At 40.1% G+C, this 72,089-nt stretch overlaps 1 protein-coding gene across 3 annotated transcripts; it reads left to right on the top strand.

Annotated features, from left to right (window-relative positions):
• The first annotated feature begins 35,124 nt into the window (after nucleotides 1-35,124).
• LOC111881914 (nuclear transcription factor Y subunit A-7) lies at nucleotides 35,125-40,022 on the top strand. Of its 3 annotated transcripts, XM_042895659.2 has the most exons (7): nucleotides 35,125-35,294; nucleotides 36,385-36,448; nucleotides 36,633-36,754; nucleotides 37,041-37,148; nucleotides 38,902-39,066; nucleotides 39,574-39,769; nucleotides 39,859-40,022. In XM_042895659.2, the coding sequence occupies exons 2-6, from the start codon at nucleotides 36,421-36,423 to the stop codon at nucleotides 39,736-39,738; spliced, it is 588 nt and encodes a 195-aa protein (XP_042751593.1). In that variant the 5' UTR covers nucleotides 35,125-35,294; nucleotides 36,385-36,420; the 3' UTR covers nucleotides 39,739-39,769; nucleotides 39,859-40,022. The 3 variants fall into 3 exon arrangements, with proteins under 3 accessions (XP_042751593.1, XP_023734088.1, XP_042751594.1); XM_023878320.3 differs by having other exon boundaries at nucleotides 35,126-35,294; nucleotides 39,574-40,022; XM_042895660.2 differs by lacking the exon at nucleotides 35,125-35,294 and adding an exon at nucleotides 35,377-35,400 and having other exon boundaries at nucleotides 39,574-40,022.
• Nucleotides 40,023-72,089: the final 32,067 nt, after the last annotated feature.

Raw genomic sequence — 72,089 nt, 5'->3', positions numbered from 1 at the left:
TCTCAGCAAGGGTTGCATATCTGTCATCAAAGTACTCCCTCATAGCGGAATTAATAGTCCCAAAATCTGACCCCGGACAATCTCGACCACCTCCTCACGGATGATCTCCCTAACCCGATCCTCTGTCATCATTGGCTCCTCCTAGCCGATAATCTCCGGCGCCGTTCGGGCCTCCTGATCACTCTGTCCTGATCCTGATCCGGATACAGTCATGAAACGCCTCGTAACCACCATACTAAAATATAAGCAGGAAGATATCAGACAATCCGCATAAATAACTGGGAACCAACTCCCTAAAAAACCCTAGGGGTTGTGACTTCCTTGCTACGCGTATGGGTCCTGTGCTTTTAGTAGTACGAGCCCAATACTACTTTCCACACCTACCCATATTTGTCTCAAGTATCATCACAACACCCTAACACTATACATGCACATGGTGGTCGCTCAACCTCACTCCTAAGGGAAGGATAGCTATCTCACCACTGACCTACCGGCCTCACACAACCCACTCATGAAACTTCCACCAACCATGCAGCACTAGTGTATGCTAGCCATACATAACGCTGGACCCTATAGACTTTCAATTATCCAGTCCTACCCTAAGCTCCCAATCAAAAAAGAACAGAACATAAGGTCAAATCAAATATTCTCAGGCTATAAGATCTTAATTATATACAACTGTGATGCATACACTAAGCAACTACAGTAATGATGTCAATCTCATATAAAGAAAACCCTAGGCTAGCAGGCCTCATGTAATCATGCAATTCTATCATGCAATTCCTAAAGATCCCTATCCTAACACTAGCATGATGTTCTAACATATTACACAATCAATATATGTATGGTATTTTGGGGTCGACTTACTGGCTCCAGCTGATTGTACACTCTGCATCCTCCCTTACTTATTTTGAAAACCATTTTAGAAGTTATTTTGAAAATCTTTCCTTGATTTACGACTGGATTCACATGAATGTTCGTCTAATTCACTCAAACCAAGGCTCTGATACAAACTTATAACACCCATAAAATTTAAACCAAATTTTAACTTTTCAAAACATTTAAAATCCAAGAGTTATTACAAATCTTTGTTTTCAAAATAGTCTTTATCAGAGTTTTCCTATAAACCTAAACAAAATGTGAGGAGTTGTACGATCATGCCTTTGCCTTTCCGCGATCCCCTGATGTACCTGAAACAATAAACTGAAACTGTAAGCCTAAAAGCTTAGTGAGTTCCCCCAAAATATCCATACTCACACTAAATAAATATAACCATAAACAACATACTATGGTTCCAATCAACCATTGGGTTGGAATACCCCAGGCCCTCAACCTTCCGGCTGGAATGGCAAGATACTATGGGTCCAATCATCCTCGGGATGAAATACCCCAAGCCCACAACCAACAGGTTGGAATGCCCACATACTATGAGTCCAGTCATCCTCAGGATGGAATACTCCAGGCCCACAACCAACAGGTTGGAATGCCCAAGTCTAATGGCTTTCGCACAAAGCAGATAAGCCTCAACCAATAAACAAACATGTGTACATATATAACAGATAATCACATAATAGTCTGTAGACAACAAACTGATCTACCGGATCATACCACATAACATATAACATTATACTACCCTCTAGGATGTCTAACTAACATGTCATACCACATATCACATATTATCATCCTACCCTATAGGATATCGATCTAACATATCATACTAGCATAACATAACCAATAACAATTCAAAGGGCCGCCCTTGGTGCCTTATACCCTTGAGTATAGTGAGGAAAACTCACCTGACTAGTAGTGCCGAAATGCTGAAATTCTAACTGCTGCCTCACTGGAAATCCCGAGCTGACACACATAATAAATAATAGGTCATTACCCAACATCACTCCCTTCACTAAGTGTCCATATAATTCATAAAGTCCATTTCTTTTGGTTGGTCCAAGGCCCAACACCAAGTCCTTATCTTGAAGGTCCATACTCTAAAGTCCATTATTGGTAAATTGGGCCCAACATCCTTATTGGGCCTAACCCTATGATCCACTATCATAACCTGGCCGAAATATCCTATTTGCAGAGTCCAACAAAGGCCCAAATCCATTTAGCCCATAAACCCTAAGCCCATTTTACATGAGCCCAACAGAGAGCGTACGTGGGGCGTACCTCTCTAGTTACGTTGGGCATAATGTCGTTCTATGCTGACTGCCATCGGGATAGTTGACCCCATACGTTGGGCGTACAGAATTTACGCTGAGCGTACACGGGGTTTTACCAAAACCCTAAAAAGTGCTTAACAGCTTAAGCTCTTAAGCCCAAATTCCAGATCCATCGACCAAATATGCCATGGGACCATAAAGTTCTAGACTTTATCACTTTGGACGTCTAGAAAGTTCTTACTCATGGTCTTAACCCATTAAGACCTTCTCACTTCATGCATGGGACAAGCCTAACTGTTAGGAAATAATTTTTATCACTTAAGACCTCTCCTAAGGTCTAAAAGGACAACTCATTTCGTCTAAGACATCACATGCACCATCTTGGGGATTCTTGGTACAATAAGACTTTCATAAAGTTAAATGTCTAGATCTATAACTGGTAAGCACAAAGTTTCAAGCTTTTTGCCTTCTGGAGCTTCAATGGCAAAATACAACCTCAAATCTATAGCCTTGCTTTCCTCCTCTAGCTCCTTGGTGCAATGTCTTCACTTCCCAAGGTTCAAAATGCACACCAACTCATACACACTAGGGTTTGGGACATTTTTCATAGGTATGGAGGCTGAGGGTAAGCAAAAGAATGAGCCATAAGGATGCTTATATAGCCCCAACCCTGAATATTAGGGTTTTCATCGGACATAAGTACGCCCAACATACATGATTGTACGCCCAATGTACTAGGGCGTGCCTAGTATGCTTAGCGTACCCTTATGTACTCTCAGCGTACTCCTTCTAGTCCCAAAGTTGCAACTTTAGTCTTTATACTTCTCGCGAACCAACACAACCAACTCCAAGGACCAACAATGACAGCTAATAAAAAGAAGAAGGGTTTTCAAGATATACCTGCAAGGTTCGGGGCGTTAAATTACAATTATAATCTAACTTATCATATTTTTCCTTTAATATGAAAAGTTCTATTATCGTCAGTGGTTTATGAAAATCTCTAGTGACGATTAGTGATAGGAAATTTTTAATTGTCACATAATACATCCCAAAACATCTAGAGTAGTTCATACCAAAATGGACCAAGAATATGGGATAAAAAGAACATAAGCTCATAAACTAGCAAAATCTAGCAAAACATTCATCAAGGTTTGAAATTTATACCTTCTGAATATTGACAAAGGGATGAAAGATCTAGATCCCAAACTTGAGTGCACCACAACATCAATTATGGCCTTCCTTCACTATCAAAATACACCAAGAATCACTCACAAGCTTGTTGGAACCTGAAAAGTGATCCTTTAGCAATCACAAGTATTGAAGATCTGAAGCTAGCAATGTCTGACATTGTGTGAAGTCTGAAATGTAGATGGTGTACGAGATGAAGACTATTCCGAGATGGAAAGTAGATCCGAGATCAAATTGTCTGTTTGAAAATTTATTATTTCTTGTCTTATTCATGATGCAAGGTTCCATATGACTTATCTTTTGTATATCTTTTAGACAATCAGTTGTCAGTGATTGATTATTAACCAATCCTAGGAATGTATCCAGGTTTGTACGATGTTCCTCCTTAGCCTATATAAGGAGTGATTTGAATGACAAGAAAATTACGTATTGTTACTTCAAAGATAGCAAAAATTCTCTTTAATTTACTTTCACTTTTCTCTCAAATCAAGATCTTTCATAAACATTTTTCTTGTTCATTTATTGTCTTTACATTGATTATACTCCTAGTTTCTTCATTTAATATTGTGTACTTTGTTGAATATTTCATTCAAGTCCTAACTGATATTACCATATTCAACTGGAACATCTAATTAAGAGCAAACATTGATCTTAAAGATTGAGTCAAGGTTTGAGTTTTCAAACCTTGTCCCTACTCTATAGTTTCTTGTACTCTCAATTGGTATTCGAGCCTGAGTGGTTGTCCTTTGAATCCATAAGAACAAATTATAGTTGATTAGAAATTACCTTGGTATTTCGATCATTTCTGTGTTCAGGATAAAAGTTCGTCTATATACCATTTCTGCTCTTATATCTTAACTTCAACGACTGCTCATAATTCTTAATAAATGTATTCAGTGCAAATAGAAAATAGCGTGGGTTGCCCTTCTCATGCCCCCATTGCTAGTTGTTGATGAATATTATCACTGGAAAGTCAAAATGGAAAGGTTTTTACTTGGTAAAGAAAAAAGTGAAGCTATTTGGAGATCTGTAAAAGAAGGTTCACAGGTTCCTATTAGACAAACTGTAAGAGATGATGCTGCAACTCTCATGGGGCAGGAAGAACAACTACAAGCACCTCTCACTGCTGATCACATCGAGAAATTACATGCATATCAAGTTGCTTTTACCAAAATAGTGTTTGGTGTTCCTCCTTCTCTCTTTGAGCATATTAAGGTGTGTAAATCTGCTAAAGAGATTTGGGACACACTCCAAGACTAGTTCGAAGGATCAGAAAACATGAAGGATAAGCGTTTGACTTCCGTTGTCAACGAGTTCGATGCTTTCACCATAAATCCAGGTGAATCAGCTGCCTCACCCTCTAATAGATACTGAATTGTCGTCAACAACATGACAGCTCATGGGATTGTCTGAACTCCACTTGAATACAATATCAAGTTCATCAATAGTCTTGGTAAAGTGAATCTCTGAAGAAGTTGAAGCTTTACCAACTAATTGACGAACTTCAAGGTCATGAATCAAATGTTGCACAAACTTTAAGAGAACTCTTAGGTGTAACATCCGGATTACTAGGTATATTATTTATTTATTCATTTTGAGGACTTTCGAGCAATTCGACGAGTTGGTGCTACGACTCATCGAGTAGAGTCATGTTTGACCACGTGGGATTAGTTACCTACTCGACGAGTCGGAGAGTCGACTCACCGAGTAGAAGTTGAGTGATGAAACCCTAAATCCCCGATTTTGGAGCTCATTTAAGGACACTTATAGCCTCATTTGTGGCTCACCAGCTGCCTAACCTTACTGTGTGAAACCCTAAACAAGTGTAGTGATCTAAGAGAGTCTCAAAGCTAACCTTGAAGGATTTTAGTGCATCTCTTGAGGAAGAAGAGGAGTTTGTTCAGCAAGGAACAAGAAGGAGTTGTTGGGTTCAGGGCCATTTAGTCCAGAGCTTCAAGAGGAAGGTAAAAAAACTTGAACCTTTCCCCTTTATTTGGTTAGATCTTATGATTTTGAGAAATTAGGGTTTTCACCACCTTTTTATTAGGACTTTGAGCATACTGAGTTACCATGAGGTGTAGACCTCAGATCTAGACCTTGTGAGGTCCCTAGAGTCTAAAGGTCCCAACTTTATTCATCCATGTGAGGATTTTTGTGTTTGACACCTTGTAAGAGCATGTATTGGTATGTTGGAGCAAAACCACCATGCATGAGCGTAAAGATCAAAGCTTTACGTGACAATCGAGATTTGGGATGTTAGATCTAGTGTTCAGAGTGATATATCTGCTTTAAAACGTCTGAATGAGAAATCAAATCGAAGGGACTCGCCGAGTCCATGAACTAACTCGACGAGTCGGTGAGGGTTTGTCCCGGTAAGCATGATCATGCGATAAGTTGGCGAGTTGGGGGTCAACTCGACGAGCTGAGTTGGACCTTCACATGACTTCTGAGGAAAAAGAGTGGACTCGACGAGTCACATGAGTGCACTCGGTGAGTCGAGTCAAACATGTACTGTTGACTCGAGTTTGACTTATGTTGACTCTGGGGTTTGGTCAAATATGAGTACTGGAGAACATGGAGGGGTAAAATGGTCTTTTGCCCATTCCAAGAGTTAGAGAGAGAGAGAGAGATAGAGAACAACCCTTGGTATATTTTGAGTATCAGTAGAGTATTGATTAGAGATAATTATCCTATATGTTAGGCGAGGGCTAGTTCGAGATTTCCGAGTACGAGACTTTTACTTGCTTGCTTACGAGGTGATTCTTCTCACTATACATACCTAGAGTGGTAATATGAGTTGTGTGTGACCGTAGGGTCTTATGTGTTTATTTGAGTATTGTGATATCCTGCATTATGTCTCTGTGATTTATGTAACGCTCGCATCCGGGCAAGTCAATTTAGAGATAATAAGCATCAAAAATGAGTTTTCGATGGAATATTATTTAGAAGTATTAATCTTAACCAAGTTTTCGTATATGTTATGAGGGTTCCGTACATATAAAGAACGCCGCAATCCGAGTTATAACGAAGAAGTTATGGCATGTCGAAGTTTTACGGCAAAACCGGCATGACACCGGGAGACGTAAATAGAGAATTTATGATAGAGGACTTTTTAGCCTTAGTAATCTAAAATAAAGTGGTAGAATATGTTAAACTGAGAGCATCCATAAAAAGAACGCCCAAATCTGACTTCGTATGAGGAACTTATGACTTTTCTAAGATTTGACATAGAAGTGCACGACTCGAAACTCGAATTTTAGCTTGAGCGGTTTTTGGCCTAGGCGACCTAAATGAGAGTTGAAGATCTCATTAATAGGAGCTCAACAGTAAAAAGACAGACGAAAACGGAGTCTGTATGTAGAAGTTATCAATTCTACGCGGACATTTAACAGTATAATCTCCTCGTACTTTTAAGTTTAAGATCGGTCGAGAATTAGCCGACGGAGTCAAAATGAAATGTAACATCCCGAAATATCAAGAGTAGAGTTGAAGGGCTAAAAGAGTAAGTTGTGAAAGAGTGACTCGGCGAGTCCATGGATGGACTCGGCGAGTAGAGTCGCGACTGGGTCGCGTGCTAAGTAGCCGACTCGGCGAGTCGGTGAGGAGGACTCGGCGAGTAGGCGCTGATTGGAGAAAACCCTAATTCTCGGGGTTGAGCCCTATATAAAGAACATTATGTTTTCCTCCCAGCCTCCTTATCACCCCTTGAGCCCCAGAAAACCCTAAATCGCGAAGAAGCACCATTGTTGAGTGGATTGGAGCTTGGAGAAGTAATTGTTGAAGGAATTTTGGGAGATTGAAGGCTTGGAGCAAGGGGCTTTGCTTGGATTCGAATTACATTGCAGTTGGGGCATCTCTTGGAGGTAATATCTCGTTCTTGGGCTGTTATTATGTGTTTCTTCATTTTGGGGTTTGTGGGAACTTGTCTATGGATGTAGTGGGAAGTCTAGAGGTTAGATCTGAGGTTGCTACCTCAGATCTGGAAGGGAGAAGAATCAGAGAGCATGAAAGTCCCTGTGTTGGAGTGTTTAGTGAAACTTTCATGTCCCAAACCCTAGCCCAATGTGCAAATGGCCTAGATCTCTTTGGATTCACGTAAAGTTTGCCACTTTACGTGATGGATGAGTGGTAGGAGGCTAGATCTATGTTTTGGAGCAATCGCATGGCCTGGAATGCTTCTGAATGGATTCAGACCGGTGGTAGTCGGCGAGTCACATGGGTGTACTCGACGAGTTGGATGAAGATGGCCTGGAACTCAGCGAGTTGTATGAACAACTCGGCGAGTAGGTTGATGATAATCTTGGACTCGGCGAGTCTGTTCTTGGACTCGGCGAGTCTTGTCGAAGAGTCCCGATATTCCCTGGTTGAGTCAAGAATCGGTGAGTCAAGGGATGACTCGGTGAGTTGTGTGCGAGTGGACTCAGAGTTGTTGGACTCGGCGAGTTAGGTCGCGGATTGAGTGAAGTTCTGATTATAGAAACTCGGCGAGTCATAGAGTTGACTCGGCGAGTAGGGTCAGTCAGGGGTTGACTTTGACTGAGGACTTTGATTTTGACCAAGGGTTGACCGTTGACTTTTAGGGTTTGGTCAGCGATGTGGCCTTTGGGCCAAGAGAGGGGTAAAATAGTCTTTTACCCTTAAGAGGGTGCATTGAGAGGATTGATTCTAGTCTCGAGAGTTATAGTCATGAGAGTTTTGCCTTACATGTTAGGCGGTGGCGAGTTCGAGATCCGAGTATGGAGATATCTGCTTTTTGCTTGCCAGGTGAGTCTTCTCACTATACTTTACCTTGAGTAGGTAACCAGAGTTATGTGACAGAGTATTTGTATGCTATGTATGTTATGTGTTGTACTGCATTATTTCTATGTGATTTATGCTGTGGATGTTTGCAGAGTTGGAATCGAAGGGTTCCTAGAGTTAGAACCGGAAGGTTCACAGAGTTAGAACCTGAGGGTTCACAGAGCTTGGGTGCACGGACCCATAGAGTTATAGCCTCGAGTGGCTTATATGTGTTATGTGTGCGGTATTTTGGGGAACTCACTAAGCTTCGTGCTTACAGTGTTTTGTGTGATGTTTTGCAGGTTTCTTTCAGTATCACGGGACGGCACCGGCTTGATTGTACACACCAAAGAAAGATTCATGTTTTGGAGGATCCTGGTTTTCTATACAAGCGAAAATGGAGTTATGTTTTGTAAATAAGATTTTTAAACAAGTGTTTCTAAGAATTAAAACGTTTATTTTAAATGAAAATTTTGTTTGAAATTTGCGGTGTTACAAGTTCGTATCAGAGCCTTGGTTTGAGGGATTCGGATGCGCCTTCGGGTAATTCTGGACTCAAACTGAGGAAGTAAGAAAAGTTTTCAAAGAAAGAATTTTCTAAAGCGAATAAGAGTTCAAAGAGAAAACGAGAAAGAGCAGTGTGTACAATCAGCCAGAGCCCGAATGGTGATTTCCCAAAATACCCTTACTTTTGTGTTATGAGATATTTATGATGCACATTATGAGATATTATTGCATGCTAGAGACAGGCTAGATATTCCATATATTAGGACTAGAGTGGCCTGATTTGTGATGCCTTAGCCTAGGAATTGCTGTGATATGCGATGTGCTTTTGAGTATGTGATGAGTGAGAATATTTGATTGGAATCCTTTAGGGGATTTGAGTAGAGGAGTAATCTAGGGGAGATACCTAGATGAGTACTGTGGTACTTGGAGAAAGAATAGTTAGATCCCGCGAGGGGAAGAGTTGCAGAGTTCGGTGGTACTTCCGAGGATGAGCAGAGCAAGCGGAGTTATCACCCAGAGTGAGTCATATATATTCTTCGATGCTCGAATGTTGCTTGCTTCATGCTTTGTGGAACTCTCGATGATGGGAGTCAGCTACCAAGCGAATATGACGATATTCAGGAGGTAGATGGCTGGCATCATTAGGAGCTCTTCAGCAGCTGATGGCAGAGAAGTGTGGGAATCTGAGAAGAGCCTAGGGAGTAACCTTAGCCAGATGAGTGCACTGGCAGGGTAGAGAATTTCGCTGGGGAGCGAGCGCGCGACGGAATTGGTGAACGAGAAGGTCGAGCAGCTACTTAGGATCTCCGGGATAGTCCGTGTGGAAAGTATGGGTAGATGTGGCAGGTAGTATGGGCCCGTACTACTGAAAGTAGAGGACCCATACTTGATACAGGGAGTATTCTAAAGGTTCTAACGAGCGTATTAAGGAGTGATGTTATGGTTCGAGTACCATACATCGGAGCAGATTGAGGAGTGATGTTATGGTTCGAGTACCATACATTGGAGCGGATTAAGGAGTGATGTTATGGTTCGAGTACCATACATCGGAGCAGATTGAGGAGTGATGTTATGGTTCGAGTACCATACATTGGAGCGGATTGAGGAGTGATGTTATGGTTGAGTACCATACATCGGAGTAGATTGAGGAGTGATGTTATGGTTCGAGTACCATACATCGGAGCAGATTGAGGAGTGATGTTATGGTTCGAGTACCATACATTGGAGCGGATTGAGGAGTGATGTCATGGTTGAGTACCATACATTGGAGCATATTGAGGAGTGATGTTATGGTTCGAGTACCATACATCGGAGCAGATTGAGGAGTGATGCTATGGTTCGGGTACCATACACCGGAGCATATTGAGAAGAGATGTCATGGGATGAGTACCATGGTTCGTAGTGAATGATGCTTGTGGTTCCCCGGTTATCCGGTCACGATTGATGAGGTAGAGATTGGACGCTATGGGTTTTAGGCCTATAGGCCATGATTGAGTTTGGAGAGGCGTCCCTCGAGAGGGAAGTCGAGAGCCTATCAGAGTATTTTGGTAAGGAGTTAGAGGGAGAGGAGAATTTTGGTCTGAGTTGAGCAATCTGTTGATAGAGGAGAGGTCACCTTCTATGTGAGTGGTGCTATTTATGTTCGTGTGCGGAACATGAGAGGCCTGATGTTTTAGTTTTGGGGTTTGGGGGTAAACCCTGCAGGTCGTTATTGATGATGATTTCTCCCAGAGTATCAGGTAGCATGTGTGCCGCGAGGCAGTGATTTATCATGAGCAGATAGTCAGTTGGAAATGAGATAGTCGAGGACCACACTACACCTATTTGAGTATAGTAGGATGTATTGTAGTGGTATCAGTGGGGAGTTCAGTCGAGTTTAGCAGTGCAGAGAGTTTTCTATCTATGTTGGGTGTTGAATATGGGAGTGGGTCCCTGTTCTTGGGATGATCCCGATGATGGAGCGATGTTTGATGAGTTGAGGTGAGGGGTACGATGATTTTGTGGTTCGGTCTATGAGCCAGGGATGTTATTGAGCAGTTGAGTTGTTTGGTACTAGATTGGTACGAGATTTGGAACGACTAGAGGCAGACGTGGCGACAAGTTCTTGAGGAGTTCATCTGAGGATCAGAGTTATGAGATCGATTAATTTCCTTAAAGGGGATTATCGGATGTTGCGTAGCACTTTCCAGGGGCAGGTGCGTTATTGCTGGTGGAAATAGTTCGTGAGGTTGTTGAGGTGTTAGATAGTGATGGTTCGAACCCTAAGTGGGGGAGAACTGGGTGGTTTATTGAGAGAAACAGAGGTTTGTGCAAGAGCGGTTAGGGGTTAGATGCAGAACCTGCGGCTTGAATTCATGAGATCAGGATCATTGGTGATTAAGGAAAGGTGCAGGGCGAGATAATGCATGTGATATATGTCTAGGAGGAGGATGGGTGTCTCCACGGCAGGTGGTCAATGATCAGGAATCTGATGGTGATCAGAGTCGTCTTGAGTGGAAAGCTCGTAATGATGGTATGGGCAGTTGAGAACTTCTGGGTTGAGATATGGGTAGCCGATTATCGAGTAGCCAATTCCCGGGCTAGGATGTGTATTCTTGCTTGAATTTTGAGCAGTAGTGGAAAGGGTTTCGGAGGATCATCAATGTGTTCTGAAGGGTTAGCGCCTTCCTTGTATTCCAATTGAGTGTTTGGATGCACTGAAGTTGCGCATCGTGTGATATCAGAAATTATTATGGGATTCAGAGGAAATGTATTGTCGTGAGTGTATGGTATTGGGAGTAAGGGAATCAGTGGTTGTGGCAGGATCTTGTGATGTTCTATTGGGATATTCCGAGGTATCCGGGTATGATACCTTTATTTCGGAGTTACTCGTGAATCTTGAGTTGAAACGATTTGTGGTGTATCAGGTATCTACGGATCTAGTGGGAGCCCTTCGAGTATGGGCATCCAGGGAGATTATTAAGAGAGTGGATCTTCGCAAGGGTGGGCATTTTGATATGTCGATTGCTTTCAGAGTCTGGAATGTGTATTCGAGTCGAGTATGGGTAGCTGCCTGTGATAGTCTGCGGAGCATGAGCTAGTGGAGTTAGAGAGTGTTGTGATACTGCGGGGAGCCGTAGTACTCATTAGTTAGAGGGTGTTGTGATACTATGGGGAGCCGTAGTACTCACTAGTCAGAGGGTGTTGTGATACTACGGGGAGCCGTAGTACTCACTAGTCAGAGGGTGTTGTGATACTACGGGGAGCCGTAGTACTCACTAGTTAGAGGGTGTTGTGATACTGCGGGGAGTCGTAGTACTCACTAGTCAGACGGTGTTATGATACTGCGGGGAGCCGTAGTAATCACTAGTTAGAGGGTGTTATGATACTGCGGGGAGCCGTAGTACTCACTAGATGGCAAGAGAATGTGATGATGGAATGATCTCCGATCAGTGTATGATGTGGAAGAGTTTTGGGCTTGAGTAGCCCTAGTATTGACTTTTGGAGCCTGGGTTGTAACAACGTAAATTTTCAAACAAATTTTTCATTTCAAAATATAGTACTTTTATTTCAAAACAAGGCATAAACATTCAAGTGTCATGTCAAAATACAAATCATCTAAATCCCAAGATCACAATACATCCTTCAGTGTGTACAGATCATGCCGGCGCCTTCCCACGGTCCTCGCTAGTACCTGAAACACATACATAACAACTGTAAGCATAAATGCTTAGTGAGTTCCCCAATATACAACTTACGCACATACGCCTTTCCAGGCCCTGACCTTCCGGTCCATGTGTCTCAGGGGACTTCCGTCCCTGCTGGGTAAACCTTCCGGTCCTACCCACGCCGACCTTCCGGTCCATAACACAATGCCTTCCGGCCCATAACATAATCGCCTTCCGGCCCATAACATAATCGCCTTCCGGCCCATAACATAATGCCTTCCAACCCATATCAAACATATCATACATAGCACATACAACAATCAACTTGTCACATAAAAAACATATATCACATATCATATCTGACCTTCCGGTCACACAGTCAAGCCCTTCCGGGTACAGTATAGTGAGAAGACTCACCTCGTGAATGTCGAAAGCTAGTAAATCTCGAAGTCACTCGTACTCGATCCGCCGAGCTACAATCTCCCTATAACATCATACATCTCTTATTAACACTTTTATCTTCTAAGTTTGACTATCCCTAAGAGGTCAAACATAGGTCAACGGTCAACGGTCAACTTGACCTGACTCGGCGAGTCTACACGTTCTCATCAATTCTCTAAGATTCCCTTTCTACTCGTCGAGTATCCCCCTTGACTCGACGAGTTCCTCCTGGAAGAATCACGGGGCCACCTCGACTCAACTCGCCGAGTCTGAAAAACAACTCGACGAGTCCCAGTTAATCTTCAAGCTACTCGCCGAGTCTGTTCATCGGACTCGGCGAGTCCATGCCATGCAACCGCTCAAACTGCTTTCTAAGGTCAGAACTGCTCCGACCATTCATAGGTCTGGCCTTCCTAGACTGATTCATCACGTAAGGTCCTCATTTCGGTGCTCATAATACACCCCATGACTCATAATTTACATTTTGACCTAAGGCATAAGGATTCCAATCCAAAACCTCCATTGATTCCCGAAATGCTCAGGCATGGGACATTCTGGACCTCCAAAGGTCCCAATACAGAGTCCAATCGTTTGGGGGACTAATGCAATACTCAATCTAGCCACAAAAGGGTTCAATAAACCCTAAATTCATATACACATCGACATAGAGGAATGTAATTCGAAATATTACCTGAATAACATGCTCTCTGAGTCCCCAATCTACAGAACGTGGCTTCCCTTATTGTTCCCTCAACCAAAGCTTCTTCTTCCTTGCAAAACAACACCTCCAAAATCAACAATGGTCTTCAACCTTGCTCCAGGCACTCACAATCGACTTAGGGTTTCTCTCAGAGGGCTAGGGTGGACAATGACGGCCATAAAGTCCCTCATATACGTCCCAAACCTGAACGGTTAGGGTTTTCGCTAAACAGCGCAGACTCGCCGAGTCCATATCCGGACTCGTCGAGTCCAGTCGCGAACCCGCGACCAGATCCGCGATCCTACTCGGCGAGTTTAGGCTCCAACTCGCCGAGTCCCCTCTTAAAACACCCCAAACATAATTATAACAATACCTGAAATTCCGGGCTGTTACAACTCTCCCCCACTAGGACTAGACTTCGCCCTCGAAGTCTCACTCTGAAAATAGTTCTGGATGCTGCTCCCGCATCTCACGCTCCGGCTCCCAAGTCATTTCCAATCCCTTCCGGTGTTGCCACTGAACCAACACCAGAGGCACCTCTTTGTTCCTCAAAACTTTGATCTTCCGATCCCTGATGGCCACTGGTCTCTCGGCATAATTCAGGCTTGCATCCACCTGAATATCCTCTAATGGAACCACTGCCGACTCATCGGCTATGCACTTCCTCAATTGTGACACATGAAAAGTGTCGTGGATCTGCCCCAACTCAGCTGGCAACTCCAAACGATAGGCTACCCGGCCTATCCTTGCAATTACACGAAATGGCCCAATATACCGGGGTCCCAACTTGCCCCTCTTCCTGAATCGAATCACTCCTTTCCAAGGAGAGACCTTCAGGAGAACGAAGTCGCCGACTTGAAACTCAAGCTCGGATCGGCGTCTGTCTGCATAACTCTTCTGTCGGCTCTGGGCAGTCAATAACCTCTGTCTAACCTGCTGAATCTGCTCTGTAGTCTGAAGCACGATCTCAGTACTGCCCATCACCCTCTGTCCCACCTCTCCCCAGCAAATGGGGGTCCGACACCTCCTACCATACAACAGCTCAAAGGGAGGCATACCAATGCTCGAATGATGACTGTTGTTGTAGGAAAACTCTGCTAAGGGTAAATACGCATCCCAACTACCCCCGAAATCTAACACACACGCTCGAAGCATGTCCTCCAGCGTCTGAATCGTTCGCTCGCTCTGACCGTCTGTCTGGGGATGGTATGCGGTACTAAAATGCAATTTAGTACCCAGCTCCTCATGGAATTTCTTCCAGAATCTGGAAGTGAAACGCACATCACGGTCTGAAACAATCGAGATCGGCACCCCATGCCGAGATACCACCTCTCTCACATATATCTCCGCCAACTTCTCCGCTGAAGAACTCTCACTGATGGCAAGGAAGTGTGCACTCTTCGTCAACCTATCCACAATCACCCAAATTGCATTGACTCCTCTAGCAGTCCTTGGCAATTTGGTGATGAAATCCATAGTGATCTGTTCCCACTTCCACTCGGGAACCTCCAATGGCTGCAACTTGCCATGCGGTCTCTGGTGCTCGGCCTTAACTCTACGGCAGGTCAAGCATCTCTCAACGAACCATGCGACGTCCCTCTTCATACAGGGCCACCAATACTCTTTCCTCAAATCCAAATACATCTTCGTAGCCCCGGGATGGATCGAGAATTTCGATCGACGAGCCTCTTCCATCAACGTAATATGCGTACCCCCCACGAACGGTACCCAAATCCGACCCTGAAACGTCATAAGTCCTCGACCATCCGTAATTAACTCTGTAACCAAACCAACGACCCGCTCTTTCTTCTGCATCTCTGGTCGCACAGCCTCGGCCTGTGCCCCACGAATAGCATCCAATACTAGAGCTATCACAGTCAATCTCAAACATACATCTCGCAGTGGAGTGCTCTCCGCCCTGCGGCTCAATGCATCGGCTACTACATTAGCCTTGCCTGGGTGATACAAGATCTCACAATCATAATCCTTGACCACATCCAACCACCTCCTCTGACGCATATTTAGGTTGGGCTGATCCATCAAATACTTCAAGCTCTTATGGTCCGTGTATATCGTACATCGGACCCCATACAGGTAGTGACGCCAAATCTTGAGAGCGAACACTACTGCCCCCAACTCTAAATCATGCGTGGGATATCTCGCCTCATGAGGCTTCAGCTGCCTCGACGCATAAGCTATCATATGACCCCTCTGCATCAACACTGCACCCAGCCCCGAAATCGATGCATCGTAATATACTACAAAATCCTCCATTCCTTCCGGGAGAGCTAATACCGGGGCTTCGCACAACCTTTGGCGAAGTGTCTCAAAGGAAGTCTGCTGCTCGGGTCCCCATGAGAATGCAACACCCTTCCGGGTCAATCTGGTGAGCGGCACTGCAATCTTGGAGAAATCTTTAATAAATCTCCGATAATACCCTGCCAACCCAAGGAAACTCCTGATCTCAGAAGGTGACTTCGGCACCTCCCAACTCATCACCGCCTCAACTTTGGCCGGATCGACCAATATCCCTTCCTGATTAACAACATGTCCTAGGAATTGGACCTCCCGCAACCAGAAGTCACACTTGGAGAACTTTGCATAAAGCTTCTCCGATCTCAAAACCTCAAGGACCTCCCTCAAGTGCTCCTCGTGTTGCTCTCTAGATCTTGAATACACTAGAATATCATCGATAAATACAATCACTGACCGATCCAACATCGGCCTGCATACTCTGTTCATGAGATCCATGAACACAGCTGGGGCATTGGTGAGCCCGAAAGGCATCACCACAAACTCATAATGCCCATATCGCGTCCTAAACGCCGTCTTCTGGACGTCCTCATCCCGCACTCTCACCTGATGGTACCCTGACCTCAGATCGATCTTGGAAAACCAAGATGCTCCCTACAACTGATCGAATAAATCATCGATCCTCGGTAACGGGTAACGGTTCTTGACCGTCAACTTGTTCAACTCTCGGTAATCAATGCACATCCGGTGTGAACCATCCTTCTTCTTGACGAACAGAATAGGTGCTCCCCACGGCGAACTGCTCGGCCGAATGAATCCCTTCCCCAGCAACTCCTGAAGCTGCGAGGACAACTCTTGCATCTCTGGAGGTGCAAGGTGATAAGGCACCTTAGCAATAGGCGCGGCCCCCAGAACCAGATCGATACCAAACTCCACTTGCCTCATAGGAGGTACTCCCGGCAGCTCCTCGGGAAAAACATCTGGAAACTCACGCACCACTGGGACCTCCTCAACTGATCTCGGTCTCTCGAAAGCCTCCCGCGTATCCATCACATACGCCACAAAACCCTTACAGCCCTGCTGTAGGCACTGCCTCGCCCTAGCGGCCGAACAAAAAGCTGATCCCGAACGGGTACCCTCGCCGTACACCGAAAGAACTCCCCCACTAGGGTCTCGTATAGTCACCAGTTGACGCTCACAGTCGATGACGGCGCCGAATCGGCTCAACCAGTCCATGCCCACAATGACACAAACATCACCCATCGCAATAGGAATCAGGTCAATCGGAAACTCGACCCCGAAAATCTCTAGCACACATCCCCGGAGAACCTCCGTGGCACAAATCACTCTCTCGTCAGCTATAGAAACTCTCAGAGGCCGACTCAACGGCTCACAACTAACGCTGATATGCTGACTAAAAGCTATAGATACAAAGGACCTACTCGCACCCGAGTCAAATAACACTAAAGCAGGCACAGAGTTCACAAGGAAAGTACCTACGCATAACATAACATAAGCACAACATCTCGACATCAAAATAATTACATGAAATAAAGCATACCTGCCACAACATCGGGCGCAGCGCGGACCTCCTCCGCAGTCAGCTGAAAGGCTCTCCCACGAGCCCTCGGGGCCTCGGCCTTCACCGGTCGAGTCGCAATAGCCCCGGCAGTAGGTGTAGATCCCTGAAGAAGCTGAGGGCACTCGGCCTTCCGGTGGCCTGTCTGGTTGCAATGAAAGCAAACCGTGAACCCCTTGAGGCACTCCCGAGCAATGTGCCCCTCCTTGCCACACTTGTAGCAAGCACCAGATCGACATGCCCCATCATGACCCTTGCCGCACTTTCCGCAAGTGCGGCCCTTCGGACCTCCCGTCCTCGAATCGGCGGACTTAGTCCGCTTGGCTGCCGGATGAGACTGAGCCGGCCGCTGGTCCACCCGCTGAGATTCGGCCTCCTCCCTGGCCTGGGTCTCCAACTCAATCTCGCGCTTCCTGGCATTCGCCTGAAGCTCAGCAAAGGTATGGTAGGTGGAGTTTGACACAAACTCCCGGATATCCCTCCTCAAAACACCCAAGTACCGGCTCATCTGAGCCTGCTCTGTGGACACCAGCTCGGGGCAAAACATCGCCCTCTCATGAAACTTCCGTGTGATCATCGCAACCGAATCAGTACCCTGCTTGAGGGTCAAGAACTCCTGAACCAATCGTTCCCTCTCCACCGGGGGAACATACTCGTCTCCGAACATAGAGGTAAACCCCTCCCATGTCACTGCTGAAATCTCTGCCAAAGTGAAGTTCGCCGTCATGAACTTCCACCAATCCTTCGCTCCCAGACGGAGCTGGTTCAAGGCGAACCGTACCCTCAGATGCCCCGGACATGAACAAGTGTAGAAGCACCCCTCAATATCAGCGATCCACCTCATCGCAGCAATCGGATCCTGCGTCCCATCAAACTCAGGTGGCTTCATGTTGCTGAATTCCCGAAACAGCAACGAGTGGCAGCGGCCACGGCTACGGTAGCTGCAGCGGCTACAGCCTCGGTCAATGCGGCGTACCGCTCATCGAAAGTCTCCATCAAAGTGGTCTTAATAGACCCAAACATCTCCGGAATCTCAGCCCGGATCGCTGTAGCCACCTCCTCATGAATCATCTGACGAATATCCTCGTCACTCGCACCGCTCGAACTAGCTCCGTGGCGTGGTCAAACCATGATGTCTCTGAAATACGACATAAAACTATCAGAGACTCTATCGAGTATAATCGCACACGATAACGCAACCCTACTCAGTCTCCGATATCCAGGGATTCTTACTTGGGCCTCCCACTGACCCGGTGTCTTCGGTAGTACAGGCCCAATACTACCGACCACACCGCATCAGCATTCATCCCAAATCTTCCTCCCCAAACACCAGATAGTGAGTACTCTACTTTTGATATGCACTATCTATCTGTACGCTATCAAAGCATCTCATATCAGCAAACTTCCCTAGACTAAGGCATCACAAATCAGGCCACTCTAATCCTATCATGAATACCTAGTCTTCTAGCATGCATAACAGTTCACATTATATCTTATCTCTTAACATAACATTGTAAGGTATTTTGGGGATCTTTACCGTTCGGGCGCTGACTGATCGTACACACTGCTTCTTTCTCGCTTACCATAAAATTATTTATAAAAGTTTATGCCTTTATTTATTTTTTTTAAAAGTGTTCTTCAAATCCTCGGTTTGAGTTCAGTTACGCCCGAAGGTGCATCCGAATCCCTCAAACCAAGGCTCTGATACCAATTGTAACAACGTAAATTTTCAAACAAATTTTTCATTTCAAAATATAGTACTTTTATTTCAAAACAAGGCATAAACATTCAAGTGTCATGTCAAAATACAAATCATCTAAATCCCAAGATCACAATACATCCTTCAGTGTGTACAGATCACGCCGGCGCCTTCCCACGGTCCTTGCTAGTACCTGAAACACATACATAACAACTGTAAGCATAAATGCTTAGTGAGTTCCCTAATATACAACTTACGCACATACGCCTTTCCAGGCCCTGACCTTCCGGTCCATGTGTCTCAGGGGACTTCCGTCCCTGCTGGGTAAACCTTCCGGTCCTACCCACGCCGACCTTCCGGTCCATAACACAACGCCTTCCGGCCCATAACATAATCGTCTTCCGGCCCATAACATAATCGCCTTCCGGCCCATAACATAATGCCTTCCGGCCCATATCAAACATATCATACATAGCACATACAACAATCAACTTGTCACATAAAACACATATATCACATATCATATCTGACCTTCCGGTCACACAGTCAAGCCCTTCCGGGTACAATATAGTGAGAAGACTCACCTCGTGAATGTCGAAAGCTAGTAAATCTCGAAGTCACTCGTACTCGATCCGCCGAGCTACAATCTCCCTATAACATCATACATCTCTTATTAACACTTTTATCTTCTAAGTTTGACTATCCCTAAGAGGTCAAACATAGGTCAACTCTGGTCAACGGTCAACGGTCAACTTGACCTGACTCGACGAGTCTACACGTTCTCATCAATTCTCTAAGATTCCCTTTCTACTCGTCGAGTATCCCCCTTGACTCGACGAGTTCCTCCTGGAAGAATCGCGGGGCCACCCCGACTCAACTCGCCGAGTCTGAAAAACAATTCGACGAGTCCCAGTTAATCTTCAAGCTACTCGCCGAGTCTGTTCATCGGACTCGGCGAGTCCATGCCATGCAACCGCTCAAACTGCTTTCTAAGGTCAGAACTGCTCCGACCATTCATAGGTCTGGCCTTCCTAGACTGATTCATCACGTAAGGTCCTCATTTCGGTGCTCATAATACACCCCATGACTCATAATTTACATTTTGACATAAGGCATAAGGATTCCAATCCAAAACCTCCATTGATTCCCGAAATGCTCAGGCATGGGACATTCTGGACCTCCAAAGGTCCCAATACAGAGTTCCAATCGTTTAGGGGACTAATGCAATACTCAATCTAGCCACAAAAGGGTTCAATAAACCCTAAATCCATATACACATCAACATAGAGGAATGTAATTCAAAATATTACCTGAATAACGTGCTCTCTGAGTCCCCAATCTACAGAACGTGGCTTCCCTTATTGTTCCCTCAACCAAAGCTTCTTCTTCCTTGCAAAACAACACCTCCAAAATCAACAATGGTCTTCAACCTTGCTCCAGGCACTCACAATCGACTTAGGGTTTCTCTCAGAGGGCTAGGGTGGACAATGACGGCCATAAAGTCCCTCATATACGTCCCAAACCTGAACGGTTAGGGTTTTCGCTAAACAGCGCAGACTCGCCGAGTCCATATCCGGACTCGTCGAGTCCAGTCGTGAACCCGTGACCAGATCCGCGATCCTACTCGGCGAGTTTAGGCTCCAACTCGCCGAGTCCCCTCTTAAAACACCCCAAACATAATTATAACAATACCTGAAATTCCGGGCTGTTACATGGGTGTTGAACCTGGGGCGAGACTGGGGTCTCCATCTCTGTCAGGAGATGCGGCAAGATGCGCAAGGGATATGCGCAGCAGAAACCAGAGATCAGAGTTGAGACGATACTCGGTTGGATTGTATTTTCTCACATGAGGAAAAGAGAATTTTGTGACTTGCGTGCCCCCGGGCCGGGATAGTGGTCACGGGGAGGAAGTTAGTGGGATATTTGGATCATGATATGGGTGACCTTTGGAGGCTCAGCTGTGGAGTCAAAAGCTGACCTGGTGCTCAGTCTCGAGGAGAGATATGAGAAATGAGCTAGAGCTTATCATGATGATGTCTGAGGACACTTTAGAGCGAGCGAGCGATTCAGACGCTCAAAGACATGCTTCGCGCATGTGTATTAGATCTCGGAGGGAGTTGTGGCACGTATTTATCTTTGGTTGAGTTATCCTATATCAACAGCCATCATTAGTGCATTTGTATGCCACCCTTTAAGCTGTTGTATGGGAGGAGGTGTTGGACCCTCATTTGTTGGGGAGAGGTAGCGCATGGACTCGAGGGCCCTTGCGAGCAGATCCAGAGCATGTGTGATACATGGAGTAGTGGCAAGGTTGGCTAGTGGTTTCCCTGGGTCAGGGAAGAGAAAGGTAAGTAACCCTCGAGGGGGGAGTGTTGGTTCACGGAAGTGAAAGTAGTAGTGAGAGTGGATGATTTGGAGTATGGTGGTTGAACACTGTGTCTGTGACAGTGGTATGGGATGACATCATGATGGGATGTCTGCTGAGGACGCGGAAGGGATTCTGCGGGTGTAGAGCCAAGAGTCTCAGGATGAATGTAGGGATGGATTCTGGGACTCCCAGCTTGATTATGATCAAGGGTTGTGTGCGTAGTGGTGGTTCCTCCTAGGGATGTTAGAGATGTCGTCAGTGTGACGAGTTTTCCTAACCCGAGTGTGCGAAGGTTGGTGCAGCATGTATGTGTGATTGCAAGAGGAGAACTCGTGGGAGTTGCTCTGAGATTGAAGAGTGGGTCTTTCTGTCAGCGGAATGGATAGAGTGGGATTCGGATCGGGGATCCGATGGTTCATGGCTTTCTAGCCCTTATGGGTCGGGCGATTGTTGAGATTTGGAGCGGTGATGCATCTCGGGTAATTCTCGATTGTTGAGTGTGATTTCAGAGGGTACAGTCGGTGCCCGGTTTGAGACGGTGGTCAGGACACCGCAAGAAAAGAGGAAGTGCATTCGAGTTCTATGGTGATGCTTTGAGGAACCTGGTCGGGATAGGGCTAGGTGGCGTGTTGTGGGAATATTTTAGAGTTGAGTTGCCGTAGGCTTCGAGGACGAAGCCTAATTTAAGTGGGGGAGAATTGTAACATCCCGAAATATCAAGAGTAGAGTTGAAGGGCTAAAAGAGTAAGTTGTGAAAGAGTGACTCGGCGAGTCCATGGATGGACTCGGCGAGTAGAGTCGCGACTGGGTCGCGTGCTAAGTAGCCGACTCGGCAAGTCAGTGAGGAGGACTCGGCGAGTAGGCGCTGATTGGAGAAAACCCTAATTCTCGGGGTTAAGCCCTATATAAAGAACATTATGTTTTCCTCCCAGCCTCCTTATCACCCCTTGAGCCCCAGAAAACCCTAAATCGCGGAGAAGCACCATTGTTGAGTGGATTGGAGCTTGGAGAAGTAATTGTTGAAGGAATTTTGGGAGATTGAAGGCTTGGAGCAAGGGGCTTTGCTTGGATTCGAATTACATTGCAGTTGGGGCATCTCTTGGAGGTAATATCTCGTTCTTGGGTTGTTATTATGTGTTTCTTCATTTTGGGGTTTGTGGGAACTTGTCTATGGATGTAATGGGAAGTCTAGAGGTTAGATCTGAGGTTTCTACCTCAGATCTGGAAGGGAGAAGAATCAGAGAGCATGAAAGTCCCTGTGTTGGAGTGTTTAGTGAAGCTTTCATGTCCCAAACCCTAGCCCAATGTGCAAATGGCCTAGATCTCTTTGGATTCACGTAAAGTTTGCCACTTTACGTGATGGATGAGTGGTAGGAGGCTAGATCTATGTTTTGGAGCAATTGCATGGCCTGGAATGCTTCTGAATGGATTCAGACCGGTGGTACTCGGCGAGTCACATGGGTGTACTCGACGAGTTGGATGAAGATGGCCTGGAACTCGGCGAGTTGTATGAACAACTCGGCGAGTAGGTTGATGATAGTCTTGGACTCGGCGATTCTGTTCTTGGACTCGGCGAGTCTTGTCGAAGGGTCCCGATATTCCCTGGTTGAGTCGAGAATCGGTGAGTCAAGGGATGACTCGGTGAGTTGTGTGCGAGTGGACTCAGAGTTGTTGGACTCGGCGAGTCTCGGAGTGACTCGGCGAGTTAGGTCGCGGATTGAGTGAAGTTCTGATTATAGAAACTCGGCGAGTCATAGAGTTGACTCGGCGAGTAGGGTCAGTCAGGGGTTGACTTTGACTGAGGACTTTGATTTTGACCAAGGGTTGACCGTTGACTTTTAGGGTTTGGTCAGCGATGTGGCCTTTGGGCCAAGAGAGGGGTAAAATAGTCTTTTACCCTTAAGAGGGTGCATTGAGAGGATTGATTCTAGTCTCGAGAGTTATAGTCATGAGAGTTTTGCCTTACGTGTTAGGCGGTGGCGAGTTCGAGATCCGAGTATGGAGATATCTGCTTTTTGCTTGCCAGGTGAGTCTTCTCACTATACTTTACCTTGAGTAGGTAACCAGAGTTATGTGACAGAGTATTTGTATGCTATGTATGTTATGTGTTGTACTGCATTATTTCTATGTGATTTATGTTGTGCATGTTTGCAGAGTTGGAACTGAAGGGTTCCTAGAGTTAGAACCGGAAGGTTCACAGAGTTAGAACCTGAGGGTTCACAGAGTTTGGGTGCACGGACCCATAGAGTTATAGCCTCGAGTGGCTTATATGTGTTATGTGTGCGGTATTTTGGGGAACTCACTAAGCTTCGTGCTTACAGTGTTTTGTGTGATGTTTTGCAGGTTTCTTTCAGTATCACGGGACGGCACCGACTTGATTGTACACACCAGAGAAAGAGTCATGTTTTGGAGGATCCTGGTTTTCTATACAAGCGAAAATGGAGTTATGTTTTGTAAATAAGATTTTTAAACAAGTGTTTCTAAGAATTAAAACGTTTATTTTAAATGAAAATTTTGTTTGAAATTTGCGGTGTTACATGAAAGTTGTGGATCTTATTTTTACCTACACGTGGATATAAAGAACGTCGAAAATGTAGCTCATATGCGAAAGTTATGAATTTTTGAAAATCGGTTGATTTCCACCCTGTGTGTGATGCCATGTGCCAGCACTTGGCTCAGACTTGGAGCCCAAGCTCACTCACGACGTGAGCATCAAGAAATTTATGACGTGAATCTTCCTCCAGTCCCCTACAAACAAGAGGTGAAGCCCTCTTCATTCCTCACACCTCCCATCACTTCCCTCTCTCTCTCTAGATACTCTCTCTAGCCCCAAACCCCCCTCCCCCTCCCAAAAAAAAGCCTAGGGAACCTCCCTAGCACGAGGCAAAACCCCGGAGCGCCCGACAGCTCCGAGAAAAAGAGATTTTCGATTCGAAAACGCCGCTCCAGTTAAGCCCAATTTTGAGAAAAACCTTTTGTAAGTGAGCTACCCCTACCATACTTTAAATATAGCTTTTATATATATATATATATATATATATATATATATATATATATATATATATATATATATATATATATAATATCATTATTATGAACCTATAAATAAGATTTATCAGTGATTCAAAGTCGTTATACTGATTGATCTGCTTACGGGAATGATGTCTAGGCTGTGATTTAGTGAGATGTTTAAAGTGGGATTTCTAAACAGTATACTTCGTATACCAAACGGACCCTACCTCCGATATGATCCTACCTGGTTTTTCCTTACTTTCTAGATCATGAAGTAGACTTTGAGTTAATGATGTATCTAGACTAATAATTAGTCTCAATAAAGATTAGACTAAAACTTAGCGATAATAATGCTAGGTTTCGTTGAAGGAAAATAGAATCGTTAAAAGTGAAGCGTTGCGCGCCCGAGTTTGGAATCATCACTTTAACAAGTGAGTTCATATTTACTTTCATCTTACACATAGACATAAAGTATTTAATATAAATTACATGCTATGTGTGCATATTGTCTATATAATTGTCGTCTATGTTGGGTGAAAGATTTTTATACATGTTTTAAATGATTTAAACTGTATATGTATTTTATATCTACAAAATGTGTTGGGTAAAACATGGGTAGATGAAATAGTTGCTGTGTGACAAAAACAAAATGATGAGAGGTGATATAGACCATGAGATAAGGGTAAGAGGTGAACCATGAGAGAAGCCTTTTAACCAAGTGTTGGTCCCGTCATCTAGCAGAGTATGGATGACAACCACGTACTATTCTAGACAGTTCAGTGGAACACTAGCAGGCTCGCAACCCGTAGGTGTTATTTGAACTGTGTAATTAGTAGATGTACTCTAAAAACCCATTGACATGTATTGCGAGTGGATTCTCGAAAACGATACTGTCGATAAACGAGATAAAACCCATTGACATGTATTGCGAGTGGATTCTCGGAAACGATACTATCGATAAACGAGATAACCCTAGCAGTTATGGATTTAGTGACTGATGAGCAAACCCTGACAACTATGGATTTAGTGCCTGTTGAACAAACCTGGGAAACGATGGATTTAGTGCCTGTTGAGTAAACCCTGACAACGATGGATTTCGTGCCTATTCCTTAGGATAACCCTTAGGAATGAATGAACAAGGAATAACTAATTCTTAGGGTAGAATAAAGAAGATAATTGGGATGAGTAATTGGGTTGATTGTTTTAATGTTTAAACATAATAATTATATTATTGTGGGTTGAAAACCCTATGTACTCACCAAGTTTCCCATCCCGACCCACTCTAGCTTATTTCTATCACATGTGTTGATATGAAGTTACATTACATTAAGAGATTAAAGAGATGAAATCACTGGTGATAATGAATGTAGTTCTGTTTATGCTTATGTTTCTGTATTGACGATGACATTCCAATGTTTTAAAAATGAATAAAAATACATTTCTTCAGAAATGCTTGATAACGTATTTATCATGTTTTTCTGGGAACAAATTCCGCGACATTTTTATTAAAAGAGGTACTCTGATTTTTATAAAGCATAAACAAAACCGGTCTTTTCTGGCCATGAAAATGAGGATGTTACAATTTATGCTATTTATTATTCTGAGTTACTGAATAAGACCGGAGGGTCCACCCGAGCTATGGGACTGGAGGTTCCCACTGAGTCACAAGATCAGAGGGTCTATACCGAGCTGTGAGACCGGAGGGTCCTCACCGAGACGTATAAGACCGGAGGGTCCATGTCGAGTTATAGCCATGAGAGGCCTATTATTTGTGTACGTGGTATTTTGGGGAACTCATTAAGCTTCATGCTTACCGTGTTATGTGTTATGTGTTTCAGGTACTTCTCAGGATCACGAGAAGGCGCCAGATTGATTGTACACACCTCAGAGATTAAGTTATGGTTGAGAGGATCCTGGAGTTTTAATATATACAGTTTTTAGATATGAGATTTGATGATTTGATATTCTGACACTTTTGTGATTTTATTATTGAGATAAATGTGTTTTTAAATTGAAAATTTTGGTTTGAAATTTTACGTCGTTACATCAGGAGGTCCTCTTGCTCTTGTTATCTCCTTTGATCCTCATGTCTCGAATTCTTCTGTTTCGGACCCTTTCAAAGCTGTCATCCCAACTGTCCTATCTGTTCAACTGTAACATCCCAAAAATACAAATCAAAAATTTCATTTGAATTAAGTAGTTTGTAAAACATTAGTAGTAAAACGTCATCCGATCATATCATTTCAATAAACATATCTTGTGTCTAAATACCCAAAACATGAAAATAGTAATAATGTCAGAGTACAATCCCAGAATATCTCACAATGTGGAAAACCAAAGTGTGTGTATGATGTGTCGCTACCGCGCCAGCTCCTTCCCCTTCATTGAAGAGGTACCTGAAACCAAGACTGAAAAACTGTAAGCACGAAGCTTAGTGAGTTCCCCCATCGTACCACATACCATACAATCATATCACATACATACTACCAGGCATTTCTGGGGTGCTCGACCTACCCGGTACGGCCATTTTGGGGTGCCGACCTACCCGTACGGCCATTCTGGGGTGCCGACCTACCCATGCGGCCATTCTAGGGTGCCGTCCTACCCGTGTCTAGCCATTCTGGGGCGCTGACCTACCCATGTCGAGCCATTCTGGGGTGCTGACTACCCTTCGGTCCTAATAACCGAACCTCGGGGACTATTTCACCCCTACTTCTAATATCATATATAACATAACATAAACATATTATCAGGCATATCCGGGGTGCCTGAACTACCCTTCGGTCCTAACAACCGAACTCGGGGACTGGTCCCCTCCTACTACCTCTATCGCATATAACATAACAAGCTATCATGCAAACATATCATCACATACTGTCAGACGCATCTGGGGTGTCTGACTACCCTTCGGTCCTAACAACCGAACTCTACTACTATCACATACAACATACCATGCTAGCATATAACATATCATGTAGTAGCAATCCTAGATGGTATCACAAAGACAATCATCTGTCATACAAACCCTACTGGTGGTCCGACATTGTGGCCGTAAACCCACCGCTACTGGAAGGTAACTCACCTCGTAGTAGCTGCTGAACTGTGCGGGAATCCTCCGACTGCTGCTGCTGCTCCAGAAATCCTCCGGCCTTTGTAGACTGCAAATGGTGAACCAAACTCGAATCCTTCAGTCTCTTCTTGATCCTTCTATGCTCTTCCTTCTTCCTTGAGGTCAAAACTCACAAGAATCACTCAAAAGCCTTGGATTTTCTCAAAAACGGCTAGGGCTTGCTATGAGAAGTGTTTGGGAGCATAAAGGGGGGATGGAGGCTGCATAAGTTCGTTTAAATAGGGTGTAAACCCTTGGATTAGGGTTCTTGTCCAGACAGTGGCTACTCGCCGAGTCCGGGACCCGACTCGCCGAGTCCGCAACTTAGACTCCGCGTCTCATCCCGCTTCTACTCGGCGAGTTAGTCCTTTGACTCGCCGAGTCCAAGGCTAAAAATGCAAAAATAAAAGAAGATTTAATAACAGAATATGTACCAAGAACCACGTGCTACATCAACCCTCTCCACCAACCTTACCAACTCATACTAGTTCAAACTGTTAGTTTGATGGAGACCTCGACCCTGAAGCAACGGACTCCGAACTACACTTTCAACATGAGTTTGCTTTACATTCCATGAAATATAAGCGTCCTTTCAATCCCACTCACAAACTATATCACAACCGTTTCTAAGCTCCTCAGGAAAGTAATCCCCACCCATTTCCTAAACCTTCAAAAAAACCCACCTGCTTATAAACCCAACATCTCTACACCAAACCATACCTCAGAATCTCACGAGACTCCAAAGTTAGAAAAACCCAAGATCATTTGTCACAAATGTGGTCATACAAATAACTATGCCAAATACTAAATGGCTGAAGCACCACAAAAACACAAGATCAAGGATTCTGCTTACTATGCACGTCGGGCTCAAGAAATGGCTGCTAGTGAAAAAGCAGTTGTTATCACTGTGTCGAGAGATGTGGAAGGATATTGGTCATCTGGTGATGAAGATGATGTGAGTATCGGTAGAAACATGTGTCTTATGGAAAAACAAACAAACAAATATGATGAAGGCTACTGGTTATCTGGATCATAGGAAGATTATGATGATGCTGAACCAAACTACTGCTAAATGGCAACCAACGACCCACCCGTTAGAAGCATCGTTCAACAGGTAAAATCTATGATTACTGATAATAATTTTGATTTATCTCTTTGTGAACCATATCTAACCCAGATCCAATCAAATATGAACATCATTTATAAAGCCTATGAGTCTGTGATTGAAGCTAGTGAGAAGATGGAGAGTGAACTAAGTTGTCTTAGATCACGTTTTGAGGATAAGAAACTTAAGATTGAGTCGTTAGAACATGAACTTGTAATGTCAAAAGATGAATGTATCATTCTTAAGGACAAATATGAAATCACTTATTTTGAAAGAAATGTTTTAATTTCTTATAACGAACGTCTCAATGCCAAAATAGATGCTTTGCATAATTCCATAGAAATTCTTGAAGCAAATGAACGGATGACTCATAATTTTCGTCATCCTTGGTCTAAAGCACCTGGTCTCAGAAGCAAGTTTACGAAACCTATTGCTTGTCCCTTGAAGGAGTTACGAAATTTAAATTTTATGGGAGACATGTCAAACCACAAACATTTAGATACCCTTGTCTCGCCATTGTCACCCCTTATTGAGACTTCAAACCGTTTCTCATCCCTGCTTCCTGAGTTTCAACCAATAGTTGTCAAATGTCGTGATTCCATGTCTCTTCCGCCTTTGATACCCCTACACCTGAATCAGACCTCAGAATTTTCCCCTAGCATTCCTAATACTGTAGTTTAAATTCCGAACCACATTCCTGTGTTGTTGAAGAAATTATTCCAGAGACAACTGGACCAGATTCGGATAAATAAGATTTTGTGTAGGCATCTTTTGATAGTGACGTTGAAGAAGAAATCATAGTAGAATATTCATCTTATTCTTGTGTTTCAGATTCTCAAGTGATTTCAAAAACCACCTTAGTGCCAATTAAACCCAAGTTTAACAAATATTGTGTTGGCCAAACTTCCAAGTCATCATCTGACTCTAGGAAGAAACCTTCGTTGAATAGGACAGATATCGTCAATCCTAAGATAGAAGCAACAAATGCCCTAAAAGAAAATTAGGTCAAGACAAGACTCTAGGTTCATTGAGAATTCCAAAAATAAAGTATCTTCGACTATAAGCTCGACCACTACGAACCATAACACATTTACAACTATTAAGATTCTTAAAAGGCCATCCATTTCTCCTAGCACCGTAGTTCACAAAAAAGTTGTCAGTCTCGTTCCAAAAAAATCTGTTGATACTTGTCCCACAAGAAATAAATCTCCTTGGACTGATTCCTCTGTTTTTATTGATAAATGTGATGATACAATTTTTAAATCATAACAACTTTCAAAACTAAATGTACCATTAGCAACAGCAAACAAAGAACGATTTATTAAAAATACTGTCACTCAAAAAATTTCAAAGAATTCAAAACAAAAGTTTGAGTGGAGAGCTAAAAGTGTTGAAAAAGATATTGCAACTTCAAGTAACACTATGCTTCCTACAGCTCCAAAAACAGTCTGTCCGAGAAAAGTTGTTTTGAAACACCCTGTTGTTGAATATGATTTCTGGATCAATGAAAAGACCTTGGCATTTTGCTTCTATCCTAAAGGATCTCAGAATAATCATTCCAAGACAATTGTTGCTCAAAAGTCACAATCCAATTCCAAAGCCTGTGCCCATGTCCCAAAATCTAACTCGGAGCCTAAAAACTCCAAAATTCACTAATTTTTTAAGGCACTTTGTGCTTTGGAACAAGATACAATATGGTATAATGATAGTGCTTGTTCCATGCACATGACGGGGACAAAAGATTTTCTGTGTGATCTTAAACTCTCACCAAATGTTGGTTATGTGACGTATGGCAATAACTCCAACTCTCAAATCCGAGGCTATGGCGTCCTCACCAATGGAAACTTCTCTGTGTCAAATGTGGCATACGTAGCTGATCTGAATCATAATCTAATTAGTGTGTCTCAACTTACTGATGCAAATCGTCGAGTTGATTTCTACAAGAAACACAACTATGATATGACTGAAGACCGAAAAGAATGTATGATCAAGTCAAATCGCAACAAGAACATGTATCCTTTTGACATCAATATGATCATTGGCAAACCTTAATTTTGTCTACTCTCAAAGGCAGTTCATGATGTCAGTTGGTTATGGCATCGAAGGCTTGCTTATCTAAATTTCCGATATATGAATGATCTTGTTTCTGGTGAAATGGTCAGAGGTCTTCCTCTCCTCAAGTTTGATAACGATCATCTCTGTACTGTTTGTGAATGTGGTAAGCAATCAAAGAAAGGTCATGTAACATCCGTGATTCTTCAAGGTATAATGAGTATTATCTTAATTAGATTATGGGAATGGATTGGTTAGGCTTGGGCCTTTGGGCCTTACAAGTGGGTTGAGGAAAACGTGTACTTGAGAAGGAACTGCAGATGCCATGCACGTATGCCCAGCGTACCAGGAGTACGCCCAATGTACGTGTGCATCTTCTTAAACCCTAATATTTAGGGTTTACTCCCTATATAAAGAACATGACCTTTGTTGGTTCAGCCTCCCTTCACCCTTAACCAGCCACCATGAAAAAACTAGCTCATTTTGTGTGCATTTGTGTTCTAGAAGCCATTTGAGAGTGTTTGTGTGTTATGTTAGTGAGAAGAGAAGAAAGAAGCTTGAAGAAGAAGCAAGGACCCACCAAGAGCTTGTAGATCCAGAGGATTGGCATCATTTCTGACTCTTTTGAGGTATCAAGTTCCTTTCTTGACCATTGTATGATTAGATTAGTTATTTTGGGATTTTATGTCACCTTTAGACCCCATTGTTGAGAATGCTTGAGTATTAATGGTTTCAGAGCTTAATAGTTATCCTTTTGGACTCTTAGAAGCATATATGGTCATAAAAATCGAATCTTGATGGTTAAGCAACAACCATGCAAGTGCTAGTTAGTCTTGAAGCTTGTTAGATGGACCAAAATCATGTTTTGACCCCAACCATGCATGCATGCACATAAATTATGTGACTTTATGGCTTAGGAGGTCTTAAAGGACCTGGATCTACATTCTGGATGTATAGACTTAACGAATTAAGCCACAAATGAAGCGCCAAGGAAGCTGGCCAGTACGATGGGCGTACTCGCTGGTACGCCGCATGTACTAGGTCAACTCCCCCGTTTTGGTCAAGGCCAACGTACGCTGGGCGTACGTGCTAGGTACGTCGTGCATACACATGCAGATTGGGAAATTTGGGCTTTTAGGCTTTAAGAAAATGGGCCTGGACTTTTGGACCCCATAACCCACTATGAGCTATAATTTTGGACTTAGGAATCTGGAACTTGAGTATTGGACCTTTTGGTCCAAGATTGGGCCCTTGGGAATTATTATATTAAACTTGGAACTTTTGGGCCCATTTGAGGGTTAAGGCCCAATTTAAAAATTGGACAATTAGTGGGCCCTTAGGGAATCCTTAATGGGCCATAGGAGAGTTGGGCCTAATAAGCTAGAATTGGGACTTAAGTATGTCCCAATTGGACCAAGGGGTAAAATGGTCATTTTACCCTAAATAATGTTATAGACTATAATTGAGTGTTATGTGACTATGATAGTCGGGAGTCATCGGAGCAGCTGTTAGAGATTACTTCCGCAAGATTCGACATGCAGTTTACGAGGTGAGTTACCTTCCAGAAGAAATGGGTCTAAGGCACCAAGGCCGACCCATTAGTAGGAGAATGTAGTAAAGATGATTGTCTTTGTGATAACTGTCTGGTATGTTGAATCTATTATATTTATGTGCTACGATGCTATGATATATGTGTAGTAGTGGTAGGGGTGGAATCGTCCCTGGTTACCGGTTGAAAGATACTGAAGGGGTGGATAGTACCCATGCATGCCTAGCGGTATTATCGTGACACAATATTATGTGATAGTGGTAGGGGTGAAATAGTCCCCGATTACCAGTTAAAAAGATACCGAAGGGGAGGTTAGCTCCCAGTTACCGGTTGAAAGATACCGAATGAGAGGTTAGCTCTCGGTTACCGGTTGAAAGATACCGAAGGGGAGGTTAGTTCCCGGTTACCGGTTGAAAGATACCGAGGAATAGGCATTATTATGTGGTATGTGGTATGATGGGGGAACTCACTAAACTTCGTGCTTATAGTTTCAGTTTTGTTTTAGGTACCTCTTCATCGAAGGGGAAGGAGTCGGCACGGTAACAACACATCATACACACATCAAATTTCCGCATTTTGTGATTCATGGGATTGTACTCTGATTTTATTACTACTTGATGATATGATTTTGAGATATGACTGTTATGATTTTATGGATTGATATGTTATCGACTATGTTTTGGTAAATGATTTTATAAGCTACTTACTTTAAAACAAAAAAAATGGCTTGAAAATTTGGGAGTTACAGGTCATCCCGTCATCAATGAAAACTCAATCTCGGAATTGTTAGAGCTACTTCATATAGATATGTATGGACCCTCCACCGTAGAAAGTCTACATCACAAGAAATACATTCTTGTGATTGTGGATGATTTTACAAGGTTCACCTAGGTCTTCTTCGTTAGGCTAAAGTCAGAAACAGCCTTAGAACTTATCAATTTTTATCAAAGGAATTGAAGTCCTCGTCAAATTGTTGGTTCGAAAAATCCAAAATGATAATGGTTTGGAGTTTACCAATGTCACCATTGAGAAATTCCTATTTGAGAAAGGTATTGACCATAATTTCTTAGCTCCCTACACTCCTCAACAAAACGGTGTGGTTGAAAGATGAAACAGAACACTCGTTGAAGCTGCTTGATCGATGCTTAACTTTGCAAATCTTCTACTTTATCTTTGGGCTGAATCAGTGTCCTCTGCTTGCTTCACTCAAAATCGAAGCATTATCAATCGACGCCTCAACATGACACCGTATGAAGCCATGAATGGTCGTAATCTGAGTATCTCCTTTCTATATGTTTTTGGTTGTCGATGCTTTACAAAAAACAATCGTGATCGGCTCACGGAATTTCATCCAAAAGCCGATGAAGTAATTTTTCTTGGATACTCAGCAAAATTAAAAGCTTACCGAGTTCTTAATCGTCGAAGTTGTGTTCTTGAAGAAAGCTTTGATGTCACCTTTGATGACAACTATGTTCAGAATTCTGGCCCAATCTATGTCACAACCCACATCATGGAGTCCGATGCTCCATTACCAGGATTTCTAAATCCTCAAATAATTCATGGGGTCGATTTTGAAACCCTGTTCGGACCATCTGAAACAACTCTTGAATCGGAATCTCGGTCAAGACAATCCTCATCAATTGTAGCTCCAATTTCACAAAATGTTTCAGGTCCGACATCGACATTTCCTCCATTTGATTCCAAACCGATTCAACTTTCTCAGGTTGAGGGGGAGAATGGTTTTGTTTCTCTTGAATCAAATTTTGAAGGATTCCAAGATGCAGTGGATCAATTTGCTGAATTCGATCCTATTCCGGACAACAATGATGGCAACGCCAACTTCTTTGACTTTCCAGACAAAAATTACGTTGATATCTCTGGTTCAGAAGTTCATGGGGAGAATAATCCTCAAATTCAAGTTGTTTAGGAGCAACACAGCCCCATTGTTGATGTCAGATCTTCTGCTGCAGAAGAGCTTCAAAGACTACACATCTGGATCAAGGATCATCCTCCGAACCAAGTTATTGGAAATGTAAATGTTGGAATTCAAACTCGTTCTACCACCAACATCCAAAATGAATGTTATTTTTCGACATTTATTTCAATGGTTGAACCAAAATCCATCAAGGAAGCACTTGAACATGCTGACTAGATTACAACCATACAAGAAGATTTTGTGGTTAGCTAAGACCATGTGAGGGTTCCCATGACAGTTAGGGAAGATCATGTGGGGATTCCGATGGTAGGCAGCTAAGACCATGTGGGGGTTCTAATGACAGGTAATTAAGACCATGTGGGGGTCCCATGACAGTGAGTTAAGACCACGTGGGGGTTCCAGTAACACCCGATGTAAGACCTTGGAGGGTTTCCATGACATCCTTATATGTTTATATGCATGGCTTATGTAGCTTTTATGGTTGATATGGTTTATGTGATTATGTGGATTGTGTGAGGTATGGTATGTGGAACTTAATAAGCATTAACTTACAGTTAGTTGGTTGTTGGGGACACCCTGATATTATGAATAAATTGTCTGATGTTATAGATTTTGGAAACAAATGTGATTGAGATTTTATATTTTATGAAAATGATTTTGTTACTTAAAAATGAAAAAATTTTATTACAAATTTGGGTTGTTATAGGTATTTTTTTTACTATAATGACAACAAACTTACATTTTTTGTGCTTAATACTATAATAGCCTTGTAGTTACAATGTTATCAATAATATATATATATATATATATATATATATATATATATATATATATATATATATATTACATGAAACATATTAACATATAAGTATTTTGTAAGCTTAGGTCATATATCATTATTATTTTGAAAAAAGAAACAGGTATTTCGATATTACAAATAAAAAATAGAATAATGAATAATGTTTATTTACGTCATTAATATAAATAAAAATTATCATATATTACGTATATATATCAAAGGGGCAAACCTCTCCTAACTGGTTTCCTACATCCTAGTATCCTACTTCGGGTGAAACTGTGACACGAGCCGAGCTTGTCCACAACATTCCTACGCAAAACGACAACTTTCTCATCAGGGGCATAGAATTAAGCAGACCCAGAAACGGAAAACTTCAAATATCAATCTTTCCTTCAAGCTTCTTACTGAGGTAAACTTCTAAATTCCATAATTTAAACCCTAGTTTCTTTATAAAAACATCATCAATTTGGGTAATTTTATATCCTCTATACTTATCCGCGCTCTCTCTAATTTGAGTAAGTATTGATTGGAATTCGAATAATGGGTTTCGTAATTTCAATCGCGAGTAGTTGATAAGTCTAGGTTCAATTGACTAATTCCTTCTCTCGCTAAAAGAATGATTGTGGAGGTGGTGTTTGTTCGGTTCTAAATTGAATACGATGCAATATCGAGTAGTCCATTTTTCTCGTTTCGGGGTGGGGTTTGGGAAGAGATGAATGATGATATGGGATTTTGTTGGCATATGTGATGAGTTCACTTGATTGGATATTGAGCTTGACTTGAAATAGTTGTTTCCTTAGGGTCTTTCTGCAATTTACATGAATGAATAAGGTCCTTTTTTTAAAAAAAAAAAAAATAGGAAGGATTGTTTCTTTGAATCTTGTAGTGCTATTTGGTTCTTTTGATTGAGAGGTAGAGTGGGTATGAAATAGTTGTACACTAATTAATTTTCTCAAAAAGTTTCTATCGATCTAGAACTTCTTCAAGGTATTAGAAATTCACCTCTAATTAAAGATTGGAATTTTTTTCCTACCCAAAAAGATATGACATGGACTCATTCACAATCTCTTGTTTGTGCAAAAGACATGAATGCCCTCCTCATGGAGAATGATCTTATGGTCCTAGAAAACATGTCCAGTTATGTCCTGTGTAAGAAACAAATGATCCTTGAGGAGGAATGCTAGGATCCAACTTATAAAATTGCATTGTATTGTTAGTTTTACTTTCATTTTTCCTAATACAACATTGCACTTCAAAAAATCTACCCAATTATAGCAATTTCATATGTATACAAAGCGATTTTGAACATTATAATTGACATATTTTTCAAATTTCATTGCATCAGTAAGAAAAAAAAAGTGAAAGTACAATGCTGTAACAAAAAGAAATGGAAGTAGGATGCAATAATACACAAATAAATGAAAGCACACAATGTATTCCTTGCATTTAACCCTAGATTTTGTACTTTTGTGATGCTGATTTTTATAATTTTGATGCAGAATCAAGTTCATCAAAACTGTGGTTCACACAGCATCATGTCCTCCTCTGCTCCTGAGTTTTCAGGTATTTGTGACACTTTTGTTTCAATATTTTCTTTCAAAAGGTCAAAATAACAAGTCATCTGAACTAGTGTTTGAGTTCTTGAAATTATTCAAAGGAAAAACAGGGAAAGAAGAATCAAAAATCAAAAAGTTGTAATTTGTGTGTGTGTGTGTGTGTGTAATATTATGTGGATTTGGTGAGACAGATAATAGTGAAAGTGAGATGCAGCAAAGTCAAATGGAAGGTCAAATTCAGTGTTCTTCATCTCCTGCAACAACAACAACAACTGGAACATCTCATCCTTCAAACATCCAATACCCAACTTTGGTATCTCTTTGAAGTTGCTGAAAAGTCATTGATTATACTATCCTCTTATTTGTTCATAACTTTGGTAACACTTGCTTTTTATGGTTTATACATATACATAATTACATACATACCCCTCCTTTACATACATTTTCAACAAAACTCACTCTTTTTGTAACTTTTTCAAACAAATTATGATTTCAAAAATTCAACTTGATGTAGCTTAGTCATAATCAGTCAAGCAAACTTTTTATTTTTTTTATTGGTGGTTTTTGTGTGAAGTGCATAATGTCTATTTTAACCTCAGGGGCAAGCAGCTTATCCTTTCCCGGATCCTTACTACAGGGGTACAAATATCTTTAATCCGTATGAAACTCAATCGTATCCAGCTCAGCCATATCCAGGGCAACCTATGGTATAAATTACTACCTTCATGCATTTGGATTCAGACTAGAACTTTTGTCTTGTGCAAAAGACGTAAATGCCCTCCTCATCCTCATTATATCATATTATCATGTCAAGTCCTGATCTTTCTCATGTGACAAAAGCAGCTAATGGGACATGTTGTACTGCGTTTGACTTGCATTGGACTACAATGGGACATAGGTTAAAGTTGTCTGTCAAAAGACATAAATACCCTTGTTATCATCATTATCGAAAATAGCCCTACAAAGTGGTAGACCTCCACTGAGGTTCACATATGTTAGGAGGAGGAGGAGGAGTTAAACAAATCTAGTAGCTTTTATGTGTTTTGTTATAAGCGTGTTAATTAGGGGCATTATTGTCTTTTCCCTAGTTAAGTTGGTATATAGGCTAGTAATAATCGTTCCATTTCAATCTATCAATCAATTTCTTAATGGTTTAGAGGCTGCTATAAGAAATATGGGAGAAAAATAAAGTGATTAGTTGCCAGAAATCATTATATAATTGGAATAATAAACGCAATTCTGTTAATTCAAATGAGTCTAATGGTCTTAACTCGATTATGCCTAAGAATTCATTAAACCAAGAAAGAAATATGAGAGATTGTAGACAAATTTGAGTTTATAGATGAATTTTAGATCAAGAATTACAAGTGAAAAGATCACAAGACTGTGTTATAGATGTGATGAAAAGTTATCTCCTAGGCATAAGTAATGAAAGAAAGAGCTTCTTGTTATGCTAATTCATATTGATTATAATGAACAAGGTGATGAAAATTAGGTGAAAAGATTCACACATGGTGAGTGATACAATAGAAATGATAAAGTTGAGGTTCATCTCAGTGAAAGGAGATTACAATGGATTATTGAACACATTCCTCTTACATAAATGCACTCATTTTATCGGGTGGTTAAAACATCCTTATACAACTCAAGCAAATGCTAAGGCTTTTGTTAAAGAAGTAATTAAACTTCATGGCATTCTAGACTCCATTATCACACACAGAAATCGCATTTTCTTGAGCAAATTTTGGAAGGAAAATATTAAGCTATATGGAACTCAATTGAAACATATTACGCCTAGTTTTGTCCCATGTTACGCAGCCAAAGGGATCGAACGCAACATGCTTTCTAGGGATATTTCAATGATGAGGATGAGGAGGGTATATATGTCTTTTGTACAGACGAAGGAGTGAGAGCGAGTCTGTGTCCTATTTTTTTGAGTGGGCAAAAAGTTGCAGTCTTTTTTGTCATATTCACTTCGGTTACAGTACAATGCCGGTCAAACACAGTACAACCCGTCCCACCTTTTTCAATGAGACAAAAAGTTGCAATCTTTTTGGTCCTATTTACATCCGTCACAATACAATGCAGGCCAAATACAGTACAACCTGTCCCACCTTTTTCAATCGGACAAAAAGTTGCAGTCTTTTTTGTTCAATTCACATCAGTCACAGACTCACAGTACAATGCTCGTCAAACACAGTACAACCCATCCCGCCTTTTTTCGATGGGACAAAAAGTTGCAGTCTTTTTGGTCTTATTGACATCAATCACAATACAGTGCAGGCCAAACACAGTACAACATGTCCCACATTTTTTGATGGTACAAAAAGTTGCAGTCTTTTTTGTCCTATTTACATCTATGAACAAGAGGGTTTTAATTTTGGTTTAGAGGTTGTTTGATGTTTTTTTTTTTTTTTTTTTTTTTTTTTTTTTTTTTTTTTTTTTTTTTAAATTGTACAGGTACATCTTCAATTTATGGGAATTCAACAAGCTGGTGTTCCTCTCCCATCAGATACGGTTGAGGAGCCTGTTTTTGTGAATGCTAAACAATATCATGGAATCTTGAGGCGTAGGCAATGTCGTGCAAAAGCTGAATCTGAACACAAAGCTAACAAGTCTAGAAAGGTTATACACATTCTCATTTCGCATGTAGATAGGGGTTCATGTGTTCAAAAGACGTGAATGCCCTCCTCATTCTCATCATCAAAATTAACCCTTGATATGTTGTCCCATGTAACATATGCAGCCTAAAGGAAAAAATTATGCAAAGGACTTTGTAGTTACAAATTATAAGTAACATAGAATACCAGAATAACTAAAAATTTCCACAATGAAATAAAAGTTAGATATTTTGATTAGGAACCTTTGGAAATATGGTCTGTGTATGTCAAGCATATGCCCAACTAGGAAAAATGACCGAAATGTCCTTGTATTTTCTATGTATTTACAAAATTAACATTAAGACAATGCAATTTGAAAAATCTACTCCAGTGTAGCAGTGAAAATTGTTGTATTTGAATGACATTGCTACAATTGTGTAGATTTTTCAAATAAATAAAAGTGCATCGTTGTTTCTTGCATTTAACCCTAAAAGTCTTTAATCATAAGTTGATTTAGTTTCTAATTTTGCAGCCATACTTGCACGAATCGCGACATTTGCATGCACTAAGAAGAAGCCGAGGGTGTGGGGGTCGATTTGAGAAGAAAGATAAGCAACAAAAAGAGAAAGGTTCTAATGACAATAATCCTCAATCGCAATCACAAATGAACATCAATCTAAACTCGGATAAAACCTAATCCTTCTTCAATGGTGTATAGACAAGTCGAGGTTTGTGGTGGTAGCTTTCGTGTTGTCTATATCATAAAGCTTCAATGGTGATGTCTTTTTGTTTTTTTAGCTGTTGTTTGTTTTGACAGGTAAAATCGTTATGAAATGATGTCGTTGAAGTCGAATTGTGTTTGAGAATAGTGAGGTTTTTTCCTTTTTTTATATTTGATTTTGTAGGTTTTGGTAGTTGGTGAAGTATGTTGATGTTGAATAAGTTGATGTAGTGAAGTTGTGTTTTATATTTGTACGATAACCAATGTGTTTTAGAGTATTTTTTTTTTCTTTATATTTGTATGATAACTAATGAGTTTATTTTTTTTCCATTGTTTTGGTACATTATTGTCGGGATTTAGGTTATGTTTGGTGTATTAACTAAAAAATTAGTTGTAGCTAATAAGTTAGCTAATAAAAAATAATGTAATAATGTTTGGTAACTAGTTGAAATATATAAAATAACATAAAATTGTAATTTAGAAGATTGGATTTTTCAATAATTAATAGTGTATATTTGGAAGAATTAAAAAAAAATAATAATAATAAAAACTTAATAAGCTCGTTGAAATGTTAGTTTGAGTAGCTTTTTTAAAAGAACTAGTTTATAATTTATTCTTTTTAACTGTCAAACATAACGACTTAAAAGTATATCATAAGCTATTTTTTACCTATCATTATTAGTTCATAAACTAACTTATCAGCTATCAATTAGCTTTTCAGCTATTCTATTCGAACACTAATAAAAGAAATGAGTTAAAACATGGCATGAATTAAGTTTTTAAAGCATAACAATAATTACGTCATTTCTATATCCATTTCAATATATAAATCAATTGTTGGAAGTTTTTATTTTCTAAGTTTTTAATTAGTCTTAACAGGAATACATCGGGTTTAAATGGATATAGAAATGATGTAATTATTGTTGTGCTTTAAAAACTTAATTCATGTCATGTTTTAACTCTTTTTTCTTATGAATAGAGTAGCTAAAAACTACTTGACAGCTGATAAGTTAGTTTATAAACTAAAGTGAGGTAAATAGACATTTAGATATATAACTAAAAGGAAATAGCTTATAAGCTAGATTGCAATGTAAAATGACATAAATAAACATCATTATCATTATCATACATACTTTATAAAGCTAACATTTTTTCTTGAATCTCATGCATTTGAAACCCTCTTTTTTAACTTCCTCAAACCACATTCATTTGAAACTCCATTTTTTAACTAATGCAACTCAAAAGTTTTCTTAATTATGATTTAACACTCAAAAGTTTTATAACTTATATTTTGTTTAATTAGCATTTAGTGAAAAGTTTACTATAAAAAGGTCAATCTTTTGTGTCTTTTGTGTTATATAAAATCTTACATGTAAGAAGGATTTGAAGATTATGTGATTCAAAAGTTTTCATATAGTTGAAGCATTCATGATCCAAATATGATGATATGAAGAAATGGGTTATGTTGCATCGATGGTAATTGTAATATGATTTTTTCTTTCAACCAAAACAAATGAAGCTTTTCGATTCTTTCTTTATATTTAGCTTCTCATTTAATCTTTATATGTCATTTGTGTGTATTACTCAATATTGAATGTGACTCTCCAAACATCAATGTTTTGCTTGGAATATCTTTCTGATTCTTCTTTTTCAAGAAAAATATTTTGATTGCAGGTTAGTGAAGAATTGTCATCAAGTTTCTATGGTTGAATGGTGTTAAATGAATAAAGAAGATTCATAAAATGGATATAGGTTTTTTTTATTTGAACAAAGTTGACGAATGTTAGTTTTTTCTTTTGATTTAAATGTATGCTTATATAACATCTTTATTTATATCTTTAACCACCCAATGCTCTTATTTATTTGATTGTAGTTTTTCTATTTTGATTATGTTTATTTTCTATTATTTTTTTGTTGGGTTATCCTACACAACATATTTAAAAGACAATATTTAAAAGATATCATAATTTTGAACATTTGATATGTAATTATGATACACTTATCATGATATGTTTTTCATATGAAAGTAATTTATCCATATTACTACGACAAGAATTACATATGACATTTACGAAAAAATATATATAATATATGTGATTTGTTTAACATGTGTATGCACCTATGTATGTTATAAATTTATAATTAAACATATTTATGTTTAATAATTGAAGGGATTAAAATGATGCATCAAAACCAATTATTTAGACGAATAATAATAATAATAATAATAATAATAATAATAATAATAATAATAATAATAATAATAATAATAATAATAAGTACCGCATTCATTTGAAACTCACACTACAACTCAAGAGTTTTCTAATTTATGTATATTTATTAGTTACAAATCAAGAGTTTTTAACTTATGATTATTAATTAGTAATCACTAATTACTTTTTATTTTCCTTTCTTTTATAAGGTTGTAAAGTTTTGCTCATTAAAAACATTAATGTATTTGAAGAGATTTGTGATTTAAATATGAAGAGTTAATCTAAATGTTATAATAAATGTTTTAGTGTTTTTATGTTATTAAAAGTTATAGTGCTTATTTTTCATATTTTTTATTATTAGTTGTATATATATCTTTTTTAATACAAATGTTATAATAGATGTTTTTCTATTTTTATGTTACTAAAGTTGCAGTTCATATTTTTGTTTATACGTTTTGTTACCCATTATATTATCATTCATTTGATATATAATTTACACAATATTAAACGGTTTATAAAATTATCAAATAATTGTATATATCACAATGACTTAAAACTAAAACTATAATGTTTAATAAAACTAATAGGTTAACTATATATTTGTTTTACTACTAACATTTTATTTCAAAGTAGTAATATTAAATAATAATTTGGTAAAAGTTATTACTTTAACTATATAATTTTATTCTCACGCAATGCGCGGGGATTCTCCTAGTATACTTATAAAGGAAGCATTTTTCCTTTCATCACATTCATTTGAAACTCTCATGCTTTTTTCTTTCACCACATTCATTTGAAACTCCCATGAATTTTCAATTCCTTTCTAATAATGATTATAAGTTGGTTATTAAGATTAAATAAATATTAAACCTAAAGTGTAATCATATATAAACTAAATTTCAATATTAAAAAAATATCTTTACTTTCTACTTATAAAGTTATGTTTTTTAACTTTCAATATATTATACTTAATTTATTAGTTTTAATATATTGATGGATGTAAACCATTATCAATTTAAGCTACAACTTTTGAACAATTTGTATAAAATACTTAAATTATAAATTTAAATATAACATTACAGGATCCACTTAAATATAAATTTTAGTTTAATTGAAACAACCCAAAGAATATTTTGTAAATAGTTAAAAGTGATAAATTGTAGTGTCTTTCTAATAATGATTATAAGTTGGTTAATAAGGTTAAATAAATATCAAACCTAGAATGTAATCATAAATAAACTAAATTTCAATATTAAAATAATATCTTTACTTCTACTTATAAATTTATGTCTTTAACTTTAACATATTATACTTAATTTATTAGATTTAATATGTTGTTTTATGTAAACCATTATCAGTTTAAAGCTACAACTTTTGAACAGTAATCATAAATAAACTAAATTTCAATATTAAAATAATATATTTACTTCTACTTATAAAGTTATGTCTTTAACTTTTAACATATTATACTTAATTTATTAGATTTAATATGTTGCTATATGTAAACAATTATCAGTTTGAAGCTACAACTTTTGAACTGTTTGTACAAAATACTTAAATTGTTAATTTATTACAGTGTCAACTTAAATATAAATTTCAGTTTCACTTAAATAACCTAACGAATATTTTGTAAATAGTTAAAAACAATAAATTGTAGTGCTAAATGCAAAAACTAAAATATAATATCAATTTAACTAAATATTTCCTATATATATTTTTATAATGTTAAAAGTTTTCAAATAAATAGCTTAAAATAACTTACAATAACAATAGTTAAAAATAACTCTATATAAATATTTATATTGTTAGCTTTAAAATAAAAAACAATGTTTGATGTTTTAAATAATTAATGATAGATATTAAAACGTTAAACAAATAAGTTTTGAAAAATTAATTAACAATAACAACAACAATAAATAACATTAAACCATATATTATATTTAATTTTATTCATGAGTAACTCGCGAGTAGAAATCATTCAAGCGGTTGAGATTATGCAGTTATAATAGATGTATATACTATCATATAATTTAAAATAAGCAATATATTATATCAATTTAGAATACGAATTATTATATCAAATTTAACAACACCATTATTGTTATATTAAAAAAAACATATATTTGTAAAGATTTCAACTATATAGGTGTTTCTGCGCAATGCGCGGACATTCGCTTAGTTTAGATATATAACTAAAAGGAAAATTTATATATATATATATATATATATATATATATATATATATATATATATATATATATATGTGTGTGTGTGTGTGTGTGTATATATATATATATATATATATATATATATATATATATATATATATATATATATATATATATATATAGAGAGAGAGAGAGAGAGAGAGCTAGGATTATATGTATATGAACAAATATTGTATAAATGTAAAACTAATTCATGGCCAATCATTAAATATTGATTTTTTTTATTTTTAAATAATTAATTAAAGTCAATTTAGTCATTTTGTATAAACTAACTTCAAATATTATCCTTTAGTTATGGTAAATATTTTAACTTGAAGCCTATATCTATGGTAACATTCTCTCTCTCTCTCTCTCTCATGTGGCATGAACAGTCGTATTTGTGTTTTTTCTATGTTCCAGTTGCACTAAGAATTACCCAGAAAATCGTCCCAAAAGAAAGAAATTGAATGGCCAAGTACGTGTTTCTACCACCGCTCAAGACCTCTGATACATATTTTCCAACGACAATTGTCTTCTACTATAGTTAGGTACATAAAAAGGAGATCCATTCATTTCAGTACAGAGAAAAAAAAGATCGAAATGAAATGGTGCGCTTCTGATTTCTTTTTTTGACTAAACTCTTCAAGTGAAGTGGAGCAAGCCTGCGGCGGGGCTTTGTTCAAGGTGTGGCAACGGAGCTAGTGTCGCAGATATAAAGACCGCTACCAATTCTACGATGTTATGTTCTGCTGGAAATCATGGAAAGATATTATGTGTACTTTCTATGGCGTCATTCTTAAAACTTACTAGTGATTTGATTGACCAAGCCTAGAAATTAGCGAAGAAATCAATTATTTATTGAGATTGATTGCACCTACCTTCTCTAATCTAATCTCTAGAAGTTTATTAAACATATTTATTGATTTTATTATTTTCTTAACTGTTTAGAATCATACAAGCATCGTCAGAACCTATCAAAACACGATAACATTACAATCCCTTTTCAAGATAGATCTTGCAAGCAATGTAGTAAAGAATGATATCAAAATAAATGAAACATTTATACAAGCATCTTAATATCCCATCAAAACACAATCTTTTCCAACCACAATAACATTACAATCTTTATCTATTAATTTTCCTTTTCTCTGTCAAGTATCTCCCTATCTAAATCTCTTAATTTTTTTTTTGTTTTGATGTGTCTAAATCAACACACATGAACATAGCACTTTTTCTACCTCTAAATGATTTGTGTCATTACTCACAAGATTGAAGCTAAAACCATTACTCATAAGATTGAAGTTTCTTTTATTTTCGATTTTTTGATTTTTGATTATCCAAAAACTGATGTTTTTTTATTCTTTTCCCTAAATGTTGGTAATGGTTTTAAGGTATTTGGGATTGTTGATGTTGCTATGAAGTCTACAACAGATCGTTTCAAGAATAAAACTATTTTGGTGGCAGATGTAACACTTGGATGTAGGGCTGTTCACTATTTGGATAAAACCGAATTGTTCAATTGGACAATTTGGATTGGACTATTTGGTTCGGATATTCAGATTTTTGGATTGGTTTTCAACAAAACTGAATTATTATTTTGGATTTCGGATTGGTTTTGGTTTATAAAATAAGAACCGAATAGTCCAAAAAAACCAAATAAACATTTATTATTTATTTATTTATAATATATATCTATAGTTATCTATTGGTTTTGTAATTTAATTTTTTCATATTGGTTCAAAACATTTCACCCGATAAAAAAACATCAATATGTATTATCTCTCAAAAGTTTTCTATCTATAAAATATTTAACTATAATATATCTGCTTAGTGGTTGTTTGTACGTAAATTTCAAATCACAACTAAATAACTTTTTTCGTTTCTTGTGTAAAATTGAGTAATATTATAATTATATGTCGTTTTAAAATGTTTCGGTTTTTGAAAACCGAATTATAAAAACCAATCCAACCGAATTGTAATTGGATCGGATCGGATCGGATTTGATTTTAGTTTGGACTATTCGGATCCATGTTTTGAAAACCAAAATCAATTTAGATTCACTTGATTGGATCGGATCAAACCGATCCATCCAAACAAACACCCCTACTTGGATGATTGGTATGTTCCTTATTTACCCCTTTTTGTTTAAATTGTTGCAATTATGGTCCTTTGAGTAGTATGCGGGGCGTACCACATGGTACGCTTAGCGTACTAGCTGAGAAGCTAGTATGCGGAGTGTACCACATGGTATGCTTAGCGTACTAAGGTGGAGCTAGTCGAGGATGCGAGGCCTCGTACGTTGGGCGTATGAGGGTTACGCTTAGCGTACTCGGAGGTTAAGAAACCCTAATTTTAGGGTGTTGTACCCTATATACAGACCTTAAGTCTCTATGGTTGGCCTCTTTACCAGCCCCCATCTCTTCTAAACCCTAAACTCGACCTTAAGTCTCCATTGTTGTATTTATGAGCTCTTAAGAAGTATTTGGTGTTTGTTTTACTCACTTTGAAGGGATTGAAGAGAAGTGAAGTTGCATTGCTTGGTGTGAAGTTTATATATATAGAATCACCACTCATCTTGCAAGCCTTTTGGAGGTATCAAGTTCATAACTTGGCTTTTCTATGCTTAGATCTCTTTATGTCTTGATTTTTATGCTTTTATGTAACAACCCAAATTTTCAATAAATTTTTTCATTTTTAAATAACGAATTAATTTCCATAAATTATAAAATTCCAATCACAATTTTTTTCAAAATCCATAACATCAACTAAATTATTCATAAAATCAGAGTGTCCCCAATCAAAATGCTAGAGGGTGCATGTTGCGCCATCACGCCGGGCTCTTGCCCTTAGATCATGAAGTACCTGAAACAACCAACAAACTGTAAGCTAACGCTTAGTGAGTTCCCATAACATACCCCCACACAATCCACATAATCACAGAAAACATATCAACCATATAAGCTACATAATCCATGCATACAAATATATAAGGATGCCCTGGAAACCCTCCAGGGTCTTACTTCGGGTGCCATGGGAACCTCCACATGGTCTTAGCCCAATGCCTTGGGAACCCTCCAAGGTCTTAACTAAGGATGCTCTAGAAACCCTCCAGGGTCTTACACCCTTGTGCCTCGGGACCCCCGAGGTCTTTACATAGGATGTCGTGGAAACCCTCTAAGGTCTTACACCTAAGTGCCTCGGGAACCCCCCGAGATCTACCATGAAAGTATCACAAATACAACTAGCATACCATGTACCACATAATCAACTAGCATATCACATAGCAATAAATGGGTCGACCTTGGTGCCTTCGACCTATTGGTATGGTGAGGAGACTCACCTTAGTCTGCTGAACCCAAAAGTTGCTCGCCTAGCAGTTTGAATCCACCCATGTTGAACAATAATGCCATTAACCCAAAATTTGGATTGAATACAATCTGATTAAAGACCCCAATTACCTAAGCCCTAGTCCCTCCATAATGGCCCAAAAGTATTTCCTTTGCTAATGGGCTCAAAGTCTATGTCCAAAGCTATATATGGACCATGTGGCCAAATAAGGCCTAACCAAAATAACCATGACCCAAAACAGATAAATCGGACCTTCAACCCAAAACATGAACGGCCCAAAACTAATCAAGGCGCAAAGGGCTTAGAAGCCCACATGAAGCCCAAAACCCATATGAGTGCGTACGCCCAGTGTACCACTCCAGTACGCTCAACGTACTAGTGTCTTAGTCAGTACGTGCTACATACATGCTGCTACATGCAGTTGTAACGCTTGGTTCCTGGTACGCATTCAAATAATAATTTATTCATTTTTATAAAGCAACTCGATGAGTTTGTAGCTCCAAACTCGTCGAGTAGAGACTAAAAAAGGACGCGGGTTTTAAGCAACCTACTCGACGAGTTAGGAGCCCCAACTCAACGAGTAGGGCTGCCAAAATGAAACCCTAATTTCGGGGTTTTACACCCTATTTAAGCATCCTAATCCCCACTTGTTGGCCTCATTTCCACCCTCCAAGTCTCAAACCCTAATCCACGAAAGCCTAGTGCCTTGTATGAGCTTGTGGGTTGTTTTTGAGTGAATATTGTGTGTTTTGAAGCTTTTTGAAGAAGGAAGATCTTGGGGATTCAAGAAGGGGCTAGTAGATCTAGAAACATCTTGCATTTCTCATCATTTTATGGTAAGCAAGTATCAACCTTGCTCAATAAACACTTATATCTCTTTATCGTCATTTTATGGGGTTTTTTGGTCCAATAATCTTGATCTTTGGGGCATGGGCGTCCCAAGTGATTATACTTTCATATCTGGAATCATGGAGGGTTTTCATGGCATAAAGGTGCAAACTTTATGACCATTAAATCCCCATACAAGCCATAGGGTGTTATTTTGGCCTTTTAAGATCCAAAAGGTGTGCATGGAGTGAAAGGTGGAAGTTTTACGTATTCATGGAGTGTTTTCGGTCTAGATCTTTGTTTGTATGTGTTAGTTTGGTGTATGGATGGCTTGTGGACCAAGATCTAGGTCCTAAAGGGTTAGGATTTGAGCTAAACCCATGAAGTAGAGGTATTAACGGGTAAAGTTGGAAACTTTACCCTTAAAAGGATGTTTTCAATGTGCATGAGAAGTAAGAAGCTTAGATCTGAAGAGTAGGGACTTAATCCCTTAAGAAGGCCCAAACAGACTGAGGAACTCGACGAGTTGAGTCGATTTGTCCCGATTCTGTAGCAGGTAGAACTCGACGAGTCCGAGGAGGGACTCGACGAGTTGATTTGTTTTATCACGACTACGAGTAGCCAGGGAACTCGACAAGTCAGTGGGATGACTCGATGAGTTGGATCGCAATATCAGGAGTTCTGATTTATAGAACTCGGCAAGTTGATGGGTCAACTCGACGAGTTGAGTCAAATCAGAATGTTGACTTTAACCAGGGGTACAGTATTCATTTTACCCTAAGAAAGATTTTGGATATTGACTATGTGTTATTGTGATGATGTTAGCTGGGAGTCGCGGAAGCAGCCATAGAGATTTCCTTACCGAGGGATTCAGCAGCCAGCTTGTGAGGTGAGTTTTTCTCCAGTAGGAACGGGTCGAAGGCATGAGTGTCGGTCTGTTTATGTATGTTAGCGTATGCCGGATTTAGGTCCGATGCCAGGGTTAGCCCAATGTAGATTATATGTTTCCAGACTTCGGTGCGATGGCAGGGCAAGCCCGAGGAATGTTTGTATGCTTGATGTCTTCGTGATTCTTGCATGTGTTTGTTTATATGTTCCGGGCTTCGGTCCGATGCTGGGGTAAACCTGAGGAATTTTTAGCTTATATATTATGTGTTATGTGTTACAGACTTCGGTCCGATGCCGGGGCAAGCCCGAGGAATTTTTATATGTTTATATTATGTGTTTATGTTATATTCTTGTTGATATGTTATATGTATACTGGACTTCGGTCCGATGCCGGGCGGGGCCCGATGCCGGACTTTGATCATGTCGAGCGGGGCCCGATGTCGGATTCGTTCGATATCGGGCAGGGACCGATGTAGTGGCCAAGGCCCAATGTATGCTATTATGTGATTATGTGTATGGTATGTGGTAGTTTGGGGAGACTCACTAAGCTTCGTGCTTATAGTTTTCAGTTTTTGTTTCAGGTACTTCCGCTAGCAAGGGGAAGAGCTCAGGATGACTACATAGCACACACCACAGCTTTTAGCCTGGGATGATTTACTCTGATGTTTGACATATGATTTTGATACATTGACAGTTGTTTATGACATCTACGAGATACATGATTTATGATTTTTATACGACGAATGATATTTATGGTTTTTAATTATGATTTAAAAATGAAATTTTTGGACCGTATTTTTGGTATGTTTCAGCAGCGTACAAGTCAGTCATGCACAAATAATCATTAAGCTCTTAATGATTGGGATATTAACATCAAGCTTTAGATTTGAGTCTATTAAGACGTTCTAAGGCATAAAGCTGGCAACTTTATGCCCTTGCATGCTCCACATGTTCCCAACAACCCAGTATAACCCATTAAGACTTTTCCAAGGGTCTTAACTCATGCATCGGGTCAAAGCATTCATCAAGACTACTTTTTTATGATATGAATGAACTAAGGGACCTTGGATATACTCTTCTTACGCTCTGGAGTTGCTCAAACTCCCAATAGATGATCCATAAACACAAATGGGACAATATAGCAAACCCTAGACCAGTCTAATGAATAAGATAGCAATATTAAGACTTTGTACCTCCAGAAGCTCCTTAAGGTGAACTAGATGTAGTATCTTGAAGCCTAATGCCATACCAAGCGTGCTTACTAACTTCTTCCTCTTGAATAAACTCTAAAATAGCCACAAATACACTCTTTAAGCTCAAGAACACTCTCACGAGGAAACTCTGGGTTAAAAGTACGAAATGAGGCTATGGAGGCTGATTAGGGTTTGGTCCAAGAGGCTTAAGGATGTTTAAATGGGTGTCAAGTCCGAGAATTTGGGTTTTGCCCTTCTGTCGTGTAACACCGTAAATTTTCAAAATAATTTTTCGTTTTAAAAAAAAACACATAATGTATCACATCACAATTTCAAATCCATAATCAATAGTGTTTTCAAAACAAATCCCAAGATCTCTACACATAATAAACTCCATCGGTGTGTGTACGTGTCACGCCGTCGCCTTCCCACGGTCATCGCTAGTACCTGAGACATCAACACAACAATTGTAAGCATAAATGCTTAGTGAGTTCTCCAAAATACCACATACCACAAATAAGCCACTCGAGGCTAAAACCGACCCTCCGGTCAAGATGTCTCAGCGGGACCCTCTAGTCCCGCAGCTCATCGGACCCTCCGGTCCAGTCATAGCTCATTGGGCCCTCTGGCCCGGTCTGAATCGTTGGACCCTCCGGTCCGGTCTATATAATCATACAGCATTCAAATAACACATAGCATGTAATCTCTAATATAACACATAAGACCCTCCGGTCAACTCAGAATACCACTCAAGGTAACGTATAGTGAGAAGACTCACCTGGCACGAAGAATCAATCTCCAATCATGCTGCTTGCCAAACACTGACCTCTAACTCTGTGTCAAATCCCACAATTAACCCAATCAGGAACTAAGTCCAATTTCTCAATTACCAGGTCTAAAGATAGACCATCTACCAGTCCATTACGATCCTAACCCATTGGGCCCACCAAGGCCCAATAATAAATGGGCTTTCCCCAAGGCCCAATCTCACCCTACAAGACAAGCCCAACATGAGGCCCAAGACATCAATTTAATTCTCTGTTCACAGGCTCCACTAAGCAGGCCCAAGGATTCCGGCCCAACACTTAAAGCCCAAAATATCACCTAGCCCAAAAGCCCACAGAGGGGTTACGCGGGGCGTACCTCTCTTGGTACGCTCAGCGTACTCAAGCATGCACAAATCTGATCGGGGACCTCAGCCCAGTACGTGGGGCGTACTAGGATTACGCTGGGCGTACTCTCAGTTTTTGCTTAAATCAATTTCTGGTTCTTAACCCGTTAAGACCTTAACTTATCTCTTGGATTTGGACTTCCTAACATCTCTTACTCCATAAAGTTATCAACTTTAAGCCTTTGCATCGCTGATGAGGTCACAACACATAAAAACTCTTACTTTCTTAACCCAAAATGCTCATAACTCATGCATGGGTAGATTCACACGATCAAGATCTCATTTTTATGGTTCTTCATCACTAGATACACTTAAAAGGACAGGTTATTAAGCTTTGGAGTGCATCAACTCATAAAGTCTCAAGCTTGGGACCAAAAACCCTAAAATGCACAAAACAAAAAGAGAGGGAAAGCTTGGAGCTTTATACCTTCAAATGGTGCTCTAGCCCTGAGGAAGCTCAGATCCACAACTTGCTCTTCGACTTCACTCCCTTCCATGCTTCTTCTTAACTCTCAAAAGTCCACAAGAACACAAACAAGCTCATCATGGCCACCACAAGTTTAAAGAACGGATATTAGGGTTTGAGAGGGTTTAATAACTGAGGAAGGTGGCCAGAAATGAGACCATCTATTTCTTTTTATAGGGACACTTCACTTAATTAGGGTTTTCTTCTGTGCCTAGTAAGCCCAGCGTACCCCCTGGTACGCCCAGCGTACTAGGTGGCTCTTGCTTAAGAAACACGCGCATCTGTACGCTAAGCGTACGCATACGTACGCCCAACGTACTTCGCTGCCAACTTCTTGACTTTAAGGACTTAACTTGTCAACCCTCCAAACTTTCATAGCTTTGAAGATAAAACTTTGATTCCACAATCCTCATACATATCGAAAGGTAATGAGATCCCTTACGTTTCTAGCAACTCGTCTCAACCCGAAACCCTCTCGCGCCCGACTCATGGCCCACTAACACTAATCACGGACAATCTGAAACAGGATGTATATGTCGCGTATGCCCCGTGTACGCGGCCACCCTCCATGATCATATATCCTTAGTACGCTAAGCGTACTCCTGGAGTACGCCCCGCGTACTAAGGGACCATTATGCCATATTTTTCCATTTCAAGGGTCCAAAGAGTAATACATGATTTGGAGTGTTACATTTTGGTCCTTTTTTGGGTTAGTTGATGAGTTAAGACATTTGAAGGGCTTATTCTTTTAGATCTGAGCATGTTATGAGGTTCATAGGCATAAAGGTGCAAGCTTTATGGGATTTATGGCTTCATGCATGTAGTAAGTCACCTATTAAGTCCCTTTGAGCTTTAAGAGCTTCTTTTAGCCATGCATGAACGTAAAGTTAGCAACTTTACGTGGTTAACCAGCTCAAGGAAGTCAAATCTACGTTTTGGAGCAATGTCTTAATGAATTAAGGGTTAAAATTGGAAGATGGCTAAATGGGGAAGTACGTTGGGCGTACAAGCTAGTACGTGCCACGTATAAGCCCTAAAGCGTGTACGCTTAGCGTACAGCTAAGTACACCTCGCGTACTCAGCAGGATTGGACTTTGGTGTTTGGGATTTGGTTTGGGCCATCTTTTGGGCTTAGTTGTTTTAGGCCCTATTGGGCCATCGGGTTTTGGGCTGATAATTATTTTGAGAGGGCCCACAATTGGATTCGGGACCAATTTGAAAATTGGGCCATGATTTGGGCCTTGGGTGGCTAATTAGGATTTGGGCCTTTTAGATTGTGAGTTTGGGCCCTAGTCTTGGACCAAACTAGGTAAGGGTTAGAATGGTCTTTTTACCCTAATTATGGACTGATAGTTATGAATTGGAAGCCAAATTATTAATCGGATGTAATTTGGTATTGATAGCTCGAGGATTTATTGGACCAGCAGCCAGAGATCTTTTAGTATGATTCAGCAATTCGAGGTGAGTTTCCTCACTGTGTTTTGCGGTCGAAGGCACCAATTTCGGCCCATGATTATGCTATGTTAATATGCTAGTTGTATGTGTGACTCTTGCATGTGTTATGTACTTGTATGCTTACCGGGCGGGGACCGATGACCATAATGTATGCTATGTATCTTTATGATTATTTCATGTGTATGTGTTTATTTGATTTATGTTATATGTATGTTGGGCGGGGCCCGATCTGTATACCAAGCGGGGCTCGATGCCGGGTGGGGCCCGATGCCAGGCGGGGCTCAATGATGGATGGGGCTCATTATGTGTTTATTATGTATGGTATGTGGTATTTTGGGGAACTCACTAAGTTTTATGTTTATGATTTTCAGTTTATGTTTCAGGTACTTCATGTTCCAAATGGAAGGGCTCGGGATGATTGCAGAGCACACATCATCTCGTTCCACATTTTGTGATTACTCTGATTTGATATGATGTTTGTTACTCTCGTTTTACCTAGATTGTATTGATCATGTTTTTGGAATAGTGCTTTTATTAAGTTAAAAATGAAATTTTTGGGTCTTATTTTTGGGACGTTACAGCAGATTTTTTAAAGCATGTTCAGAATTGAAGAATGATCAAGAAAAAAGAAAAAATCGGAGCTCCATATATGCTTATCTCATCCAAAGTGACTATGTGGTTACAAATGAAGATGGTTTGTGATGCTTCTCAAGGATTACTTCAAATGCACAAAAAAAAATGAAAATGTTTTTTTTCAAGAGTATGCTTCTCAAAGGTTACTTCATATGCGAAAAAAAATGTAGAATGGATACGTTTTTTTTTCAAGAATGGAGAATAGTTAGAATTTATAGATTATTCGTTGTTAAAATTCTTTCATTCTCATGGGAATATTACAATTATGATTGCACTCTATGTTTTTTCTCTTCTAATTACTTGTTTGTTAAAAAGAATGATTACATTTTTCATAAGATTCACAATTATTCAATTGTTAAAAGAATGTTTACATTCATCATAAGATTCATAAATTTACAATTTTAATTTTTAGATTCTTACCAGAATGATTCTTAAAGAAATACTTTTTTAATGTAAATAACAACAATAAATTTGTTTCATCAAAATTTGGAATTCATTATTTTGTTTCCTTAATCTTAATTAAAGATACATAAAATGTCCAAATTATCCCTAAGCCATTTTAAAATTTGAATTCTTAAAAAAAATTAATTATAAATGTAATAATATTCTTTCAAGAATAATTCTGTTTTTCATTGATACAATTGCTAGAATTTAGTTATACGGTTATACAATAGATGCTAGTTACAAATGATTATATATATATATATATATATATATATATATATATATATATATATATATATATATATATATATATATATATATATATATATAGGGGTGTCAAAAAAACCCGAACCCGATTAACCCGACCCGACTCTAACCCGAATAAGGTAATTAAGGTCGGGTTCAATAGGGTTAGAATTCCAAATCGGGTTATTCGGGTTAACCCGACAAACTCGATTTATAGTTAGGGTACAAACCCGATCTATAGTTAGGGTCAGGTTTAGGGTTGATTTTTACAAAAAAAACCGGGTTTCGGGTCAACCCGAATAACCCGGTTGGGAATTCACAACCTTTACATATTCCACTGCTCTCTACTTGAACCATACAAAAAAAACTACAAATCCTTTGAAAATGTAAATTTTTGTGACTCTAGAAGCATACGAGGGTCAAGTAACTCCCATTTGTAAAGTTGAAGTCCAAAAAGATATAAAACCTCCACAACTCAAAATTACTGGAGCGGCTGAGAAAATAAAGATTTTATTTTGATAGTTATTTCTACTTTAAACTAACTATAAACATATATAAACTACATGGTGTTGATCGTTAACAAGAGATTGAAAGTTCATCTATTTAATATTTATAATGGAAGAACTCTTTTAGCTATTGTGGTATGCATGTTTTCTCGTACGTTGTAATAACCATGAGGTCTATGATCTTTTCTTTTTAATTTGTTTCAATTTGTATGCATTCTTGATGTTAAGAAAAGAGTAAAAAAATGGTTTTGATTTATATCATATTGCACTCTTGAAAAAACCATATATATTATGTTTAAATTAAGTGTTTAGTGTATTAACCCGGCTAACCCGACCCTATTAACCCAAAACCCGATTAACCCGAACCTGACCAACTCATACCTTAATAGGGTCGGGTGTCGGGTTAAATTATTTTTTGTGAAAACTCGACTAACCCGACCCGTTTAACCCGAAACCCGATCGGGTTGACCCGATTAACAGCTTAAAAAAAATTAATTATAAATGTAATAATATTCTTTCAAGAATAATTTTATTTTTCATTGATACAATTGCTAGAATTTAGTTATACGGTTATACAATAGATGCTAGTTACAAATGAAGAGTTTATTTGAATTTTAAATATGAAATAAGTGAAATTTATGAAAAAAAAACATGCAAAAAATAAATTAATTAAAATTATATGTTTAATTGTTAGACCCGTGTACTAAACGATTTATTATAATAAAATGTTAAATATAAATGTTTAAAGTGTAAATTTATTTGAAATTGAAATTGAAATTTGAAATTTGAAATTTGAAATTTGAAATTAATAGTTATTATAATAGGTTTAATTTATGGAAACTAAATTAATGATATAGTGGAAATGAATAATGAAGTAATTGACAAGTGGAAAATAAATATATTTCAAAATTATGACAAAATGACATGTGGCCAAATAAATGAGAGAATGACAAGTGGCAATAACATTTTCATTTATTAGGGTAGATATATATATATATATATATATATATATATATATATATATATATATATATATAATCACATATTTGGAATATTTTTGAAAAAGTTTTATAAACTTATCACAAGTTATCTCAAAGTAGTTTATCAAAAGTTAGCTTATAAGTTAATTCAAAAGCTAAAATAAATTATTTTTTGTGGTTTTATAAAACAGTAAATTACAATAAGTTAACTTAAGCTAAATTTGTTTTTATCAAGACCTAAATAGTAAGTACATTTTATAATTATTTTCCTTAGATCGCTTAAACTTTTTTGGTCACTAGCCCACATCAACGCTTAATAGTTTCGCTATCTTCTTACCAGGGGCGGTGTTTTAAGGGGTTCCCGGTGTAGCACCAATAACACCTACTTTTTCTGTCCGCAGTGGAAAAAAGTTTCGATTTTCCGATTCTTTTACCTATTTTTCATGTATTGACAACACATATTTCATCCCGGCAACACCTATTATATATTCATGCATCCGTCTTGCTTCTTACACCAAGGTGTTTTCCAAAAAACACAAAAACTATTCACTTATTTTTTTAACGACTGTAATTTAATTTTCTAATTAAATAAAGAATGGAATATAATGCCTTCCACTCAAACTAGGAACGGTGAAATACATAAGTTATTTGGCAATGTCATTGAATGAAATAACCCTAGGTAGAGGCAAGGTTGTATATATCTTACCTTTCACTTATCCCATTTTGTTGTGATATTTCAATAGTGCTGTTATTATGTAAAAATATAAAGTTGACTCTCCTCTCTATTATCTAATTATAATTAATGAATATTTTGTTTACCGAAATTAAAAATCAAACATAATATAAGATCTCTAAAATGCAAAACTAAAATTATAATATAAATTGTATATGTTAGTTATTTTAAGAAAATAAATTTTCAATTTAATTAAAATTTTGATAATTTAGAATAATTATTCATGTCAATGGAATAAAGCCACGCATCCGATAAGGAATCAAAATAAATAAAATGGGAGAATGCAAAAATGAAAAAAAAAACACGTAAATATTGATGGATAAATGTGCAAAATACAAATAGTAAACTTTTACTGCTAATTATATATAAGATTATAGGATCACACTACAAAATATAAAAAAAGGTTTTATAACTAAATGATAGTGCTCAATTATTGTCTACCAACTGAATCATAGATAAATAATTTATTATAATTTGTTACAATAAGACAAAATAAATAAAAAAGTTTATTTATCAATCGAATAAAATGTGTTTATTTAATATAACCAATTAGAAATTATTAATTAAATACGTTTGGCAACTTGATTAAATGTTTGAATGTTTTCCATAAAGAACCGTTAATACAAATACATAAGAAAAATGACTTATGATTTTTGGTAAGTATAAAAAAGAAACCCTAAGGTTGGAGGGAATCATTTCCTCACAACCTTCACGCGACATATCAATTTTTCTCTCTATTTTTTCTTCTATCGTATTCAATCCACTTGTCACACCCCTGAACCAGACGGCGGAAACGTCCGAAGGCTCGTGTAACTTAAATTGAAATAGCATCACAATGAATATACATGAAGCATAACATAAACATCATCATGCATTAATATATTACAACTGACATTTTTCATATCAAGTACATTATTTTACATTACATTTCCCAAAACATAGACTGTTTGATGATTAACATTTCACAAAAGAAATTCTCGAAACACACTTGAAGGTTCTTCAGTCTAACGTTTACCTGAGAATACAAGTTATTTTGAAAATGGTCAACATATATAATGTTGGTGAGTTCATAAGCATGTTTGTTTTGAAAATTTTGAATCGTTTGTATAACCCAGAAAATCCGATATTTTCTGTAAATCTATCTGAAAATGGTTGTGGTGATTGTGTATAAATGTATGTGTGATTTTCATTTCAAAAACATGCGTAAATAAATGAAACCAAAAGTTTTCCTTGTTTTGTATTTGATGTGAGTGAAAGGAAGTGAATTACAGTAATTCTCCCGGAAAATCAGATATTTTCCGACGAATAACAATATTGTAGTACTTGCATTATCTTGTGAATTGTTTTGTATCGTCACAACGTATGAATCTGATTTTTCCATGAATGTTTAGATGGTAATGGATCTCTATGTGAGTCGTTATAACCATGCATGATAGTGACTAATTCGCATGTCTAGGCGTTTTTCCAAACGCCGGTTTTGATCAAGATTTTGTCACCCTAGACTGGTCTAGTCTAACTGTAGCGAACAACTCAGGTGTGGGGGAGTCACCCCCGTATAGATCTATACACAAGTTCTCGCTCTCCCTCCAGGAGACTCTGATTATAACTACAGGTTACGGCCAAACACTCAATGGTGTCAACCGATGAGTTTCACTAGATCCAAATTATTACCCCATGAATATGTACGATGCGATATGTGTTTTGATTATAACTCAACAATTTGTTACGTGATTATGAGAGAATAAAGCCCAGCAAGCATGAAAGGGGGCAACTGCGACCCACTAATCAAGTAAGTTGTAACTAGGCTTATAGGTATGCGACGAACACGATATAGCCCATCAAGCATATAATGAATGATCCAGGCCTAATTATTATGTAAATGGGCCACTAAGTTCCAATAACATGTAAGGGATAATTTAGGCCCGTTAAGCTTGCAATTGAGTCACTAAGGCCCAATAGGCATGTAGTGAAGGTATTTGATCCAGTAAACATGTTAACGGATCACGAAGGCCCAATAAGCATGTATTGAGTCATTAAGCCCAATATTTTGTTTTGTTGTTGTATTTCGTACCCTTGTTATTTTATAGTTCTTTTAGTCGAGGCACTCATCCGTAATGTTATAAAAAGTCTAGTGTTTTGTTAAAACGATATTTTTGTCTATATCAATTAAAATACTACTTTAACCTTTGATTTATAACAAAATTTATATTTTTGACCCAAATGTTTTAATAATTGACGTGTTTGGCACAAGAACACATATATTGACAAATTCAGCCCCCTTTTGCAGAAAAATTCATTTTTAGCCCTTATTTTGACTAAAACGACATTTTTGATCCCTTTTGGTGAAAAATAGCATTTTAGCCTACTAATTTATGAAACTTGGTATTTTCGGCCTAAATATAAATTTATTTAAAATTTTGATTCACAAATACATTCATTTGCATTTTCAGCCCTTGGTTTGTAAAAATTTACGCTTTTAGTCCTTAATTTATAAAAATGGCACTTTCGGCACAAATTTTATAAAAGTTACATTTTTGGCCCAATTTCGAATAAGTGTCATTTTTCAGCCTTTATTTTTGTTCATTTCCAGTTTTGAACTCATTCTTTGATTTAATGACAATTTAGTCCCTAAAGTTTTGTGATTTTTTGCATTTTGGGCCCAAAATCGTAAGGCCCAAAAATTTAGTCCCATTAGGCTAAAATTTACACCTTGGGTCCTTTAAAAAGTGTGATTATCACAAAAACTCAGTTTTATACAAATACAATCTTTTTGATCCTCATAAAACCGAAAATGACATAAATGCCCAATCTTTTGTTTAATTGACAAAAATGATCTTACTGCACAAGTTTTGTTTTGTTTTTCACATCCTAGCACATAAAACACTTGTATCTTTATTATATGTTGTTTAATGTGTTTTAGTTTATGGATCTCACCCATTTATGTTATAGATTTCGAAATGTATCAAGTTTTATCACACAGTAGCAACATTGTAGCACCTGGTTCCTGGTACGTACTCCTTGTAATTAACATTTTATAATAATGCATTTTTATCTTGGACTCGGCGAGTTGATGGAACAACTCACCGAGTAGGAGCGGGATAAGACGCGGGGACTGAACTTAGGACTCAGCGAGTCCGTTCTCGGACTCGGGGAGTAGACCCTGTTTGGGCAAAAACCCTAATCTGAGTGTTTGCACCCTGTTTAAACACTCTAACTTGGCCTCCTTCGTCCCTAACACTTCCAGAGAGCTGAAGAGCGAAACCCTAGCCCCCATTTTGTTCTTGAGAGTGATTTTGGCTTTGTGAAGATGGTTTGGAGCTTAGAAGAAGAAGAAAGAGGTTGTAGTGTGCAAAGAGGGGAGGTAGATCCGGAATCTACACTGCAAAAGGCTTCCATTCAAGTAGAAAAGCCCCTACCTTATCCCTAAAATGGTGGTTTTCAAGCCCTAAAACACCATACTCCTTGTGTTTGCGCTTAATGATCCGAAAGGACTTCAGATCTAGACCTTATGGACGTATTAGAAGTATAAAGTCTCTGTGGTTGGAGTTATTGAGGTCCCTATTGAGTGCATGACCTCTTAAAGAGCTTGGATCTGCCTTTTTGAGCTTATAGGTCCATGCATGCACGTAAAGTTTGCAACTTTACGTGATACGCATGCCATAGGAACATAGATCTATGGTTTTGAAGCGTTGCATGTCTCAGATCTGTCCTATATGGGAAATGGGTCAAAGGACTCGGCAATTCCTAAAGTGGAACTCGACGAGTTCTATGAAGATGGCTTTAGACTCGGCGAGTTGGATGAACAACTCGGCGAGTCCTATGAAGATTGCCTGGTACTCGACGAGTTGTTCTTCAAACTCGGCGAGTCATATGAACTGTTACTAAGTGAGAGGGGTTTAAGTGTTGAAGGTCCAACCCTTCGTATCTGCACGAGGAATTAGCAATTTAGCGTGTAGCAATAGTCCCAGAAACCCAAATCCTCAAAAAGGATGCTCTGGTGAGGATTTGGAAGCGAGTAGGAGATCTGCTCGTGGGGACTCGGTGAGTCGTTCTCGGACTCGGCGAGTCGGATCGCGATTCGGTCCAATCGTCCCAAGTAGTGAGTTAAGGGTGACTCAGTGAGTGGGAAGAGGATCTTGTCGAGTAGGACCGGGTTAGTAGGATAGGGACTCGGCGAGTCTGTACCATGACTCGGCAAGTCCAGTCAACTGGAGGTTGACTTTGACCAAGGAGTTGACCTTGGACCAGGTGTGGGTCAGTCATTTGACCCAAGGGTATTTATGAGTGTCTAATCTATGTTTATGATTCATAGCCGACGGATTACCGGTTCAGCGGTCAGGCGCTTAGCAAACAGACTTTCAACAGCTACTTTCGAGGTGAGTTACCTTCCAGTAGCAGTGGGTCTACGGCCACAATGCCGGCCCACCAGTAGGAGTTGCATGATTAGATGATTGTCTCTATGATATTCATCTAGGGTTGCTACTACATGTGTTATGTTTATGTGCTAGTATGATATGATGCTACGTGCTAGTGACAGTAGGGGAGATAGTCCCCAGATTACCGGTCGATAGGGCCGAAGGGGTAGTCATGCCCAGCCATGCTAGGTACCTCTTCAGTCAATGGGAAGGAGTTGGCGCGGTAGCGGCTCATCACACACACACTCTTTGTTTTCCGCACTATGAGATATTATGGGATTTGTACTCTGACATTATTATGTTTTACGTTTTGGATTACAGTCACGAGACATGTTTTTATTAAATGATATGATCGTATGATACTTTGTTACAAACGTTTTGCAAATCACATAATTAAAAATTAAATTTTTAGCCCGTATTTTTGGGACGTTACAAGTTGGTATCAGAGCCCTGGTTTGAGGGATTCGGACACACCTTCGGGGGTGTCTGGACTCAAATCGAGGGAATAAAAGAATTTTGTAAGAAAATGATTTTCTAAAAAGGTAAATTAAGGAGTTTTGGGAAAAGTACGAAGTGCATGATGTGCGCGACCGGCCGAGCTCAAGTAAGTATACCCCAAAGTACCCATACAATGTTATGTTATGTTTAACAGTTTTAGTAGAACAGCATGCTAGAATAGGAATAATGATCTAGGAGTGATGCCTTATGTGATGGGTTTTATACAAACAATCCTATGTGTGCATGCAACCCTAGAGTTGGATCTATGTTTTCACTATTAGTTATACAACTTTATGAACACAAAAAGAAACCTGGTATGCTTGTACTGTTTTCGAAATCACCATAAAAGAATAGAATACATACCTTTTGTTGTTATATAGTAATAACAACTAGTTCCTTGAATTTCCTTAGCTCTTGAAAGCAAGTACCACATGTGTAGTACCTCTAATGGCTCACAAACACACTAGGTGAAAGGATGAATATTGGAGATAGGAGAGAAGAGTATCTTGCCCTAGATTTCATCCCTTTTAGGTTTTCCCAAGGCTTGGACGAAATCTTAGTGCCTTAGGGTGCTATTTATACTTAAGGCTTACTTGGGTTTCAAGTTTTAAACCCTAATCCCTTAGCTTAGGGCCTAAGCAAGTCCATGGACTCCTTTTCTTAAGCCCTTGGACGAAAACTCCTAGATCCTTCTAGGATTTTCGTTCAAGCCTTAATAAAGGTGATCCAATGGCCCAAAGACTCAACTATTGAATAATTACAAAATAGCCTCTGCACTTTTAGTCAGTTCCTTTAATCCCAAAATTAATTCCTAATTAATTTCTGATTAAATACTAAATAATATAATGTTTCCAAATTAATATATTATTCATATAATATATTAACAAATCATATTTATACTCCAATTTATTATTCTTAACAATAAACCAACATCTCTCCTCAACAATCATCCTGTCCAGTTATCAGTGTGAAGGCAACCCAAAAGGACCATGCACCATCGAGTCAAGTACATACCAAAATAGTTATGGACTTAGACACTAATCCAATGTTATGTGTCTGCTTTATGTGCTTCAGCTTATGTGAATTGCATGCTAGTATTGAGTAGACAGCAGTAGGATAGTCTGTATAGGTTATGCCTAACAGTATGAGTTTAGCACTGTATGCTAGTTCAATTTTTCTCTATGAGAATGGAATTGCTTGAGATTGTTCCCTTTCGTCTGAATGTTGCTTGCTTTGTGCTTTGTGGGACTCTGAGCGATGGGAGTTAGCCATTAGGTGACTACGTCACGCCACATGTGATCAGGGTTGAATAATCTTAGAGTGCTGAATTTGACCCTATTGCACAGCTCTTATTTGAGTCTAACCGTTGTAGTGACGAGTCTGTTACTCAAAGGGTTATCTAAGCCTCATCACATGTGATGATATTCAGGTAATGGCTAATTGGCATTACAAGGAGGCCTTCAGCAGCTGATGACCGGGTAGGATGGAGTCAGAGATTTCCCTAGGGCAAGCCTAGGATGAGTATAGCAGTGATCAACAGTAGTGAAAGGGAACTGGTGGAGTCGAGGCAGTCCTTGAAGAAGGTACGGATAGATGTGGAAGGTAGTATGGGCCCGTACTACTGAAAGCAGAGGATCCGTACCCGAACTAAGGAAGGCCCAAGACCGGGGAACTTATTGTGGGTATGATCCCTCAAGGGGTATTAGTATCTCTAACGGGTGTTATTTATGTATTGCAGAATGGTGGTATTACGATCGAGGCCGACAGTTGGCAGTTCAGGAGAGGGATCGGGTTTGGGATCAGGTTCCGAGCCATAGATGAGGGGCTACGCGAGTTCATCGCGTCAGAGATCACCAGAGGCATACTTGAGTCGACCCCCATCATCTTCGGGTCGATCAAGGAGGGGATAGATGAGTTGATGGAGGATTGCCTCAGGGGATTAAGGAGCGACATTGCATCTGGCCAGTTAGGATCACGTACACTGTCCTTTAAGGACTTCAGGGGCAGTGGTGCGCCGGATTTTCACGGAGCGAAGGACCCCATAGCTGCCAGATGATGGATTGCAGACATTGAGTCTGCATAGTTGACTAGCTTCTACCCCGAGGGGTCGTAGGTGAGATTTGCAGCAGGATGTTTGAGAGACCGAGCTAGAGATTGGTGGGATTTCGTCGGTGACTCGTTGGGAGCCTCGGCTATCGAGGCTATGACCTGGTCGGACTTTGTGACCAGGTTTAGGGCAGAGTTTGCGCCGGTTGTCGAGCTTCAGCAGTTGGCCAGTGAGTTTTTAGATATGTGGCAGACGACAGAGACTGTGGCGGAGATCATCGTCAAGTTCCGGGAGAGGGCGTTGTTGGTGCCCCAGTACGCGGGTGATGAGGATATGAGGAGGACCCACTATCATGACATGTTACGAGCTGATATTCGGGAGCATGTCAGTTTTTCAGCTTGCCCTACCCTGGACTCTATGATTGTCAGGGCAATGGAGAGGGAGATAGATCTGGAGCACATCCGGAAGAGGAAGGCGGAAGAGGTGCATGTTATGAAGGCTTCGGGGAAGAAGCCCAAGGGACCAGATGCGGGGTCGAAAGGCCAACATGGCTGGGGCCGCTGAAGGAAATGCGGCAAGATGCACGAGGGAGTGTGCAAGTTGGGATCGTCAAGTTGCTATAAGTGCGACAAGTCAGGGCACTTCAGCAGGGATTGTACCGCCCCTGCACTTGTGAGACGTCTGAGTTTCTATGTTTCCATTGTAACCAGAGGGGCCACAAGAAGGCCAGTTGCCCCCAGCTGACAGCAGTATCGGCGCCAGTGAAGGCACAAGCTCCAGCGACCCTGCGGATCACTAATGGCCGGAAGGGCAAGGCAAAGGCTCTAGTGGTGAGGAGTCGGGCGTTTTAGCTGACTACCGAGGAGGCACACGCCGCGCCTGATGTGGTGACAGGTATGATTCTTTTCCTCTATTTTATTTATATGATGTTATGATATTGATATGTGCTTTGTGTTTATGCATTAGGATCGTTCCATGTGAACGGTATCCCAGTTCAGGTGTTGTTTGACTCGGGTGCCACCCGATCGTTTGTTTCTCTTGCGCTTAGCAAGAAGTTTACTGAGTCTTCGGGCATGTTGGATTGCCCTTTAGAGGTAGAGATTGCCAATGATCGATCGGTGCGAGCATCAGCAGTGTTCAGGGATTGTGTTCTAAGGTTGTTTGAGGAGCGCTATTTGGTGGATTTGGTTCCCATTCCGTTGCGTGGGAACAAGGTGATCATAGGAATGGATTGGTTGAGCCCTTATGAGGCAGTGATAGATTGCGCACAGCAGCTGGTGCGGATTAGGACCCCAATTGGGGGAGAGTTGGTGATCCACGACGAGAGGCCACAACGTGGACCCACGGTATGTTCAGCAGCGAGAGCTAGGCGCTACCTTCAGCAGGGTTGCATGGGATATGTCGCGTATCTTATGGATACCCGGGAGGCGGGTAAGGCGACGGTGAGCGAGGTTCCAGTGGTGTGAGACTACGCTGATGTGTTCCCGGAGGAGCTTCCTGGAATACCTCCGGAACGACAGGTAGAGTTCAGGATCGACCTAGTCCCTGGTGCGGCTCCGATAGCCAAGGCACCGTACCGGTTGGCTCCTCCCGAGATGCAGGAGTTGTCTACGCAGCTGCAGGAGCTGTTAGACAAGGGATTCATTAGACCAAGAAGTTCACCCTGGGGAGCCCCGATTCTGTTTGTGAAGAAGAAGGACGGGTCGCATCGGATGTGTATAGATTATCGGGAGCTGAACAAGGTGACGGTGAAGAACTATTACCCACTTCCGAGGATTGATGACCTCTTTGACCAGTTACATGGAGCATCTTGGTTCTCCAAGATCGATTTGCGTTCAGGTTACCACCAGATAAGGGTCAGAGAGGAGGATGTGCAGAAGACCGCGTTTCAGACGCGTTATGTCCATTATGAGTTCGTGATGATGCCGTTTGGGCTCACTAATGCTACTGCCGCGTTCATGGACCTCATGAACCGTGTGTGCAGACCGATGCTTGATCGGTCTGTGATAGTTTTCATTGATGACATCTTGGTTTATTCCAAGATGCAGGAGGAGCACGAGGAGCATCTGAGAGAGGTTTTGGAGATCCTGAGGAGGGAGAGCTTGTACGCCAAGTTCTCCAAGTGCGAGTTTTGGTTGTGCGAGCTGCAATTCCTTGGGCACCTTGTCAACCAGAATGGTATACTGGTTGACCCGACCAAGATAGAGGCCGTGATGAGATGGGAAGTTCCGAAGTCTCCATCTGAGATTCGGAGTTTCCTGGGTTTAGCAGGCTACTATCGGAGATTCATTCAGGACTTCTCCAAGATAGCCGTACCCCTGACATGGTTGACTAAGAAAGTCATGGTCTTCCGATGGGGGCCTGAGCAGAAGGCAGCGTTCGAGGTTCTGAGAGAGAGATTATGCGAGGCGCCAATCTTAGCCCTGCCATAGGGCGTTGAGGATTTTGTGGTATATTGTGACGCGTCCATTTCGGGGTTGGACGCGGTACTGATGCAGAGAGGGCACGTCATTGCCTACGCTTCGAGGCAACTGAAGCCTCACGAGGCGAACTACCCGACGCATGATTTAGAGTTGGGGGCGGTGGTCTTCGCCCTCAATATTTGGCGACATTACCTCTATGTGGTTCGGTGTACCATTTACACGGACCACAAGAGTTTGAGGTACCTCATGGATCAGCCGAATTTGAACATGAGGCAGCGTCGGTGGCTTGATGTGGTGAATGATTATAATTGTGAGATCCTTTACCACTCGGGGAAGGCCAATGTGGTGGCCAATGCGCTTAGCCGCAAGGCGGCACCGATCAGGGATAATTGCATGCGGATGACAGTGGTGACTCCGCTTTTGGAGCGGATTCGGGAGGCCAAGTAGGAGGCCCTGAAGGAGGAACATTGGAAGATCGAGCGCATAGTGGGTCAGGTTTCCTCCTTCGACTATGACAGCAGGGGATTATTGACGTTACACTGCAGGGTGTGGGTGCCATACCTCAGAGGCATGCGCCAGATCTTGATGGAGGAGGCGTACAAATCCCAATTCTCCATTCATCCCGGGGCGACAAAGATGTATAGGGATCTTCGTCTGGACTATTGGTGGCCCTGCATGAAGCGGGATGTGGCTTGGTATGTCGAGCGGTGCTTGACCTGCAGGAAAGTCAAGGCCGAGCATCAGAGACCGCACGACAAGATGCAGTCGTTGGATATTCCGTTGTGGAAATTTGAAGATATTACAATGGATTTTATCACGAAGCTTCCCAGGACCGCGCGAGGAGTGGATTCTATATGGGTCATCGTGGATCGATTGACCAAGAGCGTCCATTTTATCCCGATTCAGGAGAGCATCTTGGCCGAGAAGTTGGCTGGCATCTATATCAGGGAGATAGTGGCGCGGCACGGGGTGCCAGTATCAGTGATTTCGGACAGAGATGTGCATTTTACTTCCAGGTTTTGGAAGAAGTTTCATGATGAGTTGGGCACTCGTCTGCATTTTAGCACCGCCTTCCACCTGTAGACGGATGGTCAGAGTGAGCGGACCATCCAAACTCTGGAGGATATGTTGCGAGCATGCGTGCTAGATTTCGATGGTAGTTGGGATACCAATCTACCTCTAGCTGAGTTCTCGTACAACAACAGCTACCACACGAGTATTGACCGTCCTCCCTTCGAGATGTTGTACGAGCGGAGGTACAGGACCCGATATGTTGGGGAGAAGTTGGCCAAAGGGTCATGGGGAGCACCGAAGTGGTGCTCAAAACTACCGAGATGATTCAGCAGGCTTCAGACTGCACAGAGTCGGCAGAAAAGTTATGCCGACAAGCGCCGCTCAGACTTGGAATTCCAAGTCGGGGATATGGTTCTTTTGAAGGTGTCGCCATGGATAGGCCTCATCCGATTCAGAAAGCGAGGCAAGTTGGGCCCAAAGTACATCGGGCCATTCAGGGTTGTAGGTCAGGTGGGCAAGGTAGCGTATAGGTTGGACCTGCCAGCTGAACTCAGCCAGATACACAGCACTTTCCACGTATCTCAGTTGCGGAAGTGTTTGGTGGACGACTCGGCAGTGGTACCCTTGGAGGATATTCAGGTCGATGACAGCCTAAATTACATCGAGCGGCCTGTGGCAATCCTCGATAGGAAGTCGAAGGATCTGAGGAACAAAAGGGTGGAACTCGTGAAGGTGCAATGGCAGCACAGGAAGGGATCAGAGTGGACTTGGGAGTCGGTGGAAGAGATGACAGAGCACTACCCCGAGCTGTTTCAGGATCGAGTAGCGGACTTCGAGGACAAAGTCTAAGATAAGTGGGGGAGATTTGTAGCACATGATTCCTAGTACGTACTCCTTGTAATTAACATTTTATAATAATGCATTTTTATCTTGGACTCGGCGAGTTAATGGACCAACTCGCCGAGTAGGAGCGGGATAAGACGCGGGGACTGAACTTTGGACTCGGTGAGTCTGTTCTCGGACTCGGCGAGTAGACCCTGTTTGGGCAAAAACCCTAATCCGGGTGTTTGCACCCTATTTAAACGCTCTAACTTGGCCTCCTTCGTCCCTAACACTTCCAGAGAGCTGAAGAGCGAAACCTTAGCCCCCATTTTGTTCTTGAGAGTGATTTTGGCTTTGTGAAGATGGTTTGGAGCTTAGAAGAAGAAGAAAGAGGTTGTAGTGTGCAAAGAGGGGAGGTAGATCCGGAATCTACACTGCAAAAGGCTTTCATTCAGGTAGAAAAGCCCCTACCTTGTCCCTAAAATGGTGGGTTTCAATCCCTAAAACACTATACTCCTTGTGTCTATGCTTAATGATCTGAAAGGACTTCAGATCTAGACCTTAAGGACGTATTAGAAGTATAAAGTCTTTGTGGTTGGAGTTATTGAGGTCCCTATTGAGTGCATGACATCTTAAAGAGCTTGGATTTGCCTTTTTGAGCATATAGGGCCATGCATGCACGTAAAGTTTGCAACTTTATGTGATAAGCATGCCCTAGGAACATAGATCTATGGTTTTGAAGCGTTGCATGTCTCAGATCTGGCCTATATGGGAAATGGTTCAAGGGACTCGGCGAGTCCTAAAGTGGAACTCTGCGAGTTCTATGAAGATGTCCTTAGAATCGGCGAGTTGGATGAACAACTCGGCGAGTCCTATGAAGATTTCCTGGTACTCAACGAGTTGTTCTTCAAACTCGGCGAGTCATATGAACTGTTACTAAGTGAGAGGGGTTTAAGTGTTGAAGGTCCAACCCTTCGTATCTACACGCGGAATTATCAATTTAGCGTGTAGCAATAGTCCTAGAAACCCAAATCCTCAAAAAGGATGCTCTGGTGAGGATTTGCAAGCGAGTAGGAGATCTGCTCGTGGGGACTCGGCGAGTCGTTCTCGGACTCGGCGAGTCGGATCGCGATTCGGTCCAATCGTCCCAAGTAGTGAGTTGAGGGTGACTCGGTGAGTGGGAAGAGGGTCTTGTCGAGTAGGACCGGGTTAGTAGGATAGGGACTCGGCGAGTCTGTGCCATGACTCGGCGAGTCCAGTCAAATGGAGGTTGACTTTGACCAAGGAGTTGACCTTGGACCAGGGGTGGTTCAGTCATTTGACCCAAGGGTATTTATGAGTGTCTAATCTATGTTTATGATTTATAGCCAACAGATTACCGGTTCAGCAGTCATGCGCTTAGCAAACAGACTTTCAGCAGCTACTTTCGAGGTGAGTTACCTTCCAGTAGCAGTGGGTCTACGGCCATAATGTTGGCCCACCAGTAGGAGTTGTATGATTAGATGATTGTCTCTGTGATATTCATCTAAGGTTGCTACTACCTGTGTTATGTTTATGTGCTAGTATGATATGATGCTATGTGCTAGTGATAGTAGGGGAGATAGTCCCCAGATTACCTGTAACACTGTAAAAATTTTAACAATTTTTCACTTCTTGAAAACCATAAAATATCATTCACATTCATTTTCAAAACATTGTATCAATATAATCCCTAAGATCAAAAACATGTAAACTCCAATGTGCGTGTGTACGAATCATGTCGGCGCCTTCCTGCGATCATCACTGGTACCTAAAACACATAACACATAACACTGTAAGCATAATTGCTTGGTGAGTTCCCCAAAATATCACTCTAACACATATTTGCCACTCGAGGCTATAACTCTGTCGACCCTCTGGTCAATGTGTCTTAGTGGGGCCCTCCAGCCCCAACTCTCTGTGGGCCCTCTGGACCTAACTCTGTGGACCCGAAGGTCCTTACTCTGTAACTCTGAATCATGCATATCACATGTCACAATAAATCACAACACATAATTAACATGCAAATACACTGGCACATAATGTGACAACCCGAAATTTATTCCATCATTTTTAACCCCTCCTTTCGTTAATAAGCCTCGCTTTATTAAACTGTCCGTTAACCTTTTGGGCTAGTTAATTAATTTGGAACTTTTATAATGACTTGGTAAGGGTTGAAACAAATTAGAAACACCCTCATAAATCCCTTGAAAAGTTTTAGTTTCAACCAAGTCAAAATACGACCATTTAATCGGGTGCGACTAAAAGCCCTGTGTAACGGAATTATCGGGTAGATTTCCACTGAGCCCCAACTCAAGCCCTATATAAGGGAGAGTAAACTTCATTTCCACCCTTTTCACTCCCTCTCTCTACACTCTCTCTCTACAACTTGTTTTCAAGTCAAAAACGCCCGTTTCGAGCCCCAAACTAGTAAGTAATCTATCCTAACTTGTTGTATAGCTTAGTTAACATGCAAATTCGTGTTTAAGACATCAAATAGGGGCAAGATTATGTGTTTACGGCCCAAGAACACTCTTGGACCGTGAACACCCTTAAGTGGGGTTTTTAAGCCCCAAAACCCCTCTAAACTACCCCTAGGGCTTAGATATGACTTGTGGACTTACACCTTCGAGCTTAGAACACCAAAACCTTATTATATGGAGATTAAACTTGAGTTTACGGCCCAAGAACACTCTTGGACCATAAACCGCTCTTCATAGGCCGTGAACACCCTATGAGGTGTTAGAAATGCCCTCAAACACCTCCTATGGCCTTGGAAAATGTCTAGAAGCAACCACCATTGAAGTAAAGGCATTAAACATCAAAGAATCATTGTACATAGGAGTTTACGGCCGTAAACCCCCCTAGAATTGGTCCATGGGCCGTAAACTCCCAAAGAGTGCCCAAATGATGCCCTAACTTCTTCATTTGACTTGGAAAAATGCATAGAACTTTACTCTCTACCACTTAAGACCTCAAAACACAAAAGGAATGAGCATATAGGAGCATACGGCCGTAAACTCCTTGTTTAGGGCCGTAAACTCCCTAAAATGGTGCATTTGAGGCCTTAAACCCTTTATAAGTCCTAGATTTGAGCCTAGCATAATTCCACAAGTGATATAAGACCTTTTAGCATCCAAGAACACACCACCCATGAGTTTATGGCCGTAAACTCATGGGGATATGGTCTTAGGGCCGTGAACTCTATAAAGAGTTTACTTTTGAATAGTAAACTCCCTATCTAGGCCATACATTCCCTTAGATGTTACCCGGGACACTCCTAACACTTAACCAAAGTGTTTTCCACACTTTAGGATGCGTTACGTGTTTAATTAATATTATACTTACTAATTGTTTGTAAACATATGTCATCATATCTTAATAGGTCACTAAGTGTGCTCAAGTCTTTATTTGACACCGAGCACCCAACCGGCACCTCCACCCGATCCACTTACAACAGGTGAGTTCATACCCCTGAATTAACATTTTAAATGTTTTTACATACTTTTATGGGGGGATACAATTTAAAACATGCTAGTTATAATATCAATCATATGTGATTAATAACCCGCATGCACAAGGATTTATCACACTTTCAGCTGTTTTACCAAGTATAACACTATAGATGGTTTCCAAAACGTCTTTACTTATTTAAATCTTTTCTCAAATTGTCTCTCGCGCCGTACGTCTTACTTCAAAACTAGTTACCACGGTGTTTTAAATCAAGGTTTTTCTTCACTTGTATTGTTTTATCAAATTATATTCAAAACTTGTTACTA

This window comes from Lactuca sativa, chromosome 1 (assembly GCF_002870075.4).
Source record: "Lactuca sativa cultivar Salinas chromosome 1, Lsat_Salinas_v11, whole genome shotgun sequence".
Classification (NCBI taxonomy): Eukaryota; Viridiplantae; Streptophyta; class Magnoliopsida; order Asterales; family Asteraceae; genus Lactuca; species Lactuca sativa.
The sequence above is the reverse complement of the archived record's forward strand: the minus strand, read 5'-3'. Positions and strand labels throughout refer to the sequence as shown.

What these genes read in the sequence shown, in the direction of transcription:
- LOC111881914 (XM_042895659.2), top strand. Translation starts at nt 36,421, where the DNA reads ATGTCCTCCTCTGCTCCTGAGTTTTCAG. An exon ending in CTCTGCTCCTGAGTTTTCAG is followed by an intron (nt 36,449 to 36,632) that starts GTATTTGTGACA and finishes TTGGTGAGACAG; the next exon opens with ATAATAGTGAAAGTGAGATG. An exon ending in CATATCCAGGGCAACCTATG is followed by an intron (nt 37,149 to 38,901) that starts GTATAAATTACT and finishes TAAATTGTACAG; the next exon opens with GTACATCTTCAATTTATGGG.